The sequence below is a fragment of the Lontra canadensis genome, unplaced genomic scaffold, assembly GCF_010015895.1.
Source record: "Lontra canadensis isolate GAN:19392208 unplaced genomic scaffold, GSC_riverotter_1.0 scaffold5, whole genome shotgun sequence".
Taxonomy (NCBI): domain Eukaryota; kingdom Metazoa; phylum Chordata; class Mammalia; order Carnivora; family Mustelidae; genus Lontra; species Lontra canadensis.
In genome coordinates, this window is record NW_022630999.1 from 17018636 (window position 1) to 17087109 (window position 68474).

The window sequence follows — 68474 nt, forward strand, 5'->3', positions numbered from 1 at the left end:
TGGTGTCAACAATTCTTGATGATAAAATGAAGAAGTTCTAGATAATGCGATAAAGTTGCCATTTCTCAAGAACCAGCTCAGGAGCACATTTAACCATGGTGTGAAATGTGGACAAAGAACATAAATCCTCCACTAAGAAATCAAAAGGTGTAGCAGGGGAAGGCTTTGCAGCAGGGTGCTTTAGCCAGAAGGGGCATTGCAGGAATACTGTCAAGAAAATGGGACAGATTTTGCTTAGTGCTTTGAAGATCAAGAACTCAAAAACTGTAAGTAAAAGAGTTCAGGGTCCTCAGAAAAAGAAAAATGAGACGTAGCTTCTGTGACACAAAGTCAGTCATTTTAGTCACCCCGCTGTTTTCTGCGATCTATACTCTACTTGCCCAAGCACACATGTTGCAGAACTCCTAGAAAATGTCAGAATTAAAAAAAAAAAAAAAAAACAAAACAAAACCAAAACCAAACAAAAAAAACTTGGTGGTTAAGTACTCTAAGGGGAAAAAGGGACTGCAAAAAATGAATGGTCTATCAGACAAGGAAAGCGCCTAGCCATATCAGAGACACTAAATGAGTAGAAAAGCCTCAGTGCTGGGTCAGAAGTAAGTGAGGCCCTGCATTCCCTGCCTGAGATAAGGAGCCCCAAGCCCCATCTAGTTTATTATTTACCTTTTATTTTGCTTCTTTCTTTTTTTTTTTTTTAAAGATTTTTTTTTTTAAATTTATTTGACAGAGAGATCACAAGTAGGCAGAGAGGCAGGCAGAGAGAGGAGGCAGCAGGCTCCCCGATGAGGAGAGAGCCCGATGCGGGGCTCGATCCCAGGACACTGGGATCATGACCTAAGCCGAAGGCAGAGGCTTTAACCCACCGAGCCACCCAGGTGCCCCTATTTTGCTTATTTCTTTAGTGTCAACCTGTCATTTAAATTCTAGTTCGTGAACATACAGTGCAATATATAGTTTCAGGTGTAAAATTTAGTTATTCATTGTTTACATATGACACCAAGTGCTCATCACAGCCCGTGCCCCATCTAGTTTATATGGTCTCTCGGAACATGCCCACAGCCCCCTTCCCTTCCTCCTACCTCTGCTTCATTATAATGTTAAAGTCTCCACTCAAGGAGCACTACAAACCTCACCAACATAACATACAATGCATGTATAGGCATGTTTCCTAAGAACTCACGCATGACATCACATGCACCTGGACATGCAATGACAACAATCCCTTTGGTGAACATTCATCTTTACCCTAAATAAAAGAAATCCACTCCTCCCAACTGGGGAGTCACAGCTTTGTAACTTCTTCCCCAACATCATCTTTGCTGCAAAAAACATCCTTTGTATGACAACTCTACCTGGTATAGTCACTCTCTCTAACTCACCAAGAAGTGAACTTACATTAGTTCTTTTACAATATTAGGCTTAGGAGACAATTTTTAATACAGAAGTCAATTAAACAAAGTCTCTGCAAGGCCTTGGAGAAAATGTTTCGGCTTCAGATGGCAAAATCCTCTGAGTTAAATGGAAACAAAATCTTATGGAAAATCATGTTGACCAAAAACCGCTCAAAAATGTTTTTTGTGCTTAGGTTTGAGAGTGCAGAAGGAACTCAAGTGTCAAGTCTTATTGAAGGAAGAGAAGCACTACAGGACAAAATGAACATTTAGTTTCCTTTCTGGACTGAGTGAATGTAACCCTCTTTCTGAACCTTTGGCTTGGCCAGAGTAGTGGACTTTGAGAGAAGAAAATGTCAGTGAGCTGTACTATGTAGTCTGATGACCTTCAATTTGAGATGACTGCTCTGTCCTAAGCCAGCAGTGTATTTCTGTCACAGTTCCTGTTAAGACTGTCTTGCCATCATAAGAAAACAGTGAATAGTTTGCTACTGTTTTCCATTCTTTTATGTGTGAGCAAGCTGCTGCATTTAACAAGCATCCTGAGCAGGAGTAGAATTTATTTCATTTCAATTGAAAATAAATCCCTTTGCATTTAACTCAATCTTGCCTGAGAATTAAGTATTTTGTGCAGCAAAAGTAGGCACAGGTCTCATGCTAAAGATATTTCAATTCTTTACCTGTAGCACAAAAATACTTTTTATACATACACAAGCTTGTAAAAGGAGTTCATGGAAATAAAGAGTTTATATGGTAATTCTGTAATTACTATGCATAACAATTCACTTCTATGATGCCACCACAAGGAATGTTTTTTCAAAGTCATATAAATTTGTGTCTTAAGACTAATTTGTTTTCACATTGTTTTGGATTATGGCTGAGTTAAAATTTGCTATTGAACACTGTCAAGAACATTAATGGAAACAAACTTCGATTTTACTTCAGTAATTTAACAAAAACTTAAATTTACCTTATGAATTTTAAAAGTTTGTACAAAGAAATAAAATTAAGTTTAAGAAAAAACAATTCTTCCTAAGAGCCTTCTTTGTTCTTCCCAAGAAGTTTGCCTTTAGTTTTAAGAGTGGGGGAGCCTTGAAACTGATGCTAAATAAATCATGTACAATTTATCTACTTCATTAGCAACTTGTATAGAAGAAATTTATGAAAAGAATTTAAGATCTAATTGAATACATTTTTTGGCATGGAAAAACTAGAATTTCAACGACCTGTCTTTGTGACATAAAGTGAATATAGTTTATGGTGATGGTAAACTACACAGAGAGAGTAAGCTAATGAATTGGTTGAAAAAAAGCACATCCACAGGAAAATGTCCTTCTCTCTTTAAAATAGCAGTGAAAATTATTACTGCAATATTATATCTACAAATTAGTGACCTCATTAAGTTACTAAAAGCTGTGAATATAATAACTTCCTGTGTGGCTGAACCTAAAAATTACTCTAAAAACTTCCCCTGAGTGAAATGATGAAGAAATATTGCTCTCTATTATAGATTATATAGATAAATTACATATATACAAATATACAAACATGGAAGAAAGAAAGAAAGAGAGAAAGAAAGAAAGAAAATCTTTTTCTATTGTAATATTCTCCCACTGTTCAAGTACTCTAGTGTACACCTTCTAAAAATCAGGACCGTCTTCTATATCACCATCATACAACCCTCCCACTTAGGAAATCAACGTTCCTATGATGCTATGTTCCAGTTCAGAGAAGTCCCTGTAATTTTGCTGCCACTGCATGAATGTGCCTTCTCCATTTCTAATACAGTCTCCGTTTCTAGTCCAGTCTAGCCCAGGAAACAGTTGTTCATGATTTTCATGTTTCATAAGTTTTCAGTCTGAAAGAATTGTTTAATCTGGCCTGTCTTTTACATCCTTAACAGTCTTGAACATTTGCAAGTTTTCACATTATAAAATGATCCCTCACCTGGGTCTGGAGCATGTTTCCTCAAACCCAGACTCTGATTTCTCCATGGTAAAGTAGTCATTGTGAAGAGAGCTATTTCAGTATTGCACCAGCACACTGGTCCTTAACAAAGCTCCAGCCACCATCATTATTTTCCCCAGTTATTAATGGCTCGCATTACTTCCTTATTTTGTTACCTTATTAAAGAAGAATTTTCTTTAAACTTCTATTTTTGTGTTTATATATTTGTATCAGTATGAACTCATGAGTTCCTGTTTTATGAAAGGGGGTATAATCTGATAGTTTTAATTATTTTGATGCCCAATTGTCCTAGATAATTCTCACTGAGAGAACCATCAAGTAGGCTTTATATACTTTGACATGTCTTTATCATTCTTTGAGCATGTCTTCACTTTCTGGTATAAGTTATTCCTGGACAAGAAGTCTTGTTAGTGCCGGTGATATTTAGAAACCAAAAATAATGGTAAGTGGCTGTCAGTAAGCCTGTACTCATCCATGAATACACACACACACACACCTGATTCTCATTATTTATAGCATAAAAATAGACTTTATTCTATGAAGTCATTGCAAGTCCCAAATTAGGAAACACTGAATCATTGTCCCTGTGGATACAGGGTTAATTTCCCAGCAGCCTCTGGTCACATTTCCACCAACTGATCAATACACGACCACAATTCTCTGTGTGTTTCTGGTTGAAAACCAATGTTTTAATATATATTATTCATTCATTAAGACATAACTCATGGTAACAGTGTATGTTAAACCTGAACAAAGCTTATCTAAAACATGTATTTTTTTCCATAAGTTACGTCATAGTTACTTTGTACTAGGAACACTAGAGATGGAGTGCAACTGTCCCTCAGAACAATGTATTACTTAAAATATAACCCATGGGAAATTTTACTAGTTATCAAGAACATTTAGATACAGCCTTAAGAAAAACACATACTGGCAACAGGCCTCTGGGGGAGAGGACGATATACGGCCTTGAAGCGGAGCAGCTGGGAATGCCCAGCCCGCTCAGGGCAGAACGCCGCCTGCTTCATTTTTCCGTGATCTCCCCCCCAACCCAAAGCACCTGTGGCCAGTTAAATAAGTCCTTTGAATGTGCTTGTTCAAGTATAAACTTTATACTGCTTGTCCAGACATATTTTGCCTTCCTTCTTGTTTATCTACAAGGCACATAACTAACGTTTGGCCTTCTTCAGCTCTTCTGTTGGTTACTGTCTATATCTAATAAAAGCGGGACTGAGGAGTTGTTTGGGGCAACAGTCTTCTCTACTGTTGTCCCCTGCTCCCTTTCTCTTACAGCTGACTTGTTTGTGCCTCGTTCTTTTCCTGTGCACTGTCAGGAAGCAGTAAGGGGCGCCCGAACAGGGACCAAAATGAAACAGAAGAAGCCCCAATGTGAGTTTTTGCACAGCCGTGCCTTTTTCCTGCTGGTGAGTTGTGGGTACTTATCGCGGGTATGAGTAATCTAGAGAGCACAAATGATTATTGCCCTTATGTTTGCTTACCGAGAAGGCTCCTAAAGGCGGGAGGAGCAAAAGTCAGCGAGGGCCACCTTACGGAGCTTTCAAAAGTGATTAAAGAACTTTGCTCCTGGTTCCCTATATTAGGGACTTTAGATTTATAGGCATGGGAAAAAGTAGGTCATGAGTTAAAACTTCTGCATGCTAAAGGAAAACCAATTCCGATGACTATATGGCCTACTTGGACCCTTATTTGCTCCATTTTGGAGCCTTTACAAACCCCTGATTCGGAGAGCGATAATGAATGTTCAGGAGAAACTAAAAAAGAGGAACCTGAACATGCCGTCCAGGAGGAGAAAGAAATGACTAAGGCCGTCGTAAAGGAATATATAAAGGAGGACTTGCCTCCTCCTCCAATACCAGAACAAAATGTGCAAATGGCAGTGCCGCCATCGGCTCCATCATTCTATGAGAAGGCACCATTTAGTGAAAAAAATGAAAAATTCATGCTATCAGCCATTCAAAAGGGTCTCCTTGAAGCACAGCGCGCGGGAGACCTAGACGCCTTTACATTTTAATTTCCTGGTTATTATTAGAGAACCTGTCGCTCTGGGACATGATCCTAACAACACTAATGATATCTATGAGGCCAAGCATGTGCCATTTCCCTTCAAATTATTGAAGGAACTAAAACAAGCAGTACCAAACTATGGAGTTAATTCTCCATTTACAACAGGAATCATTCAAGGCATCACAGAAGGCAATCGACTTATTCCAATTGATTGGTCATTGTTAGCAAAAACAGTTTTGTCTTCAAGTGAGTTCTTGCAGTTTAAAACATGGTGGCAAGATCATGCAGAAACTGCAGCTGCCCATAACAGAGCTCGTGATGTTCCTATTTCCATGGAACAGCTCATGAGTGTTGGGCCATGGGCCCGGGTGCAAGACCAGGTACTAATGAATGATCAAGCTATTGAGCAGCTCCGGCGTTGCTGTTTGAGAGCCTGGGAGAGAATAGAATCCCAAGGAGAGACGTGCTCTTCTTTTCAGAAGGTGGTACAAGGTCCAAAAGAATCCTATACTGATTTTATTGTAAGATTACAAGAGGCTATCAAAAGATGGATAAATAATCTTGAGGCTGCTGATACCGTTCTTCAGCTGTTGGCTTATGAGAATGCCAACGCTGATTGTAAGAAATTGATAGCACCCTTTAAAGGCAAGGGGACATTGAGAGATTATATTAAGCTATGCCAAGGAGTAGGAACAGAGACCTATAAGGCTGATTTGTTAGCTCAAGCAATGGCTGCTCTGACCACAGGAAAATTTAAAGGACAGTGTTTCAACTGTGGGCAATCAGGGCATACTAAAGCTCAATGTAGGCAAAAAGGAAAATTCCCTCCGCAAAATGTAAAAAATAAAACACCTGGTCTCTGTCTTAAATGTACAAAGGGAAACCATTAGGCAAATCAATGTCATTCCAAATTTAGCAAGGATGGATCCCCCCTTCAGGGAAACTTATTTCGGGGAAAGCCCTCAGCCCTGAAAAACAAGGGTCCAATTCTCCCTTAATGCCTCAACTCCCTTAACTCCCTTAACATTTCAAACAAATGTACCATTTTAAATTTATTACATGCCACGCCTGGTGGTGCTGGATTAGATAACCCCATTCCCAAAGAGTATCTCTTAATGCCTGCCAAGCTTCCCGCTAAAATTCCAACTAATATTTATGGCCCTTTACCAAAGGGAATCACTGCGTTACTTTTGGGGAGATCTGGCCTTACTTCAAAGGGAGTACTAGTTCACACTGGTGTTATTATTCAGATTATACTGACAAAATTTCAGTGATGTTAATTACTGCGGCTCCATACCATTTTCAAAAAGGAGACTGCATTGCCCAGTTGCTACTTTTACCCTACCTCCAGGGTCAATCTAAAAACAAACAAAGAAACTCCAATGGGTTTGGAAGTACTGGAAAAACTGGTGCATATTTGACTGAGAAAATTTATCAAGATAGACCAATTTGTCATCTTAAAATACAAGGAAAGGAATTTTCAGGTCTAATTGTTACTGGAGCTGATGTCTCTATCATAAACTCATTACTTTGGCCTAAAAAATGGCCATATAATTCCTCTTCTGTTACTATTATAGGATTAGGACAAGTTGGCAATGTGCGTCAGAGCTCTAATATTCTTTTCTGTGAAGGACCTGATAGTCAAAAGGGTTATCTGCAGCCATATTCTGTAGACTTACCCATTAACCTTTGGGGGCAAGATTTACTAAGTCAGTGGGAAGCCTCTCTGGTTATACCCTCCCCTAAGGAGGATTCCCAGATTTTTCACAGAGGGCCACTGCTCCTGAACCCATTAAGTTAAATAGGAAGAATGACAAACCTATTTGGGTGGAGCAGTGGCCCTTAACACAAGAGAAATTACTTGCTTTGCAAGCCCTAGTAGAGGAACAGATAAGAAAAGGGCATATTAAAGAATCTCACAGTCCTTGGAATTCACAGGTCTTTGTTACTAAGAAAAAATCAGGAAAATGGAGACTTTTAACAGAAATGCGTATGGTTAATTCTATTATCCAACCCATGGGGTCTCTCCAACCTGGATTGCCTTTGCCTAATCTAGTCCCACGCCAATGGCCAATAATTATCATAGATTTACATGATTGCTTTTATACTATACCACTTATTGAGGAAGACTGCCCCCGTTTTGCTTTCACTATTCCCAGTATAAATTTAAAAATACCAGCCAAACGATATCAATGGAGAGTTTTACCACAAGGAATGTTAAAAAGCCCCACTATCTGTCAGGAGTATGTGGCAAAAGTTATACAGCCGGTCAGAAATCAATTTCCACAAATTTATCTTATCCATTATATAGATGATATATTATGTGCAGCCTCTGATAACATGCAATTGCAGGATGCATTTAAATTGCTTCAATTACAATTTGAAAAATACAAACTAATTATAGCTCCAAAAAAAATACAAGTCACCACACCTTTCTCATATTTGGGGTTCATTATGGACAGGACTGCAGTTAAACCACAGACATTTCAAATCTGTAGAAATAAAATTACAACCTTGAATGATTTGCAAAAATTATTGGGAGACACTAATTGGATAAGACCTAAAATTGGAATTCCCACTCATGCTTTGCAGAGTCTATTTGCTTCTTTAAAGGGAGATCCTAATTTAAACAGCCCTAGGACCCTATCAAAAGAGGCCTTAAAAGAATTACAATTTGTTGAAAGCCAGATTCAATCAATGCAAATGGATAGAGTCCAACCTGAGATACTATTCGATCTTCTTATTTTTCATACCCCACATATACCCACTGGATTAATTATTCAGGAAAAATTAATCATAGAATGGATTTTTTTCCAAATAATACTGTTAAAACACTACATATATAGACCATATTGGCAGTACTATTCAATTAGGAAGAAAAAGAACTCGCCAAATACAGGGATATGATCTGTAGGTTATTGTTCTGCTTTTAAATACGACACAAATTGAAACAGCATTCCAAAAATAATTTAAATTGGCAAATTGCCCTTAGTGGCTTTACTGGAAACACTTCTCATTATCCCTCTTTATCTGCTGTTTCCTTTTTAAAACATACTGCTTTTGTCCTTCCTAAAATTACTTCTAAAAATCCCATAACAGATGCCCCTACTTACTATTCTGATGGCTCTGTCAAAGGCAAAGCCTGTTCTTATGGTCCTACCTCGAAGATCATATCTACTACTGATCTTTCAGCACAAAAATCAGAATTAATGGCAGTTATTACATTGTTTTAAGATGTTTCTTCTGCATTTAATCTGTTATCTGATTCTTTATATACAGTATATGTTTTACAGCACATCGAAACTGCTACTGTTTCTACATCTGATATAATATGATGACCCTCATCACAGTAGCCATAAGTCTTCCTGGATGTTATGCACAAATAAATAACTTTACTTATTAGGCTTATATACCCAATCCTCCCCTACTTCATCCAGTAGAGTGGAGAAAAGATATAATACCAATTTATTTAAATGCCTCAAAGTGGGTACCTGACATTTTGGGTCCTAGATTGCCACTATTGCCCCTAGAGGAGGGCACAAATATTAATCTTACCTCAGGATATCAAAATAGACCAAAATAGACCAAGATACTATTCAAGGGGCACCTGGGTGGCTCTGTGGGTTAAAGCCTCTGCCTTTGGCTCAGGTCATGATCCCGGGGTCCTGGGATCGAGCCCCGCATTGGGCTCTCTGCTCAGCAGAGAGCCTGCTTCCCTTCCTCTCTCTCTGCCTGCTTCTCTGCCTACTTGTGATCTCTGTCTGTCACATAATTAAATAAAATCGTTTAAAAAAAAGATACTATTCAAAGCACTACTCATTCATCATTACAATCAGTTCCAGGAGTGAGTTTTGCTCAAAGGAATAACGATATTCTATTTAATTTAAACCCTTTTACTTGGATCAAACAAACTGGTCTTGGCATTACAGGTGGAATGATTATTCTTTCTATTACTATAATCTTTTTATGCTTCGTCCTCGGATGCACGCGAAAATCCTTCCAACAATCGATGGATCAAGAAGTTACAAAATTGACTTTTCTTCTTCCGCACAAACAAAAAGAGGGAGATGCAACTATCCCTCAGAACAATGTATTACTTAACATATAACCCATGGGAAATTTTACTAGTTACCAAGCACGTTTAGATACAGCCTTAAGAAAAACACATACTGGCAACAGGTCTCTGGCGGAGAGGATGGTATACGGCCTTGAAGCCGAGCAGCTGGGAATGCCCAGCCCGCTCAGGGCTGAAAGCCGCCTGCTTCATTTTTCCGTTATTTCCCCACCCTCCGACCCCGGCCCCCAGAACGCCTGTGGCTAGTTAAATAAGTCCTTTGAATGTGCTTGTTCAAGTATAAACTTTATATGGCTTGTCCAGTATTTTGCCCTCCTTCTTGTTTATCTACAAGGCACATGACTAATGTTTGGCTTTCTTTGGCTCTTCTGTGGATTACTGTCTATATCTAATAAAAGTGGGACTGAGGAGTTGTTCGGGGCAACAGTCTTTTCTACTGTTGTCCCCTGCTCCCTTTCTCTTGCAGCTGACTTGTTTGTGCCTCATTCTTCTCCCTTGCACCATCAGGAAGCGGCAATGGAGGGGCACCTGGGTGGCTCATTCGGTTAAGGGACCAACTCTTGATTTTGGCTTAAGTCATGATCTCAGGGTTGTGAGATCAAGCCCTGCCTCAGGCTTTATGCTGGGTGTTCAGCCTGCTTAAGATTCTCTCTGTCCCTCGCTCGCCCCCTTTCCCTTGCTCTCTTAAGTAAAAATAAATGAATTAATAAGTTAATTAATTAAAACTAAAAAAAGAACACTAGACAGACCTTCAGCACCATGCTTCGGGAGCCATTTTAAATACCAAAATCTGCCCCCCTCTCCAAGTACAGAAATGTGAAAACTATGGCACTAAGCAGACTGAAAAAAAATTTTTGTTCACACTGTGGTCATTTAAACAAAAAGCAGAGCATTGCTTTGTTCGCCCTCAGTTGGCAACACGCAAGTTAGAAACTCTGATATTTTTTATGATTCTATTCATGTCTGCAATTAACTATGAAAAGACTAGGTTGATTTGGGGGTTACAAATAAATTCTTGCAAGCAAACGAATCCTGAAACATGTAATCCATCAATAATTGGGATTAAGTTGCATATTTAAAAAGATGATAAGAGTTCGTACCCATATTTTAAATTCCAAACCCAAATCTCAAGTTTCAAACTGGACTTTGCCATGATTGTGAATCCTTTGTTAGTGCGTTACCAAAGTGTAAATCCCAACTATTCCCAATGAATGTATTGACTTATTTGCCCAATCAACAGACTTGACACAATGTAACCAAACTTCTATCTACTCTGGCCATCTTCACTACCTAACCTGCAGGGACCTGTCCCCCAAGCCCTCCAGATTGGGGACCCCTGAGCCACACCCTAGGACTCTGCCTGCCACCCAGGAGGAAATCGTGCCATTCGGAGCCGTGCAAAACCCTCAGAGCAGGAGAAACCTGCATGCCCCCCGCGGAGGCCAACCCTACCTTCGGTGCCCCAGCAGGCTGCAAACATGGAGGCTGACATTCAGCCAGCTCCCATCCCTCAACTCTGCTGCGGGAAAGCTCCCCCATGCGGGGACCCTTGGGGGAGTCGCGTGAGACCGGTCCGTGATCCCGGATGGCCGTGACACGCACCTAGCAACAAAGCCCTCTAGACCGCGGGCGCCAGCGTGACACAAATCGCTGCCCAATGCCAGCCAATTCTCACGAGCTTTCTGTCCAAATCAATGTGGATTTGGGCAGAAAGCTCGTGAGAATTGGCCAGAAATCGCCGGTAAACTTGCTTCTGGGGGTTTGGGCATGCAGCGCTGCCTCCTGGGACTGACCCGGGATTCCAAGTGGTCCTGGCCTGAACCTTGCAAGAAAGCCCTCTACGAGCCAGGCGCACATGAGGCCAATACCTCCCGCTACTCAGCCCCCTGGGATGCCCACCCCGGTGCTGGCGGATGGGGCCTGCCATGCCCTTGGCCCTCGGCCTAACCCTTGGTTGGGTTTTCAAGCTTCCATGCCCAGGGGCCTGTGCCCCAAGCCCTCCAGACTGGGGACCCCAGAGCCATACTCTACGATTCTGCCTGCCCTCCCTGGAGGAATCCATGCTGTTCGGAGCTGCACAGAACCTTCAGAACAGGAGAAACCCTCGTGCCTACCTGAGGCCACTGCCACCTCCAGCGGCCTCCCTGGCCACAAATCTCGGAATCTGACATGCCACCTGACCCCCATCTTTGACTTAGCCCTCCCACCCCCAGGATCCTGACTCAGTGCCAGCAGATCAGGTCTTCCATGCCCCTAGGCCCTAACCCTAGGTTGGGTTTTCAGGCTTCTATCCCTAGGGACCTGGCCCACAAGGCCTCCATATTGGGGCCCCCTGAGCCACATCCCAGGAGGCCTCTCCCTGAGGGCCCCTGCAGAAGAAAGCTCCCTGGGGGCAGATTTGGGGGGTGGGGGGGAGTGCGAAATAGCGTGTAGGGCTTGGGCTTTTTTTGGCAGCAGGGGGCGCCAAAGGTGAGGGTGGCCTGAGGTGGGCATGCAGCTTTCTCCCACTCTGAGTGTTTCCCACAGCATCCAAGGACACAGATTCCTCCTGGGTGGCAGGCAGAGTCCTGCCTATGGCTCAGGGGTCCCCAATCTGGAGGGCTCGGGGACAGGCCCTTGGGCACAGAAGCCTGAAAACCCAACCTAGGGTTAGGCCAAGGGCCTAGGGGCATGGCAGGCCTGAACTGCCAGCACCCTTGTGTGCACCCCAGGGGCCTGAGTAGCAGGAGGCATTGGCCTCACGTGTGCCTGGCTCAGAGAGGGCTTTCTCCCAGGGTTCCACCGAGACAACTTGGGACCCCGGGTCCAGGACCAGGCAGCGGCCCTGTGGGCCAGCACTGCCAAAAAAGAGTTTGCCGGTGGTTTTCCAGCCAATTCTCACAAGCTTTCTGCCTAAATCAATATTGTGGTCTAGAGCACTTTATTGCTAGGTGTGTGTCACGGCCATCAGGGAATAAGGGCCTGGCCCTTGAGGCTCCCTCGAGGGTCCCCATGCGGGGGAGCTTTCCCGGGGCAGAGTTGAGGGAGGGGGTCTGTCTGAACATCAGTCTGTGTTTGCAGCCCACTGGGGTGCCAATGGTGGGGGTATCCTCAGTGGGGGCAAGCAGGTTTTTCCCACTCTTAGGGTTTTGGGTAGCTCCTAAAGGCACAGTTTCCTCCTGGGTGGCAGGCCTCCTGGGATGTGTCCTCCAAGCCCATCAGATTGTGGACCCCGGAGCCACACACTAGGATTCCACCTGCCATCCTGGAGGAAACTGTGCCATTCAGAGCTGTGCAGAATACTCAGACTGGGAGAAACCCGCATACCTCCCGGAGGCCACCCCTACCTCCGGTGCCCTCCCCCCTGGCCATGATACCTGGAGCCTGACACACCACCTGACCCCCATCCTTGACTCAGACCCCCGCGGACCCGCCTCAGCGCTGGCAGATCGGGCCTGCCATGTCCCTGGGCCCTAACCCTATCCATAGGTTGGGTTTTCAGGCTTATATCCCCAGAGACCTGGCCCCCAAACCCTCCAGATTGGGGATCCCTGAGCCAAAACCCAGGACACCGCCCGCCACCCAGGCGGAAACTGTGCTGTTAGGAGCTGCACAAAACCCTCAGAGCGGGAGAAACTGCATGCCCCACCTGAGGCCACCCCCAACTTCAATGCTGCACCGAGCCATAAACACGCAGGCCTACGCTCAGCCGGACCCCCTCCCTCAACTCTGTCCCCGGAGAGCTCCCCTGCATGGAGGCCCTTGGGGGAGCCCTCTAGCAACCCTCGGTTTGTGCTCTAAGGTTGAGTCTGTTTCCTCATTGGCCTATCCTTCTCCCCTCACTCTGTTCATCTGTTTTCTTTCTGAAATTCCAAAGGAGTCAAGTCATAGGATATTGGTCTTATCCTACCGACTTTGCCAAGCTTAATCCATCCTAGATCCATCCACATCCTTGCAGATGGTAAGATTTCATTCTTGTAGAAGCTGACTCCGATTCCATGCAGAAGATGTGGGAGATTATATATATATATATATATATGGAGAGAGAGAGAGAGAGAGAGAGAGTGACTGGACATTGGGACTCCCTCCATAGTTTTGCTCTGGTTGATAATGCTGCTGTAAATATCACGGTGCTTATACCCCTTTGAATGTGCATTTTTGTGCCCTTTGGGGAAATACCTAGGAGGGCAATTGTTGGATCCTAGGGTTGTTCAGTTTTTAGCTTTTGGAGGAACCACCATACTCTTTTCCAGAGTGGCTGCAACAGCCCGCATGCCCATCGACAGTGCAGATGGGTTCTGCTTTGAGCAGAATATTACCTGCTAGCAATTTCCTAAGGAGGAAATGGAAAATCTGTGGGATAACCTGACTCACCCAGCATCAGGCAAGCAGCCACAGGAATTCACCGCAGCATTCCTGATGCCACGCCCCTTGAAGGCACCAGGATGCCTCTATCCAGGGGAGTCCCAAAGACTCTCCTTCAGACTTCACCACCCATGAAACTGCAGAGAAAAGACGGCATGTCCAACTCTCTAGATGGTCCACTGAGTGAAACTAGAAAGTCAAGGTTCCCTTTTAAATTGTCCAAGGCTCCTTGAAGTCATTTTGAATTTTCCCTCTGTCCTCATTGGAACTCTTTGGATAAAAAGATGAATCCATTAGGATACATCACCTTTGACAAAGGAGAAGCCATCATCCAAGTCTCTATCTGACCACAAACAGCCACCTCACTTTAGATGCTGGCATTCCACCACAGCCTAGGCCCAGTGAAATAAACACTGTTAGATGAAGGAATACATATATGTTCAAAACACACACCGAGTCCATATCATGTTCCCTTTCGAATCCAAGGGATTGCCTAGGAAAGAGATGTTCCACATACCTTTGTAAGCCAGAAATGAACAGAGAAATGGGATCCCCTGCCATGGGCTCCCTGCAGGGAAACTTGGGAACTCTGGCCCCCACTCTAGATGGCTGACATCTGCTTCAGTGTGACTTTGTGGCTCCACTGGAGACCAGAGAAAAGCCCAGGAGGTTTGGGGTGAAAGAGAACTTTTACCTCCCATCCTGGCATGGATGTGACATTGTGCCTAATGGGCCTGCTGTTTACTCTGAACACAGACGTCCTGGGAAAAGCTGCATGACTGACTCAGATGCTGATTTCCAAACTTCAGGTCTCGTGGAGCCAGAGTGAAGAAGGGTTGTCAGGCGGGGATAAGCAGGCACCTCTCACCTACAGCCCGCACACCTGCTCCGATTCCTGGGAGAAGAAGAGACACATGCTTGTTTCTTAAGTGGTAATTAACTTCCTTCTAAAGCTGACCGATGCCTTTGTCCTTTTTGGAGAAGCAACTATACTCTTCCAAACAAACACTCAACTCTTTGGTTCCAAATGCACCATGAGCTGGGTTTGGTTTCCCTCCGGCTCCAGACCCCCACCGGGAGGACCCTCTGAACCATCCTGACAGCACATTGCCAGCAAACCTGGGAAAATGGGGCACAATGCTGAGTGGGGGCCCGGCTCCAGGAATTGCTACCACCATTCCTGAGCCTGGAGAAACAGAGACTATACAGCTCACCACTCCCTCCTGTAAAAACAAGCGACAGAGCCTCACCTTTCAGGGTCTCTCACCCAGCACCTCACCACTGCACTCAGAGCCAACAGGCTGCCCTGACCCCTCTTTCCGTGTATCCCACTGCAGCTCGCCACTGCCTCCAGTGGTGGCAAGCGGCATTACCATGCCTTCCAGGGACTCCCGCACCACAGCTCACCACTCCCTCCAGTGGCTTGAACCGGCACTGCCCGGTCTTCCAAAGACTCCTAAAGCAGCTCCCAATGCCTCCACAGGTCTAAAGCCACACTGGCACTGTTCCTCCAGATTGGGGACGTCTGAGCCACACTCCAGGACTCCACCTGCCACCCAGGAGGAAACCGTACCATTCGGAGCTGCGCAGAACCCTCAGAATGGAACAAACCCACATGTCTCCCTGAGGCCACCCTTACTGTCGACGGCCCTCCCTGGCCACAAATTTATAGCCTGACCTTGCTCCCTGATGCCCGTCCCAATTCAGCCCCTGTGAGCCCTCCTCAGCACTGGCAGATCAGGCCCACCCTGCCCCTAGGCCCTAACCCAAACCCTAGGTTGGGTTTTCATGCTTCCATCCCAGAGACCTGTCCCTCAAGCCCTCTAGATTGGGGACCCCTGAGCCACACACCAGGACTCTGCCTGCCACCCAGGAGGAAACCGTGCCATTCCAAGCTGTGGAAAACCCTCAGAGTGGGAGAAACCGCATGCCTCACTGAGGCCACCCCACATCCGGCGACCCCCGGACACAAAACCTGACATGCCGCCTGACCACTGTCCTCGACTCAGCCCCCCAGTAATCCAGCATCACCGCTGGCAGATGCGGCCTGCCAAGGCCCTAGGCCCTAATCCTAAACCTAGGTTGGGTTTTCAAGATTCTGTCCCCAGAGACCTGGCCCCCAAGCCCTCCAGACTGGGGACCCCAGAACTTCGGGTCTAGGGACCAGATTGAGCCACACCCCAGAACCCCGCCTACCACCGAGGAGGAACCTGTGCCATCCGGAGCTGCGCCAAACCCTCAGATGGGGAGAGACCTGCATGCTCCCCTTGAAGCCACCCCCACCTTCAGCGCCCCACCAGGCTGCAAACATGGAAGCTGACTGTCATCCGGAGCCCCTCCCTCAACTCTGTCCCCAGAAAGCTCCCCTGTGCAGGGGCCCTCAGGGGAGCTGCGTGGGCCCGGCGCATGGTCCCTGAGGCTGGCAACATGACCTAGCGAGAAAGCGCTCTAACTGCAGGCGCCAGCATGGGCCCGATCGCTGCCACACGCCAGCCAATTCTCATGAGCTTTCTGCTCAAATGATATCGATTTGGGCAGAAACTCTTGAGAATTGGCCGGAACTCCCCCCGGAAGGGAGAAACCTGCATGCTCCCCTAAAGCCACCTCCACAATCAGCGGCCCCCCCCCCCCCCCACAAACCCAGATTCTGGTGCGCTGCCGGACTCATGCTCTCAACTCAGCCTCCTCCCCCAGAGCTGGCAAATCGGGCCTGTCATGCCCCTAAGCCCTAACCCTAAGCTTAAATTGACATCGATCTGGCAGAAAGCCCAGGAGAACTGGCCGGCGTGGACAGCGATTCAGGCCGTGCTGGTGCCATGGTCTAGAGTGTTTTCTTGCTAGGTGTGCGTCGCCACCATCCGGTAACACGGGCTGGGTCCCTGTGGCTTATCCGAGGGCCCCCGCCCAGGGGAGACTTCTGGGGGCAGTGTGGAGGGAGGGGGTTCAATGGAGTGTCAGCCTCTGTGTTTGTGGCCCGGTGGGGCGCTGAAGGTGGGGGATGCCTGGTGGGGGGGATCATGCCGTTTTCTCCCGTTCTGAGGGTTTTATGCAGCTCCAAATGGCATGGATTTGTCCTGGGTGGCAGGTGGAGTCCTGGGGTGTGGCTCAGTGGTCTCCAATCTGGAGGGCTTGAGTGCCAGGTCTCTGGGGATGGAAGCCAGAAAACCCAACCTAGAGTTAGGGTTAGGGGCTAGGGGCATGGCAGGACCAATGGGCTGGCGCTGAGGTGGGCTCCCCAGGGGGCTGAGTGGAGGACAGTGGTGAGACGGGGCATCAGGCTCCAGCTTTGTGGCTGGGGGGGGGCGCCAAATGTGGGGGTGGCCTCAGCGGGGCATGCCAGTTTCTCCCACTCTGAGGGTTTTGTGCAGCTCCAAAGGGTGCGAATTCCTCCTGGGTGGCAGTCAGAGTCCTGGAGTGTGGCTCAGGGGTCCCCAATCTGGAGGGCTTGAGGGCTAGGCCTCTGGGGCTGAAGCCTGAAAACCCAACCTAGGGTTAGGGCCTAGGGGCATGGCAGGCCCGATCTGCAAGCCCCGAGGCCGGCTCCCTAGGGGGCTGAGTAGAGGAAAGGGTTGGCTGGCCTTTTGAGGTGATTCTGGCCTGCCCTTGAGGGACTTCATGCTGGTGGGTCATGGAGCCCCATTAAACAACTTGTCTAGGTCAAGCTCATTCTTCTTCCCCCCTCTTTCCTTCCCAGACCCAGAGCACCTCTTTGTCCCCCTCCCCTCTGAGGATTATTATGAGGTGGTACAATTGTGCAACCATCAGCCAGTCCTGCTTCCCTTCCAGGTGACCAACCCTCTGGCCCAGGGGACACTGCCTCCGGAGTTCCCACTCGAGGAAGTCCCAGTGGATGGGATGGGAATGACATCTCCTTTCATGTGAAGAAGGGCTTCACCATCCACTGGCCCCTAGCTTCCTTGGCTGGCTCCCTCTTCTGCTTGGCTGCCTCAGTGGCTTGAGACAAATCTCTACCAAGTAGATGCTGATCTACACCAACTGTGCCACAGGCCTAGGGCCTGGGTGGGCAGGGCAAGGGAGGACATGGGGAGAGATGCCTCCTTTAGCGACCTCAGATTTGGGTTCTTTGGCTTATGGAACTCTAAGCAACCAACCAACTTTCAACAACATCCCCATGTAGTCAACTGACTTGTCCGGCCAGCAAGCCAATCAGCTATTGAACAAACTTGCATCCAGAAGGCTGTCTATCCACTCATTCTCAGTCACGCTACACCATTCCATTCACCCATCCTCCATCGGATGACCTGTTCCATCAGCCGCCCATCATCTATCAATTCAACCAACCCAACCATTCGTTCTCTATGAACACACCATTCCACTCATTCGTTTCATTCAGTCATTCCAACAATCGGTTCAACAGGTTTTCCCCCATTTCTCTCCCATCTTCTCCATAGCACACCCATCTTCCTCCCCCACACCACCGTCCAAACTTCAGCAACATCAGCCCAACGGGGAGAGAACTTCAGTGTGACCTGTATGTCTCGGGGTGAGCCGGAAATTGCTGTGGGCTTTGTCTGGGGGAATATCCAGGGCAGAGGAGAAGAAAAGGCTGCAGATGTGGGTCTGTGGTGGTGGTGTATTGCCAAGAGCACGAGAGTGAGGGTCGGGAGTGATCATGTCCAAGTGGAACCACTGCTGGACTGCTACTCTGAGTGACCTTGGGCCTCAGTGTCCTTGTTTAGTTTATTGTATAAAATGTATAATGTGTTCCTTTGTTAATTTGTCCAATAATAATTACTGAGCAGCCACCATATTCCAGACACTGTAGTTCGTGCAGAGACCACAAGGATGAGGCACAAAGAGCTCTGGCATCTGCTGTCGGCAAGCATACAGTCTACCTGGGGAGGAAGAAGTGGGAAATGACCATGATCATGGAGAGAAGACTAAACATCCCTGATGTATCAAGGATACATCAGGGCAACGTCATAAGAGCTTCTTAAGACAGAGTGGTCAGGGAGTCTTCTCTGAGGTGACATTCAAGCTGAGATCAGACTGGCCCAAATGGCATGAACACGGGACTGGGGCAAGTGCTTGGGCCTTATGCTCTGTGTGTGTAATAAGAGATGGATGAAATCCTTTAGCAACTGTTCCCCGGGCACCTGCCGTGGGTCAGACCTTCCTAAGGTGTTGTTGGACAGGTGGCAGTGATGTTCCTTCCTCTCAAAGACCGTACCCCCATAACCCTCAAACATCTGGAGAGCAACTGGGTCACACAGTAGATCAACCAGCACCGACAACTTCAAGAATCCTTAAAAGGGCTTCTTAGAAGAGATGAAATTCAACCTGAGCCTTGGAGGGAGGGCTGGACCAACAAAGACACTGTGAAGGTGAGCTCTCCAGAGCCTTAGGAGGGAAAGAGTGGGGGATCATTCTCTCACTTGTCCAAAATGGAAACTGAGACCCAACAGGGGAAAAGAATGCACAGATGGTTGGCAGACATGGCTTTGCTGTACTAGTCCTTCCCCAGATATGTTCCTTGGATACCAAAAAGTCCAGCCTCAAACCCCCCAAGAAAGTGGTTTTTTTTTCCTCTTACCTTGGAGACTCACAACTCACACGCACATGTGACAGACTCAGTGGTCTGAGTCTCTCCAATTTAATATTGCTTGACTCAGTGTTTCCCAAACAATTTTCATAATAGAACCCTTCCCCCTTGGGGAGGTAGCACCCATTAACAACCACACAAAACCAGAGTGCCTTACCGGGGGGTGAGGGGGTTGCTGCTCTCAGCCAAGCTACTTCCTGCATCTCCTTGAGTTGGAGAGGAGACCCTAGCTTGTCCTCAGGGACTTGAGAAGCTCACATTTGCCACAAAGAACCTTTTCTTTCAGGTGCTCTGATCTGCATGTGTGGATTGGACAAGTCCCTGTCCCTGTCCCTGAAGGAACACACAGTCTCTCACTTGCCTGCTGGTGCCTGAGCCGGACACCTGGGCTGGCTGATGAACAGTTATTTTTTTGTCCCAGCAGATGGGCTGAGCCCCGACATCAGGGAGTAGGTCAGTGTCGTTCGCCGAGAAAGCCGGGTGCAGCAGGAGGCAGGCAGCACCCTGTATGTGGAAGAGGCCCTGGGCCGGGGACCCTGGCATCTACACCTGCCAGCCCACCAACCTTCAGGGCACGGGGACTGCCACCATCTGTATCCGTGTGACCAGAAGCCCTCACGTCTCCCCTGCTGCTTCCTAGCTCCCTCCCTAGCTGTAGGCATACTGGTGTGGAACAATGGGGCCAAACAGGGGTAGGTAACCATGTGAACCTTGGTGTTTTTGATGCCAAGGAGTTGTTACTCCCAAAAGAGTGCAAAAAGAACCTTTGCACTCACACCTTATACTCTGCCTGCACATCCCAGTTTCCACGCCTTCCATCAACCTCACAGCCTCCCTCCAAGCCCTGAGCTGTTCTGACTGCCAGCCTTCCCTCCAACATCAGCCCCCACTCCAAGGCTGGGCAGAGCTAGGGCCAGTGGGGTACCAGTACCCCAGGAGGGAGCCCAGAGCCACTGGCAAGTCACTCAGGCCCAGGACATATTGCCCAAAGGACCCTGGTTCCTCAGTGAGGAGTCCCCTCCTCTCTCAGGAAAACACAGGGGCCAAATAAGCACAATGCCATGGTTCCCACGGCTTGTCTCCCCAGGGTGAGGGTGTGACCACAGTTCATCTCCCTGCCTCCGCCATAGGCTACAGGAGGGAAGCCCTGCTCCCCACAACTTGCCCCTTCTCCAGCCTAGCGCTTCTCAATTAAAACGATGCTTTCTAAAGTGCATTCTGCAGCCTGAAGTGCTTAGGTTGGGGTGGGACGTTGGTCAAAGGAGTTTAGAAAATGCTGGATACTCTGCTTCCTTTTGGAAATTTGCAGTTCACATTAGCGCATTAAGGGTTCTGAGAAGTCCTGTACTTTGCAGATCTGTTTAACTTGACAGAATCTAGAGTTTCTCAGATTACTTGGCTATCAATTCTTTCTTGGTCATGCCTATTAATGTGCAATGAATGAGCATATCCCAGACAAACTTTGGGGAAAGATGCATGAAGTACATGTGTACTTCACTCCAGAGCTGTTCCCAAGGCTCCCAGATATATAACCTGTTTGCCCACAGCCAGAGAAGCAGCTCAGCGCTCCCTTAGCCCTACTAGGGGAGAAATGGAGAAAGAGAGTCACATCTGAATTCCAGAACAAGAAATGGCTGAAGACCAGGTCTGGGTTGATGGAGCTAACTTCAGTTCTACTGGACTGGCCTTTCTTACTTGCTGGTCTGGGGTCTGGGGCTGGAGCCGGGGAATCTCAGGGAAGGCCCTCCAGCTCCTGTGATTCTCAGTTTGCTCTGCTGCTGAAGAGGGATGAGAACTGGCTTCAAGAATCTTAGGTAGCTGACACGAGGGAGTATATGTGAGAGCATTGAATTAAAATGCTCTGTGCAGGGGAGGGGTTCTCTCTACAGTGTCCAGCTGACCTGAAGCTTCCTGAGAAGAATATTAAATCCACAGACAGTCTGGGCTGCACAGGCCTGCCAAGGCTGGTTTCTCCAGCCACCCCTCTGCACTGATGGGGAAGCTGAGGGCCAGGATCTGGGGTCCTGGCACCTGGCATCAGGCGTGGTAGAGGGAGCAGGAGGAAGAGAGAAACCAGAAGTTGGGGAGCGGGCAGGTAGAGGAAGGTAAGTCACACATTTGATTTTTCCAGAGCCTGAGGAGAAAAACAAGCACAGCGAGCTAAGAGCGGGATGACAGCTGAGGTCCTGGTCCTGGCTTTGTGGGCTCCACTCCCCACCGTGGTTTTCTCATCTCTACAGGGATGAGGTTCTAGCTCTGGCAGCTAGGTATCTCCAGACCCACGAGGTGGCCCTGAGACAGAGAGACCTGGAGGGCTGAGGAAGTGAGCCTTGCCTGGTCAGGGAGGAGGCTATCTGGCTTATCCCCTGGGCTGACCAGACTCTGGGACCAGAAGCAGTGGCATACCCCAGGTCATGTCTAGCCCCTGCTTTGGCTGGTTCGGGCCCTGGCACCGCCAGCCCAATGGGCCTCCAGCAGCCCCCTTTCCAGCTGCCCACCTTTCCCTGTTAATTCCCAGGGTCTGGCCCACTTCCTCCCCTGTCCCCAGCCCCCTGTCTGTCCTTCAAACAAACCTAGACTAGGACATTGTAGAGACTCAAGTATCATTCGTTCAGTTCCCCTGCCTGTTTTAGAGGACAGGTAAACTGAGGCTAAGGGAGGGTCTGAGCAGAGGCGAGAACATCTGGGGAAAGCTACCAAGTCAGGACCAGGGGGCTTGTCTCTTTGTCAGATGACCTCAGCAGCACTGCCCCTGGAAAAAGGTCAGGACTTCCCTGATTTGAACAGAGAGAATAGGGAGGGACGGAAGGACTCCTTTTGCTTGTTCCCCGGGCCAACTCCAGGGAAGGCACATCTGGGGCCTTCCATCACCCCATGGGTGATCCTGCATGGCCCAGGCCCCCAGGCCTCTGGGCACACACCCTGGCTCCCACCTCACTCCTGCCCTCCGCCCTTCCTGGGACAAGATGAGAGGCTCCTGCTGTCTTCTTCAGTAAGTCCTCAAGAGGGAGCCGTGACCACAGGCGTCATGGAGGGCCCAGGCCCCGGGCCCTAGCTGGCGAGGAAGGAGACCTCCGTGGGGGTGACAGAGGCCAGGGGGAAGGCAGGGGAGGCGTCGGTCCCGAGAACCCGGTACAGCAGCTCCTCCTTCTCCTGCTGGAGCTGTTGCCGCAACTGGGACTCCTTCTCCAGGGCCTCGCGGGCGAGAAGCAGGTCCTCCGAGAGCTGTCTGTGGGTGCAGACAGAGGCCCGTGTTGCCAGTGGGGAACAGCCTGGCAGCGGCTGCATCAACCAGCCCATTCCTCTAGGGGGCCTTCCACAGAGGGGCCGCCTGCCCGCATCAGGACCCCCACCACCCTGTCGTCCCCCTGGACGCAAGAGGTCATTGGATCCCTTGACAGAGCAGAGTGGCCCTCACAGGTAGACAGCTCTGGGTTCGGATCTGCCCCACCACTTAGCTGTGTAACCCTGAACAAGTCCTTGACTCCTGCCAAGTTTCAGTTTCCTCATCTGTAAAATGGGAGTGATAACAGGTGGACGGGCTCTTAGAGTAATTATGAGGCTTAGGTGAGATACTATGTAAACAATTCAATGAATTATGTCTGACACATGATGGTGGCTCTCATTTACCAAGCATTTAGAATGGGTTCCTTCATTCATATATACTCATTCATTCATTCCTTAGGTCACCCCAGCTAGACATTTCCTGTCCCCTCTTCCTGTACTGGGCTCTGCAGTGGAGACGACTCAGCCAGGATGGGGACAGATATCAATCAGGACACTAAGACCGAGGTTCCTGGACAGAGCTGGTCTGCTGGGATTCTTGACTGTCAAGGAAAGAGGGAGCCACATTCCCCAGAAAGGCCTGGGCCTGCCTGTAGGTCCATTTCCCAGGTTCTCCAAGACCCTCCCAACCGGAGATGTTGACCAAATGGTGGCAAGGGGAGACGGGGGCAGGGGACAGCTACCTTGACATAACCATCTGGTTGCGGGCCCGGACATGGAGGTCCTCGTTCTCCTGCTGCAGGGTGGAGATTTTTTCCTCCAACATCAGATTTTTTTCTTTCTGTAACGAATCAGATGGCACTCAGAAAGCCACTGACCTCACATGGCACAACGGATGCCATCACCTCCCTCTTATCTGTGGTCACTGAAAACACTGACTCAGTCTGGACTCGATGTTACATTTTGTGAAGCAGTAAGATTACTTTAAAAAACACACCCAAGGAGTGAACACAGAGCTGCCAGTTTTTAATTTTGCCACATGAGACGTAGCAAAAAAATATAGCCCCTCCCATCTAAGATCTCCATCAGTGCATAAGGGAAAGGATATTTTTGGTTCTCCGAAGTCAGGATATAATCTATATAAATAAAATTACATGTGTCTGTTATGCTAGTGCACAAAAATGGTTCAACAAAATTCACAGGGAGCGTCTGAGATGGTCTGATTAGAATACAGTTTGTGTGGCACCCATAAATAGGGAGATTTCTTCTGGAGTAACATAATCTCCCTCTGGATGCTGCCCTAGGTTCCCCAGGCCTCCCTTCTCCTGGAGACAAAGCCATCAGTGTGCTCAATGCCCATCACTCCCCAGGCCTGTCCTTGATTCTGGCCTCCTTTCTGTCTGATGGTTCAGCCTTGCCTTCTTCCCCAGCCCCTGCCTGGCACGTAACACCTGCCAGCCTCTCCCAATTAGCCAGGGTACCCCTGGAGTCACCCAAGTTAGAGCAGCAGGAATAGCCCAGAAAAGCCCAGGGCCCATATGAGAAGGGGCCCGTGATTGACCCAGACTGGCCGCAGACCAGCCTCAGCTGTCTCCAGGGCCAGCATGGGTGGCCGGTCCACGCGGGTGTGGCCTATGCTGGAACCTCCTCAAAGGGCCTTCCCTCCACACCCTTTAGAAAGAAAATGCTCAGAAAGGCCAAGCCTGAGGCTGCGTCGCCCCCAGCTGCCAGGCACAGACCACTGTTTCCATGAGGATCAGCCGCTTGTCCAGCTCGTGAATACGCTCGTTCTTCATCTCGATGACAAAGTGTAAACTCTCCAGCTCCTGCTCCCAGAACTGGCTGGGGCTCCCATAATCCTAGACATGGGTGCAGAATCATCTCATCAGACCAGCAGTCAGGGAGAGAGGGGTACGGGCTACCTGCTACTCTCCCATTCTGCCTCCAAATCACTGTCTGCCTCTCCCCAGTCACCTCCTTTCCTTGGGGCTCACTGTAAATGCTTAACATGCTCCATCTCCTGCCAGCCTAATAACACCCTCAGCCGCAAGCCCCGTTCCCACCCTAGATGAGGAACTGTAGTTCAGAGTGGTTAAGTTGCTCGTGCTAAGTGCTAGGTTACCTCTTTGCACCTAGTTCCTTCCGAATCCAGAGCCCAAGCACGTCACGACCCCCCATGCTTCTCTCTCAGCCTTACTTTCCCCCTCAGTGACACGGGGACCCTCTTTCTTCCAGGCCCTTGTGAAAGTAAGAGTGTCAGGTCTAGCCCTGGCCTTGAAGAGGACCCGGATTTTCCCAGTGCCCAGACCGTGACCTCCCTGGAGATTCGAAAAGGAAAACTGCCAGGTTAACTGCCACCTGCCTGGATGTGCTTCTTATAGTCTCGGCTCAAAATGGACTCTTCTACCCTCTTCATCTTGGCCTGGAAGACCTCCAGCTGTGAGGACAGTCCATCGATGGTCTCCTGGAGAAGGGAGTTGGAGGGAGATGGCCAAAGGCTGGTTCATAAAGGCTGGAGGTGGACTTCTCATCCCAGAGAGGGCACGGTTTGGGTTCTTCCATGAATCTTCACCCTGCCCTACCCACCAATGCAGGCTTGATTTGCTTCAACCCCTGCCTGAAACATACCAGCCCCATCTCTGCTCATAAAGCCTTTAAGGACTCCCAGTGCGCTTGGGGACCATGTCCGGGTGTTCCAGGCTGCTGGTGCTAGCTCGACATGGAAAGCCCACCCAAGCTGGACTCTGCACTTCCTCAGTCTTCCCTCACTGTCCTCCCATTGCCAAGTATATTCTTGCTTCCTACATTCCCCTTCCAAGAGCTTCCGGCATCCTAACCTTGCCCAATACCTTCACGATAGAGCACACCTTTCATATGGCTCATGGGCCCCACCACCTGGCCTTTACCTCCTCACCAGCCTTGGTTCCTAGTTACTCATACTCATCATCCCAGGGGGATCTTGAACTTTTTTCAGTTCTACAGGTAATCACATTTCCCCCTCTTCTCTATGTCTTTAAGCACACTGGGGTTGGTTTTTTTTTCCTCCCTAGGGCACTCCTCTTACCCTTCTTCATCAGAAGAATTCCAACCCATCCTTCAGGTTCCAGCTAAGGTTTCATCCCTCTGAGAAGGCCTTGACCTGATAAATTGACTCAGATGCCTTCCTTCGTGCTTCCGAAGCTCCCTGTGTATCCACCTGCCAGCCCGGTCACACCATGGTACCTGGCCCATGAGGTCTCCAAGATCCTCCAAGCGCAGTTCTCAGAGAAATAGGCCAACCCTGATCTCATACCAAGTCCTCTGGAGCTAATAGCTCAGTCACCACATCGAGGGGCTGGATACACAGAAGACACTCACCTCTGTCCCTCACCCCTAAGTAGAGGCCAGGCGGCTTTCCCGAAGGTCCTCCCCTCCCCCGCAGAGATGGCCATGAGTTCCCTCTCACCTGCAGGGTAGCCTTGGCCTCCTGAAAGGAGTGGGTAAGGGCTTCCTTCTCCTGCTCATGCGAGGCCCGGAGGACTGTAGGGAAAGGAGACCTCCATGAGCTCAGACACCCAGGCACTTTACGCTAAAGCCTTCTGGCAGGCCCCATGAGGCCCGGAGAACCTGGGCGATCAGCTGGGGCCCACAGGGGCCGGGGGGCTGGGGATGGTCTTACTCATCCTTCATTTGCTGGGCGTGCAGCTGTGCCAGAAATATAGTAGAGATTTAATGAAAGCTCATGGAAATGGAGACAGATGATATCTTGGGAGGAACCGTGAGCCCTACCAGATTGCGGGACGCACCCACGCTGCACTGAGGCTGAGACCCAAAGACCCTGCGGCAAGCTTGCTCATCTGACTCGCTGGCCATGACAGTGCACAGGGCCGATGTTTTGCAATCTGGGTTACCCAAACCTGGAAACCATTAAATCATTATTTCTCAAACCAGGGCAGAGAACTGCAGTAAGTACATTTGCTCTGGAGCCAGGAAATGTACTTTGTTGTCATTCTGCTTCTTCCACAACCAAGGAACCTTGAGAGGATCACCTCAGATATTAAAATGTTCTACTGCAGGCACCTGGGTGGCTCAGTCATTAAGCGTCTGCCTTCTTTATTTTATTTCATTTCATTTCATTTTTTCAGTGTTCCAAGATTCATTGTTTATGCACCACATCCAGTGCTCCATGTAATACATGCCCTCTTTAATACCCACCACCAGGCTCACCCAACCTCCCACCCACCTCCCTTCCAAAACCCTCAGTTTGTTTCTCAGAGTCCACAGTCTCTCATGGTTCGTTCATCTCCCCCTCCAATTTCCCCCAACTCCCTTCTCTTCTCCTTCTCCCAGTGTCCTCCTTCTGCTCAGGTCCTGATCCCAGGGTCCTGGGATTGAGCCCCACATTGGGCTCCCTGCTTGGTGGAGAGCCTGCTTCTCCCTCTCCTGCTTCCCTTCCTTGTGTTCCCTCTCTCCCTGTCTTTCTCTGTCAAATAAATAAATAAAATCTTAAAAGAAAAAAAAAGTTCTACTGCGTCAACTGTGACATGAGTTGTTCTAAGGGATGACCCAAGGATGACATGAGGAAAGGACACACAAGGGCTCTCCAGACTGGGCAGTGCTGTGCAGATTTGCTATTATTCCCCCAAATCAGTGTCGTTATATTTCTTATCCCACCTACTCTACAGAGTCCCTTGTGGAAAATTCCAACTTTGTCTCAACCGAAAGAAGACAATGGGGAAGTGACCAATCAATGGGTGGGATGGGAAGTAGGACAGAGAGGACAGGAAAAAAAAAAGTGTCATATGACCAAAGGCCCGGGTAGTGGGCCTGTGTCTCAGTGGGCAGTGACAGAGAGAAAACAACGTCCAGTCACATAAATGTGATAGAGCTGTCCAAAACTCAAGAGATCAGCTGTATAAAAATGACAGGCTGAATTTTTTCCAATTGTGGGCCAAATCTGTTAATTTGCCGATCAAGATAATTTCTGATTCCAGGTAAGCTGGAGGATGTACGCTCCATACAGTTTGTCCTCCTCAATGTAGCTATAAAACCCAGGCAGAATGGATGGGATAGCTATTTGCAGACTCTGAACAGTAAATGGTGGCAGGGGGATGTGGCAAGAAGATCAGAATTTGAAGTAGCGTGAAACCAAGAGTTTTAAACAAGACTCAGAATCTCGTGTTTTCATATGTTTCAGGATATCATTTATAATCACTCAGCATGCAAATCCAAATGGCTCAGCATAAAAATCCAAAATGGCTCAGCATACAAAGAAGCAGGAGAATTTCAACTTGGCTGAGAAAGACATTCAGCAGATGCCAACACTGGGATGCTACAGATGTTGGAATTATTGACAGAGACTCTAAGACAGCTGATACAAAAATGTCTCGTGAAGTAAGGGTGAGCACTCTTGAAAAGAATGGAAAAATAGAAAGCCCTAGCAAATATATAGAAGCTATTAAAAAGAACCAAAAGGAAAGTTTAGAACTAAAAAATGTAATTAATTAAAAACAACAACAACAACTCACTGGGTGGGCTCAGTTGCAGAATTGAGATAACACGGATAAAGAGGCAGTGAACATGGCTGTGGATCAATAGAGATTATCCAGTCTAAACAACTGAGAGCAAAACAATTGGGAAAAATTGAACAAATCCTCAGGGACATATAAAACAATCCAAAAACGTCTAATATTTGTGTATCAAAGTCTCAGAAAGAGAAGAGAAAGAGTGTGGTACAGAAACTGTATTTGAAGAGAGAATGGTTGAATGCTTCCCAAATCTTGCAAAATATAAACCTACAGACTAGAGACACCCACTGAACCCCAAACAGGAGAAGCCCAGGGAAATCCACACCCAAACACATTTTTTTTTTAAAGATTTTACTTATTTATTTGTCAGAGAGAGTGAGAGAGCACAAGCAGGGAGAGAGGCAGGCAGAGGGAGAGGGAGAACAGGCTCTGCCCTGAGCAGGGAGCCCAATGCAGGACTCGATCCCAGAATCCTGGGATCATGATCTGAGCCAAAGGCAGATGCCTATCGACTGAGCCACCCAGACATCCCCAGACACGAAAACTAACAACAAAGAAAAAATATGGAACGGACCCAGACAAAAACAATGCATTACTTAGAGGAAACAACAGTTTGAATGGCCGTGAATTTCTTATTAGAAACCTTGGAGACTAGAGAGAGTAAGAACATAAATAGGGAATAAAAACTGCCAAAATAAAAGAACCGTAAATCTAGAATCCCATAGCCAGTGAAAATGTCCTCAGGAACGAAGGTGAAACTAAGACATTCTCAGAAGAAGAAACACTAAGATAATTTCTCATCTGCAGACCATCTAAAAGAACTGCTTAAGGAAATTCTTCAGATCGAAAGCAAATGATACCAAAGGCAACTTCCGAACTTCAAGAGTATAGGAAGAACAACAGAACCGGTGAATGCCTGGGTAATATATAAACTAGTCTTCTTCTTTTTCTCCCCTCGTACTCTTTAAAATATGATTAATGGTAAATCAATGTTATAAACAGTGTAACACTGTCTGATGGGGCAGTCAATGTATGTGGATGCCATACCTAAGACCAGTAAAACAAAAAGGAGAGAGGATAGGGATCTAGAGGATAGCAGGCTTTCTTTTCTTTCTTCTTCTTTTTTTTTTTTTTAAAGATTTTTATTTTTTTATTTGAGAGAGTGGGAGTGCACAAGAAGGGAGTGAGGGGGACAGGGAGAGGGAGAAGCAGACTCCCCACTGAGCAGGGAGCCTGATGTGGGGCTCGATCCCCAAACCCAGGATCATGACCTGAGCCAAAGGCAGATATCCAACCAACTGAGCCATCCAGGCTTCTTGATGGTAGGCTTTCTACATTCCCCTGGAAGCGGCAGAATGTGAATTCTAAGTAGACTCTTAACTATTTTGTAATTCTTAGAGCTGTCATGCACAAAAAAAGAACTATACAGAGAGATATAGTAAAAAAGACCAGAGACAAGTTAAAAATGTAATACTAAAAAATGTTCAAATACTCCAAAAGAAAGCAGGGACAGGAATGTAGAGCATAAAAATGACAGACCTACATCCAACCATAGCAGTATGAACACAAACTAAATGGTCTAAACATGCTAAAGAAAAGACAGAGATTGTCAGACTGGATCTTTAAAGAAAACACCCAGCGGGGCGCCTGGGTGGCTCAGTGGGTTAAAGCCTCTGCCTTCAGATGGGGTCATGATCCCGGGGTCCTGGGATCGAGCCCCACTTCGTGCTCTCTGCTCAGCGGTGAGTCTGCTTTTCCTTCTCTCTCTGCCTGTCTCTCTGCCTACTTGTGATCTCTCTGTCAAATAAATAAATAAATAAAAATAAAAATAATTAAAAAAACACCCAGCTATGTGCTACTTACAAGAAATCCATTTTACATAGATGTCACATGTAGATCACAAGTAAAAAGGTAGAACAAGCAACATGAATCAGAGGAAAGCAGTAGTGGCTGTATTCATTTCAGATGAAGTACACTTAAGAATAAGGAATAACAACAACAACAACAAAAAGAATGAGGAATAACATCAGGTTGAAGACATTGGCATTACATAATGATCAAGAGGTCAGTTCTCTAAGAAAACATGACAATCCTAAATGTTTGTATACCTAACAAAGGAACTTTGAGATCCATGAAGCAAAAACTAACAGAACTGAAAGGAGAAATAGACAAATACATGATTATAGTGAGGAATTTCAACACTCTTTAGCATTCAATGGAAAAAGGAGGCATAAAATCAGTAGAATATCGAAGAACTGAGCACTGTCCATATCCTGATTTAACCACTTTATAAACTACAACCTACAGTAGCAGAATACATTTTTCAAGTGCACATGAAATATTCACAAGATAGGTCATATCCTGAGTCATAAAACAAGCCTTAACAAATTATAAAAGGAGCAAAATACAAACTCTCTTCTCTGACCACAATGAAATCAAACTAGAAATCAGTCATAGAAAGAGAACTACCAATCTCCAGACACTTACAAGTGTTCAATGAGCCAAAGAGGAAGTCTCAAGGGAAACTAGAACATATTTTTAACTGAACAAAAGTGAAAATACAACACATCAATCTGTGGGATGCAGAAATACAGTGCTTAGGGAGAAATTCGTAGCACTAAATGCTTCTGTAAGAAAAGGAGAAAGGTCTCAAATCAGTAATATAAGCTCCTAGTGTAAGAAATCATAAAAAGAAGAGTTAACAATATAAAGGAGCCAGGAGAAGGAAAGAAACATAACAGGAATCAATGAGATTGAAAATGGGCAAATTGAGAAAAACATCAATAAAACCAAAAGCTGATTTTTTGGAAAGGATTAATAAATTTGGTAAGCCTTAAGCAAGACTGACAAAGAAAAAGAGAATACACAAATTACCAATATCAAGAAATTAAGAGGGAATATTACCACAGACATAGAAGATATTTAAAACAATAGTAAGAGATTATTATGAGCAATACTATGCATATAAATTTGACAACTTAGATGAAATGTACCAATTCCTGAAAAACCACAAACTGCCAAAACTCATGTAAGATAAAACACATCACCTGGGCATTCCTATAATTACTAAAGAATTCAAATTTGTACTTAAATACTTTCTGGAATAGAAATGTTTGAGAACAGATGGTTTCATTCACAAATTCTATTGAACATTTAAAAATGATACCATACAAGTTCTATACAATCTCTTCCAGAAATGAAAGATGAAGGGACAGTTCTCAACTCATTCCATGGGGCAAGAAAACCTTGAAACTAAAACCAGACAGATAGTATAGAACAACAGCCCTCATGAACACAAAATATTAACAAATCAAGTTCAGCAATACATAAAAAAGAATACATTAATGTGACTGAATAGGGTTTATGCCAGGAATACAAGGCTAGTTCAAAATTTGAAATTCAAATCAGTGTAATCCACGATATTAACCATCCAAAGAAGAAAAATCACACAATTATATGGGTCATAGATCTAAATGTAAAACTTAAAACCATACATATTTTGGAAGACAACATAGAAGATCTTTGTTGCCTGGGGTTAGAACTTCTAAGATATGATACCTCAAGCATAATGAATGAAAGAAAAAATAATAAATTTGGAATTTATCAACATTAAAAGCTTTGCTTTATAATATACATTGTAAAGGGAATGAGAAAAAAAAAACCCTCCAGCCTAGGGGAAAATATTTGCAAATACAAAGGACTTGCATCCAAAATACATAAAGATCTCTCAAAACTCAACATAAGAACAAGCAAGCTACAGAATGGGTAAGAGATCGGAATGGACATTGGACCATGGACAGATGATACCCAGACAGTGAGTAAGCACAAGAAGAAATGGTCAACATCCTTAGTCATTACTGAAATGCAAATCAAATCCATGATGAGATATCACCACACACCAGTTAGGACGGCTAAAACTTCAAAGAAAAATTGGCAAGTGTTGGGCAAGAAGTAAGAGTGGAAATCCTATATGGCTCACGGGAAGGCAGCATCATGGCCACTTAGGAAACCAGTTTCCCGTTTCCCATAAAGCTCAACATATACTTATTATATGGCCGCTCTATCCTACTCCTGCATTATTTGCCCAAGAGAAATGGAAATTTAGGAACACACAGAAATCTGTACATGAATGTTCAGAAGAGGATCTATTCACATTCACCTCGAAATGGAAACAACCAAAATGTCCTACAAGTGAATGAGTAAACAATGGAATACAACCCAGCAGTGGGGAAAAAATACTGAACTATTAATACATGTAACTTGGACGAATCTCAAAGACATCATGATGAGGGCTGCCTGGGTGGCTCAGTCAGTTAGTTAAGCATTTGACTTCGGTTCAGGTCATGATCCCAGGTCCTGGGAGGGTGCCCCATGTCTGGCTCCTTGCTGAGCGGGGAGTCTGCTTGTCCCTCTGCCCCTCTCCCATTCATGCTCCCTCTCTCTGTCTCTCTCAAATAAATAGATCGATAAAATCTTTGAAAAAAAAAAAAGATGCCATGAGGAGTGAAAGAAGCCACTATCAAAAATCAGGTATTACTTTGTTTATAAAACAACCTTGAAAGGACGAAACTACAGGGATGGGGAGCAAATCAGTGGGTGCCTGTGTGGTAATTCCACACAGAGAAATTGGAGTAGTGGTGGAATTGAGGACAGAAAGACAGCCTGAGGGGCACCTGGGTGGCTTAGTCAATTAAGCGTCTGACTCTTGGTTTCCGCTCAGGTGGTGATCTCGGGCTCCTGGCATGGAGGCTCCCGTCAGACTCTTTCATTCAGTGCGGAGTGGCTGGGTATTCTCTCTTCCTCTCCCTCTGCCCCTTCCCCTGCTTGTGTGCTTTCTCCCTCTTTCTAATAAAATAAAATAAAATAAAATAAAATAAAATAAAAATCTTTTTTAAAAAGGATAGCCTGAGAGAATTTGGGGGAGTTGGAACTGTTTTGTATCAGATTACGGTATGATTACGTGAATGTATACCTGTGTTAGAATTTAGGGAACTGTATACCAAAGACAGTCAATTTTACTGTATGATAATTTAAAAAATAAAAAAAAGAGAATATAAAAGACAACAAAGCATCGTCAAAGGTGAAAACCACCACTAGCTTCTCCCAGTTATCTATGTACTGTCCCTAAACACATAAAATCCTATATTTTCCTTCCCACTATGTTTTTATTTATTCATTTAACACACACCGATCTACCACCTAATATAAGCCAAGTGATTTAGAAATAATTATGTAGGAATTCTAACTGATGGGAAGAACTTAAGACAAGCAGTCCCTTCTCCTGTGGGGTTTTTCCATGAGGAAAATTTTCTTATCAATATATTTATAATGCTGAAAATAGTATGAAAGCAACGCATGGAGAACAGAGCTGTTTTCCTACAATAGCGTCCTGACAAGGGGAAGGTAGATTTTAGAGATATGGAAAGTGACCTGAGGTTCAAGGTAGCTTCTAGAGATACAGACACAGAGCTGAGGTTGAGTGACAGGTCCAACACTGCGCAGCACGTTAGAATTAAAACACAGCTCTTCAGATTCCCAGGGCTAGGGCTTCAGATCCATTCCAAAACATTTTGTGCTAATGTTGCAATATGTTTCAAGAATCCTAAAATTGTTCAGACCTCTGTTCTAGTTATTCCATTTCTGGGAATCTAAGGACATATCGTGAAATGTGGGCACATCTTTATGCAAAAGACTTTTAGTGCGGTGTTATTTACAGCAGTTAAAATCTGGAAGTCTAGACTCAAGATATAAGGAAAACCGTGTATGCAATGGCCTAACTTTATCAACATTTACAAGCAGCATAAATTATTTGGAAACATGTTGGAAACAATGTTAAATGAAAAGAACAGGATCTAAAATTTTACACATAAAATAATCCTAACTGGGGGGCCCTAGGTGGCTTCGTGAATTGATCATCTGACTTTTGGTTTCAGCTCAGGTCATGATCTCAGGGTCGTAAGATCGATCAAGCCCTAAGTCGGGCTCTGCATGGAGTCTCCTTGAGATTCTTCCTCCTCCTATTCCATCCCCCCTGCTCCTCCCCCTGCTTGTGCTCTCTCTCTCTCAAATCTATTTAAAAAAATAATCCTACCTATATTTTTAAAAGATAGTTCTCGAGAAAGACCATGCAAATACCAACGATGAAAGGAAACACTGGTATAACATTTCTAGGTCTGTTTCAATAACATTAAAAATGAGCCACCCAGGCCAACGGGGCGCCTGGGTGGCTCAGTGGGTTAAGCCTCTGCCTTTGGCTCAGGTCATGATCTCAGGGTCTTGGGATCGAGCTCCGCATCGGGCTCTCCACTCAGCGGGGAGCCTGCTTCCCCCTCTGTCTCTGCCTGCCTCTCTGCCTACTTGTGATCTCTCTGTCAAATAAATAAAATCTTAAAAAATAAATGTACCCAACCTTCTCCAAAGAAGACATACAGAGGGCCAAAAAGCATATGCAAATATGCTCAGTATAATTAGGCATTAGGGAAATACAAATCTAAACCAGCATGCGCTACCACTCCAGCTGCACTAGGATGGCAACAATAGCAACAATAACAACAAGGGAAAATGACAAGGACTGGCAACGATGTGGGGCAATTGGAACCCTTGGGCGTCGCTGAGTGGGGATGCAGAGCGGTACCACTGCTGTTGCAGACTGTTTGGCTGTCTCTCACAAAGCTGAGCACAAATTTGCTGAATGACCCCACAAACCTACCGCTGGGAATACACCCAGGGAACCAAAAGTGAGTGTCCAAGCAGGTGCTCGTCCTAGCGGCACTATTCACGGTTGCCAAAGGGTGGAGGCAGCCCAGGTGTTCATCAACTTTACAAAGTGTGTTTACGAAGTGTGGCAGCGTGTCCATGCCAATGAGAACAGAATATGACTCAGCCATAAAAAGGAATGGACTAGCTTTTAAAATGGGAGGGGAAAAAAAGAAATAGTGCAAATGTACAGTGCCACAGGGATATGCCCAGCAAACATTGTGCTGGGTGAAGAAGCTGGACACGGGGGGCCACAGATGGCATGATGTCATTTAGTGAGTGTCCCAAACAGACGAAACCATGGCCAGAGAGTGGACTGGTGGCTGCCAGGAGCTAGGAGGCTGGGGAGGGGCAGGGAGTGACTGCTTGGTGGGGACGGGACTCACTGTCAGGGTGATAAGCGTGTACTGGAACGGGATGGCGTGACGGTGGCAGGGCACTCTGGATGTATGAAATGTCACTAATGGTAACTGTCTCACGTGTATTTTACCAAAATAAAAAAAAATACATAAACTTTGTCACACCACTTCTACTAGAAGTTTATTCTAAAGATAACATCATGAATGTGGCCAGGATTTTACAAGACAGTGTTCACTGTGGAAGTATCATTGCTATTATAAACAATGGCAGAAGTTTGAAATCACCCAAATGCCTAACGAATGGGGCTCAGTTAAATGAACAAGGGCTGACACTGGAAGGCCGTGTAATTACTAAAACTTCTGCTATAGAAGTTTAATGACAAGATGTTAGTAGAAGTCAAAGTGAGAACAATTTATCTCCTTCCCTCCAAAGTCTGTGTGTGTATGTGTGTAGATGAATATCCCAGGTAAAACACACACACACACACACGCACGCACACATAGAATGAAAGGGATCTATATCAAAGTGGTAACAGGAATTACATACAATTTTAATTTTCTCAATAAGAAAGTAATAAGTACTAACAATTGTTCACTAAGTATCTTGTGAAATATTAGGTACTGTTCTAAATCTTATCTATCTGTGCATCAAATCATTTAATTCTCATAAAGACCCTATAAACGAAGTTAACCCAATTCTTCAAGGGTACACAGCCAGTGAGAGTAAGAGGAGAGGCGGGGATCCCAACCCAGGGACTGCACCTGGAGAGCCTGAGGTCCTCACCATGATGCTCTAAGATCATTTTGTTTAACCTATAGATTCTAAACTTTTATGATGGTCATATCACATTATAAAAGGGAAAAAAAGTATTTGAAAAAAATAACCTAACTATAAATTTTAAGACCTGTCATTGTTGTAGGAAAGGAATATAGATATTTAAAAATCCTATTTGTCTAGATTTTTCAAATTTCCTTTAAGGAATATGAATTGCTTTTAAAATGGAAAGGGGAAAAAAAAAATTTCTCCACTAAGGTTAGACAAAGCACGGTGTCAATTTTAAAGTCATGTCCAAAAGGACAAGTCCAAGGACCCTGAAGTCTCCAGCCCTGAAGCAGCCAACTCTTTGTGGACTAGAGGCATGAGGGGGCAGCCAGAGGCAGGGGGAGGGCTCAGCGGAGGGAGGGAGGGGCTAGAGACAGGAGGTGGGAGCCAGTGGGAGTCCCCTTGTGAACTCAGAAGGTGGGGACAAAAGAAGGGGCCCTCCACACCCTTGGTAGCGAAGAATCTCCATCCTTACCTTGCAGGGTCTCCTCATGCTGGCCTTCCAGGACTCTTCTCTGTTCATCTAGTTTCTCTCGAAGCTCTAGCTTCCTGTCCTCCTCCGCCTGGGGACAGGAGGTAGCCCCCAGCATGAGAGTGAGCAGGTTCAATGCAGCCCCCCTTACTCACACACCAGCCCCTGGAGCTTTGTAGAGGTTGGTGATTAGAGTCCCATCCCATCATCTGAGCGATGGAAATGACCTGAGCTCAGAGTGGGCACAAGACCATCAGGACACAGCAGGTGTCACTGACTCTGCCTTCTTTAGATCTTAGAAAGGGGCTCCCAGAGAACTGTCTAGGTGGGAGGGATGTAGGAGTCTTCTAATCTTGACGCCCACTCCAGGCAGGAAGTCTTTCTACCATGTTAGCGTTTCCCGATCTTGCACTGCATACAATGAATATAATGAATTATATGCAAACAATTACAAATATTTATTCAAAAGATAAAGAACCTCCTTCTTGATAAAGTCATAAGAGGTAGTTAGAACACCAAAATCCAAAGGTGGTCCTCATTCTGGCATAGAGCAAGGTTGGCTGAGCAAGAGGAAGAGAGAAGTGTTGTGTGTCACCTGGTCTCACCTGTTGTGTCCATTTCTTCCTGTCCTCTTCGTGTTGCAGGAGAATTCTGGTTATCTCCTTCTGGTACTCCTCAGCCTCCTCAGATGCGCAGAACTGGACGGCTGGGGCTACAGGTGAGGAAGCAAAAAATTCACACAGAGCTGGGGTGAGGCCGGGGTCTTCCCTATGGGAAGCCAGGGCGAAGGGGTGAGAACTCCAGGCTCCACCTCAAGAAGGGTGTCCGTTGGGAGCAACCTCCAGTGGCAGCCACTCACATCTCTCTGGCTTTGGAGACCCTCCTCAGTGTGGGGGCCAGTGGTCTCATTCTGCCCCCTATGATCCGCAGCAGAGCTGGTAACTCACAGGATGGACTCAGCCCATAACAATGCTGTTTGCTCGCACAAATATCTAAAGTAAAAAAAGGGGGGCACCTGGTTGGCTTAGTCAGTTAAGAGTCTGCCTTTGGCTCAGGTCATGATCCCAGGGCCCTGGGCTCCCTGCTCAGTGGGTAGTCTGCTCCTCCTCCTCCCTGGCCCCCCAACTTAGGCTTTCACTCTCTCTCTCTCTCAAATAAATAAATAAAATCTTTTAAAAAATGAAGTAAAAAAAAGTTGCCAAGACTTAATAACTGGGCAACTTTTACTTCATACACAGATTTCCAAGTTTTCTTGAAGAAGCCAAAGGCCTGGCAGTGTGTACCTTCATGCCAACCAGGGCCCAAAGCCGAGGCACAGCTGTCTCCTGCTTCATCCGGAATGGGGCTCTGCTGTTTGCCACAGACCTCGCCTGTCTCTCCTGAGGGGCCACTTCACCACCCGCTTTGCCTGCTGGGACCTGTGAGTGTCTGAATGTGGGACACCTGACCTTTAGCATCCCCCCCCACCAAAATGGAGGCAGAGGGGCTGCTGTGAGTGGGAAGCAGATGCCAACGGGCAGTCTAGCCCTTGCTTATGGAACCTCCAGAAACGGGCCCTGCCAATGCCACTCTGAGTCCAACAGGCTCTGGGTGTGCCCTAAGGCATGTCCCACCCTCTCTGAGCCTCAGTTACCCAATATGGGAAATCGGGATAATAATAACACCTAGCCACAGGACTATGGAGATGATCAAATCAGGAAATGATGGCGACAGAAATAACACCAGCAAGGTAAGGAATACTGAGAGCTTACCATGCCCAGGCACATGCCAGCCTTGTTCCAGGGGCCTCATGGGGAACACGCAGTCCTCACAACAACCCAGTGTGGTGGGGACTACGTTTATCCCCATTTCACAGAAGAGGAAACTGAGGGACAGAGAAGTTATGCAACTGGTGCAGGATCACACCGTTCATAGTCGGGGCCCGGGCTGGAACCTGCACAGTCTGATCCCATGGCAAGACCTCTTGACGGCCACCTCATCCTGCCTGCTGATGCACACAGAGCAGGAAGCATCATGCCAGGCATTTAGAAATTGCTCAATAAATGTGCTGCTTTGTTAACTGAATGCTCGCTGGAGAGTCATTATTGCTCCTGACAACCATTAGAGGGGGTGGCATCACGGATGTAGTTGGCATTGTCATTAATGGTCATATTATTTTTGCAGAGCACAAGAGACAGGGTTGGCAAAGAGCATGAGGAAAAAGCTGAGGAGTGGGGCTGCTAGCCAGGAAGCCAGCCCTGGCCTGCCTGTCAGGATGGGGGTTGGAGGGAGCGAGTCAGTGCCCTGGGTCCTGGGGGATAGCTGTAGTCAATTTCAGAGAACCCCAGACTCTCATAAACCACTGGGCTCAGGGTCCCAAATGTTGGTCCACAAGACCAGTATCTGGACCAGCCCCGGCCAAGGAGAGGCTTAGAACAAAGACAGACTGTCACCACCAGGACGGAGTCTTCAGCCCCACTCCCAGAGACTCTTGTTGAGCTGGTCTGCGGCAGGGCCCCAGAATGAGTATCTTTGAAGTTCCCCCAGGTCATTCTTGTGCACAGGCAGATTACAGAGACTCTGAATTCGGGTCCAGTTGCTTATCTGGTACTTAAACGTCATCTACAATGGCCCCGCCAGTCTCCAGTCTGTAACTGAACCCTTTCAGAGATGGAGAGCTCATTTCATTACTAGGTAGCTCTGGAGGTTTTAAATCAACAATCACACAAAACATCTTTTGAGATTGAACTGAATTCTGCCTGCCTGTTTCTGCCACCTTGAGGCCTTTGTACTGACCTCTGGGTCACACTGAACAAGGCTTATCTTTCTTCTCTCTGAGGGCACTGCAGACACTTGGGGAGACCTGTTATGTTTTACTGCAACATCTTCTTTCCAGGTAAAACATCCTTTGCTCCTTTAAGTCCTCCTTACAGTACTGGGTTCCAGATTCCTCACCAGCCTGATCTGTCTTCACTGTTCTCCCTCCAATTTTTCTGGATTCTCCTGAAAAGGTACTTTCCAGAAATAAACTCAGCACTCCAGGTGTGGTATCAATAGCCAGGAAGAGGCAAGTACAAGTCAGGAGTATCACCTCCTTGATTTTAGACATGATACTGCTATTAATGTAACCTACCTAAGATCTCATGAGATAATTAAATAGTTGTATCAGCTTTGTTGATTATAAAGTAGGAAACCTCATGGAGGGTAGGGAGGGCATTAATGGGGCTGGCTACTCACCTGTATCCCCATTGAGGGGACCTAGTTCCTGTGGCTCTGGTCTGGGTGGCTGATCTGGTTTTTGGCGCCTCTGAAAGAAATGAGACAACAATGAGGTGAAGGTAGAGGGTAGGAGGTCAGTGTAAGGATGGATGCTATAGTAGGATCCTTCCAAAGGCAAGACAGGACCAACATCCAGCTTCGCCAAACCTTGCCTTGGATCTAGTTACTTAGGCTGCCTCCCTCACTAGCCAAAGGCAGCACTCCCTCTGTGGAGAAGGGGTTCCCCGAGTAGGATTTCTCATCATCTCCAGGGAAACCCTCAGTGGGGAGTTTGCTGCTGGTTGACCTCTCCTTAGATTCTCGTGGTTTGTGCCATCATCCATGAGGCCCTCCACACCTCTTCTTTCTTCCAGCTCTTGGCCAGACCTTTTGCTATTACCCTCAACCCAATTACAGCTGAAACTTCCCAACCTCTAGTTCAGAGACAATTACACTTTCCTCTCAGGAACTATGGTTACCACGACTTCTTTCCAAGTTCCCTGTATTCGGGGCAAAGCATCAGAACTCCAAGCTGTGGGGTGGGGGGTGGGGAGCGCCCAGGTGGCCCAGTCGGTTAAGCATCCAACTCTTGGTTTAGGCTCAGGTCATGATCTCAGGGTCCTGGAATCGAGCCCGGTGAGTCACTCCATGCTCAGCTCAAGAGTCTGCTTGTCCCTCTCCCTCCCCTTCTGCTCTTCCCCCCTGCTTGTACTCTCCATCTCTCTCTCAAATGAGTAAATAAATTCTTGAGGAAGAAGAAGAAGGAGGAGGAGGAGGAGGAGGGGGAAGAAGAGGAGGAGGAGGAGAGGGAGGAGGAGAAGGAGGAGGGGGAGGAAGAGGAGAGGGAGGAGGGGGAGGAGGAGGAGAGGAAGAAGAAGAAGGAGGATGATGATGAGGAGGAGGAGGAGAAGAAAAAGAAGGAAGAGGAAGAGGAGGAGGGAGGAGGAGGGAGGAGGAGGGGGGAGAGGAGGAGGAGGGGGAGGAAGAGGAGGATAAGGAGAAGTCTAGGCCATGGTTCTACCATGCTTATTCTTTGTTAGAGGGATGTTTTGCCAACGATAAGGAGGTAGCGGTATCTCCCTTGACAGGTGGGGGGAAGACACCATACTCATGATGTACTAGGCACTATGATGTCTTACCCACACTATCTTCAAAATGATCCTGGGAAACAGGAATATCCGCAATTTACAGAAGAGGAGGCTGGGGCTAAGGGAGGTGAGGACTCAGTCAAGGTGGTTAGTGAATAACTGGCAGAGTCAAGGGCTTGAGCCATCTATGGGCTTTTTCACCAACCTGAGCCAGTACTAGTTGAATCTAATCAAAGTAGGAAACTATGCCAAAGGGCTAAATCCCAAAGCAGAGTCAGTGGCTCCAAGATTTTCAAGTTTCGTAAATAATATATATTTTTTAAGATTTTATTTATTTATTTGACAGAGATCACAAGTAGGCAGAGAGGCAGGCAGAGAGAGAGGAGGAAGCAGGCTCCTTGCTGAGCAGAGAGCCTGACTCGAGGCTCGATCCCAGGACCCTGAGATCATGACCTGAGCTGAAGGCAGAGGCTTTAACCCACTGAGCCACCCAGGCGCCCCGTAAATAATATTTTTTAATAGGAGAGTTGATATGGGTTGACCACCAAGGATTCTGAGAACATTATCTGCAAACTAACACCATCATTTCATAAAATAGAGAACCTTCTCTAACCTTCTAAAATACAGTAAGGAAAGCTCAAGACACCCTTCCAGGAAAGGGGAACGGACATCCTTACCCAATGTTATACACACACTTAAACCTTTAATTTTCTCATTTTACCCCAGATAGGCGGAAAGTCAGCCAAGGCATGACACTAGCCACTGGACCAGATTCTGGGATAAAAAATATAAATTAAGCCATTCTGTAACTTTTAAAGATGTTCTTGGATGTCTTTTTAAAATATATAACATCACTTTTTTTTTTCTTTTTAAAGATTTTATTCATTTATTTGAGAGAGCAGAGCAGAGGGAAGAGGCAGAGGAAGAAGGGACTCCTTGCCAAGCCGGGAGCCCAATGTGGGGCTCGATCCCAGGACCCTGGGACCATGACCTGACTGAAGGCAGACACTCAACCAACTGAGCCACCCAGACATTTCAAAATGTTCTTGAATGTTAACTAGACTTACTGTTATAATAATATAATATATGAGTATTATATACTCATAATATATGCATACACTGAATCATTGTTGTACACTTGAAACTAATATAATGTTTATATTGTCAACTATCCCTTTAAAAAAAAAAGATGCTCTTAAAAAAAATGAAAAAAAAATTCTAGATCCCATTTTAAGAAACACTTAAAAGGGGCACCTGGGTGGCTCAGTCTGTTGAGGATCCGACTCTTGCTTTCAGCTCAGGAGATGGATCAGGCTCCAGGCTGTTGGGATTCCACACTGGGTGTGGAGTCTCCTTAAGATTCTCTCCCTCCCTCTGCCCCCTTCCTCCCTCCCTCCCTCTCTAAAAAAAAAAAAAAAAAAAGAAAAAAAAAGAAAGAAAGGAAAAAATGAGAGATACTTAAAAAAAAAATAAGCCAGCCTGTGGAAAGGGTATGAAAATGTTCAATTAACTGTACTTTTTACTCTGGTCACAGATTTTTAAACATCAGTTATTGCAAACAATTATTAACAATTTCCTGAACTCAAGAATGATTGACCTGGTGCTAGAAAGCGTACTTCTGGTTAGGGAAGGAAGGTAAGTCAAGGGCAGGCTTCTACAACCTTCTGTTCCTGCCCCACAGTGCCTGGCACAGAGCATGGTGCAGCGGGAGCCCCTGGCAGTTGGAACAAGTCATGGTGCCTTCCCCCTGGCCCTCGGGGGCCGGCATCCCTGACAACTGAGGTCTCCTTCCACCCGGTGCAGGGTGAAGACCTGAAGCCTCAGCTCTCTCCGCCTACGAGAGAGGGGATGACTGGCCCAGGCCCAAGTCAGGGACATTGTCAAAGCAAGTCTGGGGAAGTGACAGGAGCCAGCCTTTGTACCCCGGGGTTTTGGAAGGAGGGAGATCAATAGTTGTCTCATCCCCCATTGCCACCACTGGTTACACTAACCTGGGGGTGTTTTCATGGGACTGAGGATTCCTGGATTCTAGTCCCAGCCCTTCTACAACCCTGGACAAATCTCTTCCCTCCTCTGGGTTCCTGCTCCCTCCTTTGCTAGGTATAGAGTCAAGAAGGTCTTAGTGGATCCCCGTGGTGGAGGTCAGCCTCTGACCTCTGCTCCTCTCTGTAGTACTCACATCCAAGTTTATTACAGGAAACCCAGGGAGGTAGGACATGGTGACACTGTGCCTAGTTGGCAAACTCAACATTAGAACCAGGTTTCAGCACAGTAGAGACAGGAGCAGTGTGGTTAAGAACCCTGGGATTCCAGGGGTGCCTGGATGGCTCAGCTGGTTAAGTGTCCAGCTCTTAGTTTCGGCTTAGGTCATGATCTTGGGGTTGTGGGATCAATCCCCAAGTCAGGCTCTGGGCTCAGCATGGAGTCTGCTTCTCTGCCTCTGCCCCTTCCTATCTCTAAAATAAATAAATAAATAAAAACTTTTAAAAAATAAAAACAAAAGAACTCTGGGATTCTAGAATCACCCACACCAGGATTCAAATCCTAAATGTAACACTGTGTGACTGCGTGGCCTCTCCTAGCCTGGGTTTCCTCAGGTGACCATTTTAAGGATTAGATGGGATAATGGCCCTAGAGTGTCTGGCATATTCTGAGAGCTCAAACATTGCCTGAGTTTATTACGCTCTGTCTGGAAAGCAGGGAGAGAACAAAGGCCCTGTAGTGCTTTGGTAGCTCTCCCTCAGACTGGCCTGAAGTAAGATCATCGAGCTCATGAAAAACTGTCTTCTGCCAGATCACCACCACAGAAAGATGAAAAACTCTCCCCCACTAACAGCTTCTGGACCACAGGCAGGCCAGGACTCTGCGCTCGAGTCCCCAGATCCTGACAAAATGATTCCCAGGATTACAGCTTCCAGGGACGTCCAAGACTTATCACCAGGATGCCTGGGTGGCTCAGTCAGTGAAGCGCCTGCCTTCAGCTCAGGTCATGATCCCAGGGTCCTGGGATCAAGTCCTGCCTTGGGCTCCTTGCTTGGTGAGGAGTCTGCTTCTCTGTCTCCATCTTCCTGCCTTTTCCCCTGCTTGTACTCACTCTCTTTCTACTTATATGACTTAAAAAAAAGACTCACCACCATCTGTCCTCAGGCGAACATCCTCTTCTTTCTCCCTATTTCTTTAATAAATATTTGCAAACATCTCCCTCCAATTATAGTAGTAGTAATAATAGATCTATTTATTAATTACTGGAACACTACATATACTTCCTTTTGTACTTTTTCAAATATATTATGAGCCTTTACGATACGGCATTAAGTGTTCTGTAGATACATTAATTTGAATGACTCAAATATTACATTTTTGTGAACGAGTTCAATCATTTAACAATCTGCATGAATACTTCATTTATTTCCATTTCTTAATTTCCAAATTATGCTTTCACTAGTCACTTGCTGATTTATATGATTTTTTTACCCATCCAAAACCACCGGCTTTACCCTCCGTAAAGGTTCTACCCATGAATGCACCCACTGTTGGCGCACGACAAGGACAGTTTCACGGCAGCCCTGCCAACAGGGACTAGTATTACTTCTTAAAAAAAACCTGGCAAATTTGCTAGACCCAAACCAAACAAGCCTGTTGCACTCCTGGCCCCAGTGGGCACATCCCTGTGTTCGAGGCCATCCCAAGGCATTCATCCCAGCATGACGCACCCTCCATGGTTCCTCAGGCTTCCAGACTGAGCACCTGTCACGATTCCTCTCTGTCTCTCCCCAGCACTGAGTTAGTCCCCAGCAGCTCTTTGCCTGGGTGCCTGCTCGGACACCCATGTGGGGATCTACCTGGCTCCCTATGTTTCTCCAACGAGGCCAAGGGCCTCCTTGAGGACAGGGACCATGTTTGAAACCCACTTTGGATTTGTCCCAGCATCCGATATGATGCTGAGAACACTATTTCTAGGAATGTGGTCTCTGGATCTCCTGTATTAGAACCTCCTGGAATGTTTGCTTAACACAGCCTCCGGCACCCAGGTCTAGACCCACAGGATCCAAGGGTGGTGGGTGTGGGGGGAGCTCTAATCGGCCAGTCTATTCAGGAAGCTCTGATGGTCACAGGAGCCTGAGAACACATAGCCCAGAGCTGAGCAGGATTGATAAGCACATGGAAAATCCGGAGGCTGGGGCTCGGGCAGCTCCCTCCTCAGAGGTCACTGAGCAGAGATCACCCTGTGGTGGGAGAGGACAGGAGCTTGGAGATGGACACAAGAATTTCCCCTTCCAAAAGCAGAGCAGGGAGGCCCAGGGCTGGGGTCAGGCATCTGGACTGAGCTCTGGAAGAGGGATAGCAGGGTCAGTGGGGTTTCCTGAGTCAACAGAAACTGGGAGAAGACAGCGAAAGGGGGGCAGCTGGCAGCACAGGACATAGGGAGAACCCAGGACTGGGGGAGACACCAGGAGACCTGGGTTCCAGCTTTCGTATGAGACTTTAGGCAAGTCCCTTGCCTGCACTGGACCTCAATTTCTCTATCTGCCACACATCAGGATCGGAACAGGTGTTCTGTTTGTTTTTCCGAATGCCAGGACAGCCCTTCCACTATGGAGGCCGGAAACAGCGCCCTTGTATCTTGGTAACACACACCCAGTTCTGGTCCAGCCCAGACCAGAGTCCTGCTTTGAGTCCAACCTGAAACGAACCTGGTCTGCAGCAGGATGTGGCTGCTAGATACGGGTGCAGAGTCTGGGCAGAGTGGGAGGGCGGTGGCCAGAGCTGTGGAGAAGCCAGAGGAGCTCACATCGGGTCCAGTGAGACCCCCAAGGATATACTTGCATCTCTAGCGGTAAATTGACAAACTGGAATGCATCCAAATGGAGCTGATGACATGTGGAAGGAGCCCCAAACCAGATTACAGGAGCTACTGTTAACAATCGTTGGTCAGCCTCAAGAACAGGAGAGAAAACCTGGCTGCTGCCTTCAAATCTCTGCCTTCAAATCTCGTGAGGCAGAAGTTGCTAGTGTGTGGTCCGCAGCCTCGGAGGGCAGGCTTGTGGTTAAGGACTAGAAGTTCCAAGAAGTTTCAGTTCAACATGAAGTAGAATTTCAGAACTATCCCAGACAGAGATAGGCTGCCTTACCCTAGAGTTGGGGGTTTGGTGGTGGTAGTGAGTTCTCCGTCACTGATAGCATGCAAGAAAGGCAAACTTCATTTTGCAGGTTGGATGGAGTGATCACAGAGAACCTTCAACTTCGACAGTCTATAATTCTATAAAGCATCTTTGATGTTCAGCAAGTTAAGCCCTCTGGTAAGAGTAAAGTTCAGGTGGTGTGTAAAAGCCACCAGCATGAACACGACCTCGGAGGGTTCTGTTAAATGTTCTCCAGGTTGTAGTTCACTTTGGGGTGAATTTCCAGAGTCCTGTACTAAAGCCTTTGGGGTAGACGCCTCAATTTCCCTCAAACTGTGAGGCGCACCAGGCAACAGTGAGTAAGGCAGAAGCCGCTCAGACAGAAGGTGCCCAGCTATACCCTATGTTGGGGCCCCTGCTAGGATGGAGTCAAGAGGAGCCCTGAGGATGGCCCAGGCTTTCCTGACCACACTTGGTCTCACCTCGCTGTAGGGACCATCACTCCATGCTTTCCAAGGGCCTTCAGGCTTTGTGTATTTCTGATTGAGTGGTATCAGTCAGAGTGGTCCTCACTATTTCTGCTTTGCTTAGAGAATTTAGTAATCAAAGGCCCCGTAAGCGTTACCTAGCTCTTGGGTGCCTGGGTGGCTCAGTTGGTTAAACATCTGCCTTTGGCTCAGGTCATGATCACAGGGTCCTGGGATCGAGCCCCACATTAGGCTCCCTGCTCCACAGGGAGTCTGCTTCTCCCTCTGCCCCTCCTCCTGGTCATTCTCTCAATCTCTCTCTCTCTCTCAATAATAAATAAAATTTTAAAAAAAAAGTTACTAGTTCCTTTCCTGTCCCCTGCTTTCCCTCAGCCACAGAGTTCTATCACACCCATTCTGGTTGAAGAATGCCTCCTGGGACCCAGAAGGCAGGGTTGGAAGGATCCCTGAAGACTGTTTATTCCAATCCCTGCTTCCTATTTCCACATGGAGAAACTGAGGCCCGGAGGTGGGCCTCAGATGGGTGGGTGTCAGAAGCCACAAAGCAGGGGAGCAGAGCCCTAATGAGAATCCACATTCAAGAGGGAGCCTGGAGGCCCTTCCATTTCCTTTATGCATACACCAGATTGATCCCCATAGCCAAAGCTGAGAGGACAGACCAGATCTGGGGCCTCAGGGGACTCAGGTCCCACCCCTGTGCTGTATCAGAGCTGCCTTTCCGGTGTCTAGACTCAGCATGGGTGGGGCCCACACCAGTAGTTTCAGAATCTTAACAACCCCCAGGCAGAGCCTATTGGCTGAATGGAGAGGCAGGAAGGAGGGGTGGGGTGGTGCGGAGGCCCAGAGGGCCCCCTCCAGAAGGGGGAGGAAAGGCAGGGCCTAAATGTTCAGGGCTGTTGAGAAATACGAGCATTCACACCCGAATCACAGAGGCGCTGTTGGAAGATCACCATAAAGACACAGGTCTCAGCTTCCCTATCTCTAAGATGGACGGGCAGAAGCATTTCGCCCAAGTAATGCCTGAATTTGATTTCATTTTCACCATGTTGGGGGCACTGAAGGTTTAGTTCACTTCATTCATGTTTCAGCATGTGGCATCAGCATTGCCCCCTGCCTGCCCCGGGACAGACCAGCGTGGCTAGGAGATCAGGGTGGCCTAACGGTTAGAGGGCCAGCCTGAACCACTGAGTTCCGCTGCAGGGCACCGCGAGTTCTCGGAACACCTGTGATGCCCCCAGCGCTCCCCAGGAAGGGCCGGATGTGGTCTCTAGTGCTTCTATCTGATCAACTGAGAAGTGAGATCTCAGAGGAGGACAGACCCACTTCCCTCTTCAGCACCAGCCCGGCGAGGTCTTGGTGGACTGCGGGGAAGGCCTTGAGCGTGGGGCCCAGCCCTGTTCACAGACAGTGAGAGAAAGGCTTTCCGATGCACCATATCCCTTGTCTTTCTCCCCAGAGCCCATGTTTTCCTGTCCGCTACAAGCTTCTCGGGGTGTCCACAGTTCTGATCAGCTTTGAGGGCCTGGAGCTGGCAAAGGGCCTCAGTACCAAGTCTAGCATTTGGGTCTGCCTATGACCCTGAGGGAGTGAGACAGAGAATGAAGTCAGCGGCCGAGGAAGAGGAAGAGACATGCCGAGGGCTGAGATAATATGCCAGATGTCCACCGCCCTCTCCAACCCAATGGCAAACTCCCACGTGGGGGGTCTAGAGTCAAAATTTGGGGGGTGCCTGGGTGGCTCAGTGGGTTAAAATCTGGGCTTGCCACTTGCTGTGTGACCTTGGAAAGTACCTGACCCTCTCCTGGCTATGGTTGCTTCTTCTCTGTGGCCTGGAGTTGGGCAATGAGGATACATCGGAGTCCTTCTAGTGTTGACATGCTTCGGATGTAGGAGAAGGGGCAGAGTGAGGTCATCCTGCCACCTCATCCTGTATCAGTCCTGTCAGGCTCATTTGCTCGGGGCAGAGCAGGGCAGATGATCGGACACTCAGCTGTCAACCCCTGAGTGAAGAGAGCTTCCCCAGAGGACAAGAAAAGAGGCGCCCTTGCTCAGGAGGACCAGGGTGGGTGTCCTGAGCCCTTCCCACCACCCTCTGTTCTCGAGCAGCCCCTGTGGGGAGGCAGTAATTGCCTGGAGCAGAGGGTGACGGGGAGTCAATAGCTGCCCCCTGCCCCAGGTTACAGGCACGGGGTCCCACACCCCCGCAACCGCACTGCCCACAGAGAGGCACACATTAGCGAGGACAGCCGTGCCTCCCCGGGGAACTCAGGGCATGTCGTTTGTAATAGGAACACACTGGAAGCCAGCCGCGTGTCTGTCGTGGGGCCTGCCTTGACACACGAAGGTACGTGACACTACACAAGGTCACGCATAAGTCTCAACCATGGAGGACATTTTACCTACAAAGTTAGAAAGGCATTTAGTAGAACATGGATATGCAAAATAAGCCTTTTTTCTCGGTACATCAATGCACACAAATGAACAGAGAAAAAGCCCCTAGAAAAGCACAAAGGGCCGGGACTTGTCATTTCTAGAGAAAGGACAAAGACTGTTGTAGCCAAGGAGGAGGAGATTTACTATTACCCGAATTCTTTAAACAGTGATGTATTCATGTTTTACTTGTGTGCAAAGGATTAACAACAAGAAGACATACCTCTCTTGAAACCTAAAATCAGCCAAGGTAGTCATTTTACAGATGGGGACGTCAAGGCCCAGGGAGAGAACCTCCAAGATCAGAACCCCAGCCAGTGAGTGACAGAGGTTGGAGTCAGAGCGTGGCTGACTCCCAGTGTGGCACTTTCTCCCACGGGAGCCGAGGCTGGTGGCCGAAAAAGCCTCTGGGCCTTGCCCAAGCACCTCCTTGCTTGCCACGCTCCCTACTCTTCTGGGGCAGCCATGGGTCCAAATGGGAGGCCTTGGGTTCTTGCTGCCCACTTTGACTGATGGTGGAGGGTGAGAGCAGGGGTTGGGAGTCATTAACCTGAAGATGTACAAGTTTCCCAGGGCTGCTGTAACAAATTACCCCTGAGTCGGAGCCCTAAAACAGAAATGGATTCTCTCACAGTTCTGGAGGCTAGGAGTCCAAAATCAAGGTGTCGGGAGAGTTGGTTCCTTCTGGGGGTTCTGAGGGAGAATCTGTTCGATCCCTCTCTCCCAGTCTCTGGCAGGTGCCACAAATCCTTGGTGTTTCTTGGCTTGTGTGTCCGCAGCACTCTGAGCTCTGCTTCTGTTATCACATGGCCTTCACCCTGTCCAACTTGTCCTGTTCTTATGAGAACAACAGTCATTGGATGAAGGCCCACTGTAATCCAGTAGGACCTCATTTTAACTGGATTCCATCTCCTAAAAAACCCATTTTCAAATAAGGTCACATTCATAGGTTCTCGGTGTACCTGAGTTTTAGTGGGGGTGTGCATTTTACCCACCCCAGTACAGACAACTTTTCTAATGTCAAGGCTATATCCTAAGGGAGTAGGCAGTGGGTAGGGTTGGGGGAGCAGTGGAGAAGTGGCAAGGAGGTCTATAAGGTTCCTCCTATACTCAGTGTACAGTGGGGGAGAGGGAGAAGTGGAAGTAGGTCAGGCTGTACATCACTTATCTGGGGGAAAGCCTGGACGTGGGATGGATGTTTTATGTATTGTAAGGCGTTTGGCCTAGATGTTCTGGAAGATTCAGGTTTGAAAATAAAGTGACAAGATAAACGATTCCTGGGGATTAAAATTCACCTGGCAAGAGAAGCAGGATGACTTGTCTTCAGGTAATGGACAGATTTAGATTTACACATGCTAAAGATGGATGGGTTTTTTTCTCTTGCTCCTACTGTCTGCCCACACCGGGCTCCCAGGAGCTCCTCCTCCCCCACCTATGGGTCCTGCTCTCCCTGGTGGTCCAGCAGGGCTCACAGGTTTCTGAGGGTGGAGGATGCTGAGGGGACAAATATGGGAACCCAGGTGCCCCCAAGATGTCAGAGCCAGAACTTGGGCCAACCATTGGGCTCTCCCTTTTACTGAGGGGGGAGGGGGGTGTCTCTACAATTTCCAAGTTTCTTTTTTGAACATGAATGTTCATGAATGTTATATGAAGACCTTTGAGAACACCCTTTCCAGGCAGATTTCAGGCTGTTGTTTACTAGCTGATCTGTGAACTCTGAGAAGTCAGGGGGCAGTGCCTCCCCCCTCAGGACCATCACCAACTTGACTTTCACAGCAGCCTGCTTCTGGGCAACTAATGTGAAGTTTTATCTTTTCTGCCCTCTTTACAACAAAAAGGACATGAAGCATGGGCCCCAAATTCAGCATCCAATTGAGGCAAAGATGGAAGTCTTTAGGTGGTGGGGGACATATCCTACCCTTGGGGGACCTACACTAGCCACCTGGGAATTCAACTACTAAAGGAAAAGAACAGAATTAAAACCATATACTTGTGCAGAAAATGTGTTGCCAAAGACTGTGTCTCTAAGGCAAGGATTATCATAAAGTTTTCTTTTTTTTTTTAAGATTTTTTTAAAAATTTTTATTTATTTGACAGACAGAGATCACAAGTAGGTAGAGAGGCAGTCAGAGAGAGAGAGGGGGAAGCAGGCTCCCCGCCGAGCAGAGAGCCCGACGTGGGGCTCGATCCCAGGACCCTGGGATCATGACCTGAGCTGAAGGCAGAGGCTTAACCCACTGAGCCACCCAGGTGCCCCATCATAAAGTTTTCTAATAGTCTTAGACCACTGGTACAGATGTCCTCTTATAAAATAGAAATCTGGCTTTCAACCTCACAAGATTTTCAGAGTGCCTGTATATGGAAGCTGATACTGGATTTAGCTGGGATGATTTTATGGGTTGGGCAAAAATCACCAACTCAGAGGCTACGTACACACCATTGTCTCCACAATGCTTGGGGGACAGGGCTCAGGGCCCAGGAAAGTCAGCTTCCTCTCAAGTTCTTCAACTGCCCAACCCTTGGCAAACCAAGCTAAAAGGTCAGATTTACCCTGTTCTATTGCCCAGGTGTCAGGAGCCCAGACTTGCCTCTATCCCACTCACCCCCCCACAACTGTCTAGCCCTACCCCGCCAACCCTCAAAGCCCAGCCAAGAGGCCAGCTCTCCCAGGAGGTCTTCCCTCAGCCCCTCCGCTCCCCTCTGAGCTCAGAGCCACCCCTCCCCGACCCATTAGGATGAAAACCCGAGGATGCTTATGAAGAATAAGGGTAGGAGTGGGGAATGCAAACAACCAAGGGTCCAAACCAGTTACACAAGCCATGGAGCAGGCACAGAATATTAGGTGGACATTGAACGTCGTGTTTCCATGGACTATGTAAGAAGAAGGCCTCCAGCAAAATATTAACTAGAATATAACCTCTTTAAAATATAGTCCCAATCACATAAAAAGTCACCCTTATGTATATTATATATATACATATATGTATGTATATATATAGATTAGATATAGATATAGATATATGAGACACTGAAATGTACATAGAGGCTATATCTTAATGGTGCTTTTCAAACTTCTTTGTATTTTCCCAAGCTCTGAAATTTTGCCTTAAATATTATAATAATCAGAATTAGATTTTCCCTTTTTTTAAAAAAAAAATTTTATCATTTATTTGATAGAGAGAGAGAGAGAGAGTACAAGCAGGCAGAATATAGCAGGTAGAGGCAGAGGCAGAAGCAGGCTCCCTGCAGAGCAAGGAGCCCAATGTTGGACTCAATCCCAAGACCCAGGATCATGACCTGAGCCGAAGGCAGACACTTAACTCACTGAGCACCCAGGCACCCCAGAATTAGATTTCTTAAGTCGAATCCTAAATATTTACTAGTCCTGGGCTCACATCCCCTCTTCTAGTCTTGCCAAAATGTCACCCGACTTCTCCTTGAACTCCTCTGGAGATGGGAATCTTGCTATCTTTCTTCCTCACGAGAAGTAGAATTTGGCTTCCTTTAGCTTCACCAGCCACAATTCTGCCTTCTGGAACAACAGAGAACAAGGTTGCTCCTCACGTCCCCTTGGCAACCCTTCAGAGGTTCGAAGGCAACAGCCAAGCTCCAGGCTTCATGTCCCCAACCCCAAGGACATTAATATCCCCCTGTCTCCCACATCCCTGTTTGCTTTTGCTGGGCACGATCCAAGCAGTGATGTCCGTGAAGTATGATTACGTCTCCCTTTGGCCTCACCCACATGACCTCCTATCAAGGGCACACCACTTGCCAGTCAGTGTACCAGGGGCTCTGCTGTGTGCCTTCTTTCAACTAATCTTTAGAACAACCCTATGACCCAGGAGCTAATCTCACACCTCTCTCACAGATGAGGAAACTGAAGCATGGAGAAGCCAAGTCCCGCCCACAGCCACTTAACGGAGTGTGACTGAGCTAAGACCAAAGCAGCACTTAACACCCAGCCCGCTGTGCACAGGGAGAAAACGAACGCAGGACCCTGGCTCTAGAGCCTACCCCTTCAGTGTCCGTGGTTTGTTTCGGAATTCCGTGTGCCCCTGTGGGCCTCTTCCAGGTCATTCTCTTCTGCATCCCTACCTCGCTCGCTGGCCTGCTACCCAGAAGTGCTCCTGAAAGGCTCCTGAAAGACCGACCCGCTGAGAACCCGTTGCCTGAGGCCCAGCTGTGGGAGCTGTGGGAGCTGCGCTGAGCGGGTTCTCTCACTCTCTGCTCTGGGCTGTGGTGCTGCAGCCAGAGCCAAAGTCCTGGGGGCTGCGGAGTTCCGACACCACACCAGGTACACACAAAGGGGGTTGACCATGAGGTACTAGGTGACCCTCCCCGTCCGGCCGAGGGCGCCCTGTAAGCTACTGGGGATGGAAGGCCCCTCTGGACTCCCATGTCATTCCTATAACCAAGTCCACAGCAAATTTCTTTCTTGGCCCCTCCCCCTCAAGTCTTCCTGGGGACATGACCACATCACCCAGGGTCTCAGTCAAGACGGGTTTAGGAAGGACCTGACAGTGCCAATGACTCCTCAGCGCCCACCTGCCAGGGATTCCCACTTAAGCACTCATCAGGGTTTCAGCTCATCCCAGTAAGGCCCTGACTTAGCCTCAGGTTGGGTCTCTTGGCTAAGCCCACCAGGCACAGTAGACTGCAGGACTCAGCAGACTCTCTAATCCTTGAACTTGGAAGGACTGAGAGGTCCTAGTGGTCAGGCCTCTGTCCCCAGCTGGGGTAGTCCCCACTGAGCACGCTGGGTTCCTTCTTTGCTGCTGACCCCCTCTACTTTCCTCTGGCTCAGCCCCGGCTCAGGCTCTTCTCTCTGCCTCAATCGAACTCCTCCCAAACCTTCAACGCTCAGTCAAGGCATCCCCACACCTCTTCTTCCCCCATCCAAGGAGTCTTCCTGTATCTCCTGAGGCTGGGTGAGATACCACGGTTGCACGCCGGCCTGGCCCCTAGCCTGGCTGGTTGGCCCTCACTTGCTCACTCAAATAGTTGGGCAGCACCTAAAGGAGGCGATGAGCACCAGAGGGAGGTGCAGAAGACCGGGCTCAGTTGAACAGCTTTGTCATCAATGGACCCTGCGACGCTGGATGCATCACTCCTGCCTGAAGCTCCGGGACTTCACCTGTGGTATGGCAAAGAGCCGGCAGCTCAGCCGAACTTCCGGGGCTTTTGTAAGGTCCGTGGGATGTGAAAGCTCTCTGCAAAGTCCACTCAGCGTGAGTCATGGTTGCCATGACCTAACCCTTCTGCAGTGTGAGCTCATTTTTGTACATCCCATCCTTGGGGCCCTGTATCCCCGAGGGGACTGACAGCTGGTGGGGATGGCCTTGTGAGCTCCCGTCTTGTGGGGTTTGGATGAGAAACTGGGCAGGGGCACAGCCTGGAGGGATGGAAACAGGCGTGAACTTCAAATGAACTGGCTTAGGTCCTGCCCCACAGGGGCAGGGGCCTGGCATTGCTGGGGCCAGGAAGATATGCCAGACTGCCCTGAGGCAATGGACTGAAAGCTTTAATGCCAAAAGGCTTTGGAATCAATAAGAAGCCACCATAAGCACAGAGTGGGGATACAGACGAAGAGCACTGGACTAGGGAGCCGGACACCTGGGTTCTACTCTAAGTTACTCTGTGACTTCAGTCAAGACCCTTCCCTTCTCCAGGCCTATCCTCTTATCTGTGCATCAGCACAGGTGGTACCTGGGGCCCTTTTCCAAGGGGATAATCTGTGGAGGCTTTACTTGCCCTTCACAGCTTGGGCAGGGGTGGGGGGTTGTCCAGTTCAGGCTGTGCCAAGGACAGACAGGGACAGCTGGTAAGGCTCTTGGAAGGGCAAGGAGGCAGGGGAACCCATGCTCACTATGGAAGTGTCAGGCCTGGAATGGAGCCCCTCTTCCAGTCTCCTTCCACCCCTGCCTAGATGGAATTCACTCTTGGCCCACTTTGCAGACAGAGATGTTGACACAGATACAGAGAACACAGACTCTCAGACCCTTGGGAATCATCCTGCTCATCTCCCTCCCTCTCCATGTAGAGGGAGAAACTGAGGCCCTAAGAGTGGTACAGGCTTGCTCAAAGTCACTAACATGTTTATGGTAGAGCCAGGACTGATGTCCACCCATCGCTGGCTCCATTCCAGGTCTCAAGGCAGGCTCAGCTTTCTCTGCCCACCATCCCTATCAGCCAGCCCTCTGCTTCCACGGCTGCAGGCAAGCCTCAGTTTCCCTGTTGGAGTAAGGGAAGACCAGCAGGAGGGTTTCCCCGTCAGAGCTTCGTGAAGTTTTTAGGAATAAAGGAGGAGCCAGAGGCATTGTACTTGGGGTGAAAACTCTTCTCCCTGAACTAGCACAGGGCAGGGAAAGCTTGCATTGGCCCCAGTAAAGCAGGAGAGAGAGAGAGAGAGAGAGAGAGAGAGAGAGAGGAATTAAAGTTTTATGAAAAATAACTACTTTTGGTTGCAGTGTGGGGCCTCTCCGGGTCTCCGGAGGGACTGCTCCTCAAGTTTATGGGACCACCGACTCCCACTTGGCTGAAAAGCAAGGAGTAGTAACAGAAGGCTTAGAACTTGAGGGTCCTCCCTTCCCCCTCTGCGCCTCGGGCGTCCCCCCGAGGAAGTTGTCCTCTGGCTCCAGGCTCCGACCTTCTGTGCTGGTCAGAACCCAAGGGGCACCTGGTCCTACTGTCAGAAACCCGAGTAGAGTCTCCCCGGCACTAACCCAGCTCCGAGGCCCCTCGGGGGAGGGACAGGAAGGAAAGGAAGGGCAGCAGCAGGCGGTAGATCTCCTCCCTCTTTGGCCCCTCCCAGTACTCCCAGGACAGCCCACACGCACCGGCTCTGGGGCCTGAAGAGGTTTGAGACCAGCGCTTCTCAAAGTTTAAAGCCTGTTGTAATCACCTGGACATCTCGTTAAAAGGCAGGTTCTAGGTTAGCAAGTCCCGGGCAGAGCCTGAGATTCTGCATTTCAAACAGGTCCCGGGTGGTGCCGCTGCTGTAAATCCGTGGACCACTCTGCGAGTAGCGGCCGCGGAGACTCTGTGCCTCAGAACGGTGGGAAAAGCGGAAGGCCCAGAGAGGTCAAGTCACTTGTCCGTGGCCACACAGCGAGCAGCCCCAGACGGAAGGAAAAGGGCACCTGCCGTACAGCTAAACATTTCCCCACTCGGGCAGCCGGAATTAGCTGCGCTTCCCGGGCGCAGGGGCCGTGTTCGTAAACTCGGCTGCCCCGCGCGGCTCAGCCCCGCACCGGCGCTAAGAGCGCCGCCCGGCGGAGCTTTCCCCGCTCCCTCCGCGCCGGCCTCTCGCAGTCCTCCGCCCGGCACCCCGGGACGACCGGAGGGGGCCGGCGGCGCCGAGAGTCCCTGCGGCGGAGCGGTTCCGCACCCTCCTCCCCTCCCGAGGCAAACTTCGCCGCCCGCGCCCATTACCTTTTTGGGGGCTTTGCAGCAGCTCAGCCTGCTGGGTCCGCAGCCCATCCTCCTCCGGGGACTCCCGGGCGCCGCCTCCTAACTCCGGCGCCCCCCCCTCCCCCCGGGGGACCCAGCCGTCCCAGCCCCGCTGAACGCTGCGCGCCCGCGGGCCGGGGCTGCCGGAGAGACCCTGAAACTGAACCTGGAAGCGCAGACTTGAGCCTGAGCTGGGGCGGCCGCGCGCCGTAAATACCCGAAGAGCAGGGCCTCCGCGAAGCCCGCGGGGTTCGCGGTGCTGCCTCCCAAGGCAGGTGACCAGCATCTCTGTAAATGATAACGACCTTGGGCCAGGGCAGAAGAGTTCCCTAGGAGCAACGGATGCTTTTCCGGGCCCCCGCCAGAGAAAAGACCTGGAAAAAATTTAAGACAATTACTTAGAGAAAACACAACAGCTACCATTTCTTGAGAGCTGCCGGCTACATTGTACATATTACTTTATTTTTTTCCATCTCCTTGCAACAAAGATATTATTCCTTATATATTACAGGTTAGGAAAATGAGGCTCAGAGACGTGATTTGCCTAAGCTCACATAACTGGTGAGTACCAGAACCCAAATATATTCCAAATAAAACTGGAATTTGTTGAACCTAAGCTTTGAACCACTTCCCTACAAATACATTATGATACTTAGTTTAATCGTAATACCTCCTCAATTCTGAGTCAATAGTTCTTTCCAGCTCACAAGCATCTGTAACACTCTGCCTTGGATAAATGTTACCCATTACAACTCCTTGGGAAGCAGACAGGCAGATGCAGTGGGTATAAGGGACAGAACATGCCACTACCTGAGGAAGAAAACTTTTATTTACCCCCACTTTGTCACTACCTGAGGTTTCTGAGAGTGGCAATGCCACAAAACCACACCTAACATTGAAAAATCAGTGTGCATGTGTCTCCGTGTGTCTATTAGCAAATGATACCAGGCCAGAGACACTTGGGAAGGTGTGCAAACGTGAAAGGGACTTACAGTCATGAATGAGGAAAGAGTATGACACTACAAAAGAACTTCCCCCTCCACAGATTATAAAACCAAGTGTAGCGGATTCTTTTTTTTATTATTAAAAATTTTTTAAAAAGACTTTATTTATTTGACAGAGAGAGAGAAATCACAAGTAGGCAGAGAGGCAGGCAGAGAGAGAGAGAGAGGAGGAAGCAGGCTCCCTGCAGAGCAGAGAGCCTGATGTGGGGCTCGACGTGGGGCTCGACGTGGAGCTCGATCCCAGGACCCTGGTATCATAACCTGAGCCGAAGGCAGAGGCTTTAACCCACTGAGCCACCCAGGCACCCCAAGTATAGCGGATTCTACGGAAGGAAACTAAGGACCTAGATGATATGAGGTTCTTGGAAGGAAGAATAATATAGGACAGTGGTTTACAAAGTGTGGTCCCCAAATCAGCAGGATCTGAACTATCAGACAGTTTTGTTAGAAATACAAATTATCAGGCTCCACCCAGACCTACAGATCCTAGACTCTGGGGATGAGGCTCAGGAATCTACAGTTTCACAAGCCAGGCAGGTGATTCTGAGCCCTGCTAAAGTCCGAGAACCACTGCCATAGGACGCGTTAAACAGGTAATGAGAAAAGAGTGTCTCCTTAAATTTACAATGTTTATTGAAACAGTGCTCAGGATTTAAAAACAAATTAAATAAACCAACAAACAGAAAAAAACCCAAACAACCTAAATATCCAAAAAAAAAAAAAAAAAAGGAGCTTGGTTAAATAAATTAAGATATATCTATAAAAACAGAAAGTTATGTAACCAGTAGATATACTGATGAGGATGAATTTTTTCAGTTTAAAGAAATAACATGGGGTGCCTGGGTGGCTCAGTTGTTAAGTATCTGCCTTCAGCTCCGGTCATGATCCCAGGGTCCTGGGATTGAGCCCTGCATCTGGCTCCCTGCTCAGTGGGAAGCCTGCTTCTCCCTCTCCCACTCTCCCACTCCCCCTGCTTATGTTCCCTCTCTTGTTGTCTCTCTCTCTGTCAAATAAATAAATAAAATCTTGTTTTAAAAAAAGACAAGAAATAACAAATCCATTCCTATTTTTTTAAAAATATTAATAGTGATTACCTCGGTACAGGTGAGGTTTCAGATATTAAAAAATGAGTATATACTTATGACTATTATACAACAATCACAATTGTGAAAAGAAAGTTCTTTTTTTAAAAAAATGTTTCTAAATCCATTCATGAGACTGAAACTAGTTTTTCACTATCAAGTGAATACATGAGTTAATATATGAAAACCTGAAGAAAGAGACAATGACTGTGAATTAACTAGGTAGAAAAGAAAAAAAAAAAAGTCAAAATGGCCAAAAACGTGTGGGAAGATCATAACTAGCTCTGAAAGTCCCATGTCTCCTTAGTCCTAAAACCGCTGGGATGATTGGTCACCCTTCGGGCACGGCATGGTCAAAGAACAAGGGGAGGAGACTCAGTTCTTGTCCTTGAATTAGCTATAATCTGCTTATTGTTTTCTAATGTTAGACCTATACGTAGAAAAAGAGAGGGAACAATACAAAACAGGATATAAAGCTAATGTTAAGTTGTGGAAAGTATTAGTATTAAAAGAAGATAAGAGACCATGGTGGGTAGGGTTAGGGAAGAAGGACTTCCTGGAGGAATACTGATGCCAAAGGATGATCATGCTGAAAGGAATCCTACCATCCCAGGTTGGTTTCTGTTGCCTGCAACTAAGGCAAATTTCTTTAATAATTTCCCTTCTAGGGGCGCCTGGGTGGCTCAGTGGGTGAAAGCCTCTGCCTTCGGCTCAGGTCCTGGGATCGAGCCCCACATCGGGCTCTCTGTTCTGCAGGGAGCCTGCTTCCTCCTCTCTCTCTCTGCCTGCCTCTCTGCCTACTTGTGATCTCTGTCTGTCAAGTAAATAAATAAAATCTTAAAAAAAAAAGTTTCTAAAAAAATAATAATTTCCCTTCTAGGTGTTTGTGCAGGCCATGTTTTTGTCCTTCCAGCAATGGGGAGATCACTACCCATCTTCCCATATCTAGGGGAAGAGGAGAAGTAGCGAGAAGCAATTACAAGAGGGAGGAAAAGCACAAGTCCAGGCAGGGTAGAGATGGAGGTTGGGGAGTTGGGGAATGAAGAATTAGAGTTGGTGGCTAAGTTGCATGTAGGGGGACAGAAGTCGGGGACGGGGTGGGCTCTTTTGGGAAAAATTGGAAAGAACACTATGGGGATTATCCTAAACTTCTTTCGTAAGAGAAGTACAATATACCCATCTATAAAAGTTTTGTCTAGAATTTCAGGCAATTCAGGGGCCCCTGAAGCCCCTGCAGTAGGCTGCGTATGCAACCTCAGTTAGGAACCTTTGAACTCAGTGATGCTAAACATCTTTCCAGCCCTGAAAGATTTTTCTGTTCAGGTTCTTCTGACTGAACTCAGCTGTTCCCCAGCGTGTTGTCTGCCCACAGTGACTTTCCATGCCACCTTTATCTGTGCATTATAGTTCCACTAAGCACCACAAAGCAGCTCAAATGCCCTCTCCTCCTAAGAGCCTGTGGCACCTGTTCGGCAGCTCTCTTGGCACACATGTGGTTTCCTTCTGAGTTATACTTGTTTGTGGGCTCTGTGTGTCCTCCCTCCTAGACTAAGGGTTATGCAGCTCTGTCTCCTCCCCCCTTGCCCAGCTGGTACTTAGTCAATTGTGGCAGAGACTTCCAGTCACCTTACTCAACTTCCATTCTTCTCTCTTCCTTAGTTATAAAATCATCCTATTCTCCAGGGCAGCAATGTGTGTGCTAAGGGACTACTTATCCAGCCTCCCTTGTATCTAAGGTCTAGGGGTGATGGGTGATATATAAAAGGAAATTACTGGTTGGGGCATCCAGGAAATTTTTTTTTTTTTTTTTAGTGAGAGAGAGAAGAGAGGCAAAAGGAAAGGTAGGGAGAGAATCCCAAGCAGGCTCCATGCGCAGCACAGAGCCGAACACAGGGTGGATTGCATGATCCTAAGATCACGACCAGAGGCAGAATCAAGAACTAGAGGCTCAACTCACTGAGCCACCCAGGCACCCCTCCAGGAAAATTTCTAATAAGGAAATGACTCATCTGGGAAGAAGGCTCCCCCTTTTCCTCGACCCCACCTCCTCTTCCTGCCTGGAATACAGACATGATGGCTGACTTCCAGCAGCCATCTTAGTACCCTGAGCAAAAAGATAAAAGGAGCACAGATCTCTGATGAATTTATCCAGCCCCCATACCAACCTTGATCAATTACTGATTTTTTCACACAATAGAGTAAAAAAATAAATTTGTTTAAGCCACTGCCATTTAGATTCTGTCACTAGCAGCAGAATGCAATTTCTAACCAATTCATAGGTCACTAATTAAGCTTTATTATATGAACTCAATTGGAATATTTTCCTTTTAGAGACCCCAAAGGAAGTGAGGAAGTGAGGTAGGAAGTGAGGCTCTGCTGAGAAAAGTTTGTCAGGTCTTTCATGGAAATGTTTTGATAGCTTCCTCTTGAAATTATATATAATCGAAAAAGATAAGAGAAAACCTAAAATTTTTGAGTCTTCAGGCTTTTTGTTGTTTTTAAGTAAGGTCTACCCTAAGTTGGGACTTGAACTCATGACTCTAAGATCATGAGTAGCATGTTCTACTGACCGAACCAAACAGGCACCCGAGTCTTTAGGCTTCTACTGGAGTATTTCTCAAGGAATGGGCAGGCTCATGTGCTTTGGAATCCTCTGGAGGATTCTTTTCCTATCTACCTCATTCTTTTCCTATCTACAAGGAACTGGAGAACAGAGTCAAAGGAATTTTCATACTAAAGTTTGAGCCTTATGTCTTCAGTGGTTGTGGTGGGTCATCATCTCTCCAGAGAGTCGAGTTGCTACATTAATTATATTAAATTGTGTTCAACTGAATTAATGGGGAGGTTTTGGAAGGGAGAATGGAGTCTGAGTAATGCTACTTAGTGAGAAGCCACCTCTGCCCATTTTCCCAGGAGTCCCGTGGCTTGGGATTTGGGGCTCCCATAGGAGAGCAGGCAGTAAGATTCACTCTACCATTTTCTTTACCAAGAGTTGATCAATAATCTGTTTAGTGTTATCTCTGCTGGATAAAGTTCAGAAGGAAGTTCTCAAGGATCTTATATGTAACACAGAGTAGGAGAGGCATAACATCACGCAGGGATTTTCTCTAAGGAAAACTGCCCAGCATGGTAAGTGGGCTCTAGGGTCTGGAAACTACAAGTAATGAACAGGAGTGGACATTTCTTCACATCAGTGGTTCTTAAATGTGGTTCAGCGATCAGCGGCATCCCCATCTCTTGGGAAACTGTTAAAAATTTTTGCCCTCCCTACCCTCCCAGACCAGCCAAATCAGAAATGCTGGGTGTGAGGCCCAGGCATCTGCATTGCACAAGTCCTCCGGCTCATTCGGATGTGTGCTTATGTTTGAGTAGCTCTGACCTTTCTGTCCTCTTCATGTCTGATGGTGGTTTTTTTTAAATGGGTATAGAGATAAGGTAGAGAGAGTGAGGTCCAGGGCTCAGTGAGTCTCTGCGCCAGCCCCATGTTCCATGGTTGAGACATCCTTGGCTGGGTTGATGTCTAGGTCACCCCTTCCTCTACCCTCCATGTGAAACACAGGGGACTGTGCTGCGGCTTCTGAGCCAGGCCCTGAGTCATCTCACCTCTAGAACTAAGAGTGAGTCCTTCTGCTGAAAGTCCTCTGATGAACAGTTTGTTGATTTAAATGTACTTGAATAAGCAGGACTGCAACACTGGCTGGGCTTTCCGGATCAGAGATGGGTATTCACTTCTCTGGCTGCATCCAAGTCTGAAACGGACCTGCCCCTCTATGTGCCCCCTCATCCCCCTTATCAGAGGATGGCTTCTCCCTTCTGCATGCTCTCCATGCCATTCCGTGTCAAACATATTTACTGCATGTCCTTGTTGGGTGGGATCCCAGTTTCTCATGGCCCACTTCATTCTTCAGTTTGAAAAGTGAACACTTGTCCACCTATGTCAACTGTTATGTATTCACAATTTAAGCCACCCTTTCCCAACAGGTAACTGTTCCATTCCCCGCCCTCCAGTCCTCCTAGCCCTGACACCACCCTCCTTTTTCCATTCCAGTGAGACTGTCTTACCTGCAGGAAAGTAACTGGAGTGAGAGTCAGAAGATGGCGAGGATGGACACTTGGCTTCCCAAGTCCAAAATTGGAACACACGATTTGATGAATGAATTTGTGACATTTATATTTTTTATTGACCTGATTCTATTTATTCATTTACTCTTTACCCGCATATTGGAGTTTCTGGGCTATCCAAACAGTTTATGGGGACGAGGAAGTCAAATATGGGTAAATGGGAGTGGCTCAGAACAAATGTGAGAAAGGATGTAGGTCCGAGGGTCAGGATCAGGTCAAGATCCTACAGTCCTGGGATCAAGCCCCATGTCCAGCTCTCCACTCAGTGGGGAGTCTGCTTCTCCCTCTGCCCCTCATCCTGCTTGTGCTCTCTCTCTCTCAAATAAATCAATAAAATCTTTTTTCAAGAAAGATTTTATTGATTTATTTGACAGCCAGAGATCACAAGTAGGCGGAGAGGCAGGCAGAGAGAGGTGGGGAAGCAGACTTCCCACTGAGTGGAGAGCCCGATGCAGGACTCGATCCCAGGACCCTGAGATCATGACCTGAGCTGAAGGCGGAGGCTTAACCCACTGAGCCACCCAGGCACCCAAATCATTAAAATCTTAAGGAAGAAGAAGAAGAAGAGAAGAAGAAGAAGGAGAAGGAGAAGGAGAAGGAGAAGGAGAAGAAGAAGAAGGAGGAGGAGGAGGAGGAGGAGGTTACCTTACTTCTGTTCCAGGTGGGCGAGTAATGTAACAAGGGGTACGGAGAATACCATGAAGCAGGAGGAGTCACGAATTCCTTCTGGGAGAGAGCAGCTCAGGGCAGGCTTCACCAAGGATGTGATGTTTGATGGGGGTTGGGCAGATTAAGTAAGGGTTCTTCCTGTCAAGAAAATAATGGATGTAACTAACCTTATTGTGGTGATAATTTTGCAACAGATACATGTACAAAATTAAAATTAAAAAAAAAAGAAAGAAAATAGGGAAGGTCTTTCAGGCCTGGTGCCATGTGGGTTTTCAGGGAGGGCTCAGTGGCTCAGTGTGGCTGGAGGGCTGGCGAAGGCAGGGAGGGAGGGAGGTGCAGATAGACAGGCAGGAGAGGCCTTGAAGGTCCAGCTTTGACTTTGTCCTGTGGGCAGTGGGAGAAACATGATCAGACTGGTGTTGCAAATGGTCACTGGGGGCTCTGGTGGAGGGTGGACAGAGAGCTCGGGAGAGAACTGGTACAGGTCCAAAAGGCACTTCAGACCAGAAGGATGGCAGCCCCCAGGTCCAGCTCAGCCCTGCCCTCACTGAGCTCCCAGCCTGCTATAATATGGTAACTACGGCCGGCCTGCTGCAGAGTAGGGGTGCCTCCAGTAGGCGGTAGGCGGTAGGCGGGTAAGTGGAAAGCAGTTTCCTCCCCTCTTAGCCTGGGAGGTGGCAGCTAGCAGCCAGCCGTGTTGTGGTTACCAGGGCCTTGGGTTACAACACATGTTTGTTTTTTAAAAAACGTTGCAATACCTTTTAAATCAGGGCCCTGGACAGGATCCAAGGACAGTAGCAAGGACCAGCCCCTTGGCACTTTTTAAAGAAGCAGCTGCAGAGGGTGGCAGCCTCAGGAACCTGGATTTCTGGAAGAGCCTGAGTTCAGGCAGGACTTGGAAGCTGGGGCAAGGCTGGAAGCAGATGGTATCTCCAGCTCACCCCATTCCCTTCTTCCTTCCTCAAGGCACTTTTGCATCCAGAGGACTTAAGGTGATCTGTCTCCCAAGCTGTCTTGAAAACCAGAGGCAGCAGGTGGAGGCATCCAGGAATATAAAGCCCATCTCCTTAGGAGGAGAGACCTTCCAGCTGGTCCAAGATTCTGGTTTGAGAGGGAGTGAGCCCCCCATGGAAGGAGGTATGCAAACAGAAGTGAACATTCGTAGAGCGTGTTGGAGAAAGCATGCAAGGACCTGCTGGGGTAGAGGTCCTGAAATAAGGGATACTCACATCCATTTTTATTGCCACAGGAAGAGATCTTTGCTGTGGTCCCTTTTCAGAGACAGAAGTTACTCCTCAACCAGATAAAGACTGAGATTCTAGACACTTCCATCCGGTGCACTGTTGGTGGGAATGTAAAATGGTGCAGTCACTATGGAAAACAGTGTGGAGGTTCCTTTAAAAATTAAAAATATGGTAATATGTTCCAGTAATCCCACTTCAGGACATATATCCAAAAGAATTGAAATCAGGACCTCAAAGAGATGTCTACACACCCATGTTTATTGCAACATTATTCACAATAGCTAAGATATGGAAACAACTCAAATGTCCACTGACAGATAAGTAGGTAAAGAAAATGTGGTCTGTGCCTACGGGGAATATCAGCCTTGAAAAAACACGGCATTCTGCCACTTATGACAACATGGATGGACCTGAAGGACATCATGTGAAGTGAAATATACCGGTCACGGAGGGAGAGATACCACACGAGTCTACTTATATGTGGTGTCTCAAACAGGCAGACTCATAGAAGCAGAGAGTGAGGAGGAGGTGGTTCTCGAGATCTGTGGCACAACATTGTGCCTAGAGTTAACAATCCTCAGGATGCGCTTAAATGTTTGTTAACAGGGTGGCTCTTATGTGAAGTGTTCTCACCACAAAAACAAAAGGAAAAATAAATGAGCACTAGGAAAACTTTGGGAAGTGATGGAAATGTTTCTCCCCTTGATTGTGGTAATGGTTTCAGGGGTGTACGCATATGCCCAAACTCATGGAATTGCATACATTAATTATGTGCAGTTCTTTCTACATGGATTATGCCTCAAGAAAGTTGTTTTTATTTATTTTTAAAAGATTTTATTTATTTATTTGTGAGAGAGAGAACACAAACAGCAGGCAGAGGGAGAAGCTGGCTCCCCACTGAGCAAGAAGCCCAATACAGGATTCGATCCCAGGACCCTGGGATCATGACCTGAGCTGAAGGCAGATAGATGCTTCACCGACTGAGCCACCCAGGCGTCCAACAAAGTTGTTTTGTTTTTGTTTTTGTTTTTTTGGGGGGTTGTTTGTTTGTTTTTAAAGACTTTCATTCTGATCCTTGGCTTGCTACTGATTTGCATTTTGACCCTGGGTAACTCACATGCACTCACTTCTCTGTCCTCACATCCTTGCCCCATGTTTGACCCAGTGCCTGGCACGGAGTGAACTCAAGCAAAGATTTGTTAAACAAATCATGAATGGATTAATTGACCGGATTGGGTCCAAAGTTGAATCCGGATCCATGGGCTTCAGAGGTTACACGAACCTCTTGAAATTTCATTCACAACTGTGTATGTATGAATGATCCCATTTTTTTTCTTGGATAGGGTCAATCACTTTAATCACCATTACCTTCATTTATTGATGATTTATTATGATGTGCTAAGTCTACATCTTATCGCATTTAATCATCAGGAACCATCCACTGTACAAAAGTGAAAACCCAGGTTTGAAGAGTGTTCAGGACTTGCTTAGGGTCATATGCTGGGTGAGACTGACGTCAACCAGTCTTCCGGTCCTGAGCTCTAAACCACTGGGAAGAATTACTCCAGCTTCTCAAAGAGATCCATGACCCCCGAAGGTGAAGAGAAAACATTCTAGGACCCCAGAGCTTTATTTCTTTGTGGGACTGTGGGGAACGCGGGACAGAGGGCGGAGGTGGAGGAGAGAGCCAACCAGCCCGAGCAGGACCGTGCCCACGCCCCCGCAAGGCTGCTATTTAGAGCAGTCCCAGAGCCCCCAGAAAGGAGGATAAGGGGGCAGGCAGGGGAGAGCGGTTGTAAAAGGAGCCCGAGGAGGGGGAGGGGGCTATCTCCTTCCCCGCTCCCGCTGCCTCCAGCTCACTCTGTCGCCTGATGTCTAAATAAGGCTTACAGGCACATTCTAGGCAGCTAAAAATAAACTCCTGCTCCCCCTCCTGCTCTTGGGCTCTGGCGACCTCCCCAGCCCCGCCAGGTTCCCCTGGGCAGGACCAGCTCCCCGGAGCACGCCCTCAGCTACAGAATCGTGCTTCGCGGGGGACCCCCAGGGCTCTGATGGGCGTTCTTCCTACTGCAGGAGACACCTGCGCTGGATGTCAGGATTCCTGAGTCCTACTCTCGGCTCCGCCCTAACAAACCTGGACAAGCCCCTCTTTTCTCTGAACTCAGTCTCCACACTGATAAAATGCGGGCATTGGAATAATGATGTAAAGCTCTGGCAGTTTTGAATGAAGTCAGGATCCCACTCTCTGGGGTCAAACTTCAGGTGGTCCACGGAGGTTTTTTAGGGTACATCCGTCTTGCAGACTTATTTTTAGCTCACGCGGTCTTCTGTAGCGATCTGAATTAGCTATCCACACTGAACGATTTGAAGAATTCACATAAAATTCTGTATTTCCAGCTTCTCTTGAAAAATCAGATCTGTCCACCCCGGGCCGGCGGCGTGCCTGCTCACAGAAGCTCGAATTGGGCAACTGCCGCCCCCTGCCGGTGGGATGGATGTACTACAGGGAGGTGCCGACAGCCTCACCCAGGTTTCCGCCCAGCCCTGCAGGCAAGAGTGTGCGAGGTGCCCAGAGCGATTGCGGTGAGTACTTAGAGCACAGGCCCATTCAGTTTGACATCCCAGGGGCCTGAGGCCCTGGCATTGCTCTGTCCAGTACATGCTTGTTGAATAAATGATCCAGACAGTTAATGGAATGCTTTGGAACCTGTAAAGGACGCGTGCAGAGGTTGTGACGATGGTGCTGGCTAGCGGACATCTGGTGCCCCTGCATTACTTAACCCCTACCCCAGAGTCCGGGTCCCAGGTCCTAAAGATGTGGGAAGCAAAGGCAGAATGTAGATAAAATGAAACGTCCTTATAACCTGCCGCCCATGGACAAACACTTGAGGCAGAAAGGGTATAACCTTCCTCCAGGAAGCTCCCAACTGTCTTATGTTAATTCCTTGCTAGAGGGAGAAACAACCTTGGTTTGGCTATAACAAGGTCTCAGGTTTTCTGAGGCTTCTTTCAGCAAATGAAAATCCTTTTGGAACTTCCCTTATATTTACATCCCCCAACCCTGAAGTATGTAATTAGTTGCTCCACACAATCCTGGAGCAGCAGCAGCTCTTTCTGCCCCGGGATCCTGTCCCTGTACTTTGACAAAACCACCTTTTTGCACCAAAGATGTCTCAAAAATTCTTTCTTGATCTTTGGCTCCGGACCCTACCAACCTCACCCCTATTCCAAAACTACATCCCCAAGAAGGGGCAAAATTCTTAGACTCCCACCCTCAATCCCCAACCCTGTTGGGAGTTACGAGATAATTAAGGTTCTTTTAAAGGCATTGCCTGGACCTCCTGAGAAGTCAGTGGGATTGTTCTTGGTTGGGAAATTACTGACAGAAACGGCCAGGATCTGTTAAACTCAATCCTTCAGAGCTACTTTGGAGACAAGCAGGGGAGCAGAGAAAGAAGCAGGAGGGAAGAAGGGTAGGAAGTGTAGAACAGAGATTTTCAAAAGAACAGGCTTCTGATCAGCCTGCTTGGATTCCCCTGACTCACTGGAGCTGGATGATGCCTCTGGACCAACTCTCAGACATCACAAAATCCATCTCACCTCAGCATGCAGTAGCGCGATGGGCAGAGATAATAACCTAGGAATGCCAGGACAAAGCCTTCCTGCTCTGTCTCAGTAAATCAGGAGGAGTCACCTGATGACTTCCTTGGAAGGAAATAGTGATTCTATATCTTATCTCTGTCAATCAATGGTGGAGAAAAGTCAATCAGTCTGGACCCTTGCTACTCTCATTGTGGTCCTCCAACAAGCGGCATTGACTTCAAGGAGACTTTGTTAGAAATGCACATTCTTGGACTGCACCGCAGACCTGAGGAATCATAGTCTGCTTTTTAACGAGATCCCAGATGTTCTGCGTGCATTTCACAGTTAGATAAAATCGGCTTTAGACCAGTGGTTCTCAATGTTGGCTTCACCTTGGAATCCCTTGGGGGATTTTCTTTCTTTCTTTTTTTTTTTTTTTTAAGATTTT

The 68474-nt window shown here is 47.6% G+C and overlaps 1 protein-coding gene across 2 annotated transcripts; it reads right to left on the bottom strand.

The window, feature by feature from the left end:
• Positions 1–21424: 21424 nt before the first annotated feature.
• On the bottom strand, positions 21425–56403 carry CCDC69 (coiled-coil domain containing 69). 2 transcript variants are annotated; one of them, XM_032851595.1, is made up of 9 exons: positions 56306–56403; positions 39725–39794; positions 37114–37220; positions 36512–36599; positions 26037–26110; positions 24954–25055; positions 24331–24450; positions 23335–23432; positions 21425–22595 (listed from the first exon to the last, which is right to left on the bottom strand). In XM_032851595.1, the coding sequence occupies exons 1-9, from the start codon at positions 56351–56353 to the stop codon at positions 22418–22420; spliced, it is 885 nt and encodes a 294-aa protein (XP_032707486.1). In that variant the 5' UTR covers positions 56354–56403; the 3' UTR covers positions 21425–22417. The 2 variants fall into 2 exon arrangements, with proteins under 2 accessions (XP_032707486.1, XP_032707487.1); XM_032851596.1 differs by lacking the exon at positions 21425–22595 and adding an exon at positions 22615–22876.
• Positions 56404–68474: the final 12071 nt, after the last annotated feature.

Excerpts from the sequence above, each read along its gene's own strand:
- CCDC69 (XM_032851595.1), bottom strand. The coding sequence starts at position 56,353 with ATGGGCTGCGGACCCAGCAGGCTGAGCTGCTGCAAAGCCCCCAAAAAG. Across the intron at positions 39,795-56,305 it reads GCTGCAAAGCCCCCAAAAAG|AGGCGCCAAAAACCAGATCA; the intron begins GTAATGGGCGCG and ends CATTTCTTTCAG. Across the intron at positions 22,596-23,334 it reads AACCAGATGGTTATGTCAAG|ACAGCTCTCGGAGGACCTGC; the intron begins GTAGCTGTCCCC and ends CTGCACCCACAG.